At 37.4% G+C, this 72,089-nt stretch overlaps 2 protein-coding genes across 2 annotated transcripts; both read right to left on the bottom strand.

The window, feature by feature from the left end:
- Positions 1-9,307: 9,307 nt before the first annotated feature.
- On the bottom strand, positions 9,308-24,821 carry LOC138347445 (uncharacterized). The gene is made up of 8 exons (XM_069295740.1): positions 24,296-24,821; positions 23,989-24,179; positions 22,529-23,000; positions 22,237-22,433; positions 21,944-22,130; positions 10,531-10,632; positions 9,758-9,810; positions 9,308-9,673 (listed from the first exon to the last, which is right to left on the bottom strand). The coding sequence occupies exons 1-8, from the start codon at positions 24,819-24,821 to the stop codon at positions 9,308-9,310; spliced, it is 2,094 nt and encodes a 697-aa protein (XP_069151841.1).
- A 21,660-nt stretch (positions 24,822-46,481) lies between these two features.
- On the bottom strand, positions 46,482-56,796 carry LOC138347446 (uncharacterized). Its single transcript, XM_069295741.1, has 6 exons — positions 56,379-56,796; positions 49,833-50,651; positions 49,474-49,656; positions 47,815-48,036; positions 47,227-47,449; positions 46,482-46,782 (listed from the first exon to the last, which is right to left on the bottom strand). The coding sequence occupies exons 1-6, from the start codon at positions 56,794-56,796 to the stop codon at positions 46,482-46,484; spliced, it is 2,166 nt and encodes a 721-aa protein (XP_069151842.1).
- Positions 56,797-72,089: the final 15,293 nt, after the last annotated feature.

The raw sequence follows: 72,089 nt of genomic DNA on the forward strand, positions 1-72,089 counted from the left end.
TGATTCTTGATTTCATTTGATTATTCTTCCTTGGGTTAAATTTAGGTTGTTGAAGTAATTGTTAGGTGAGGGTTTTAGTACCTTGTTGCCCATAATTTAAATAACTTGAGTATTATTTGACATATTCTTTATTTCTTTGTGTCTTTCCTTGTTTGATCCTTATTATTAGAACTCCCCTCAAGATCTACTTGTGCAATGCTTAGGTAAAGTCTCATACCCTTACCTACACTAAGTAACTTCCCTTAGGTTATCCTAGTTAGGGTCTTTTACTTCCATTGTCCATTTTACATTAGGGAAACAATAGCCTTAACCGACATCAAGACAATGGGTGCTACATGAAACTTGGTGTTGTAGATCCTTACAGCAAGGGAAGGTGCTCTACTTCGCCAAAGTAGAACATTAACACATGCTAGCATACTAAGTGCTATCACTTCCTAGATCCTGTGGCAAGCATAGTTTATGGAACTTAAAGGCATAAATGGAAACGCTCTTTATCCTATTGAGGCATTATAGTTATCCACTTATGGAAATATCACTCTATTCCCTTTGGAATATAAGGCTTACCATCTCGTGAGGACTATGGTGAACCTACCTTCCTACAATGGGAAGGGACACCCCTCATCTTCAAGTTCACTCGGTGCTAAGCTAAGTTCCCTTATATGCTTTGCTCATAGGTCATAGATGAAAGTTCATCAACCTAAAAAATCATGTGAGAAGTCCTTTCGCATGGACATAACTTATCTAAAGCACCATCTAGTTTAGGGTAAGCTTGAGAACACCTTTCAAGGCCCCTCCATTGACTAAAAAATCATACATGTGTGTGTTTACATACAAGTGATCAAACCTTTCACATAACACCTTTAGACCACACATATTCTTATTTATTTCATTAATGCATAAGTGTATAAGTGTAACTATATTAGAGCAATCATTTCATATAAACACATTTAGATACTAGGGAAAATCATACTTCACCATACCATATACTTGAAATCATATCATATAATACATGTTCATAACATACTTATGCATTCATATTCATGTACATAGAAAACCAAATCTAGGAACTATCCTATCAAAGCACACATGTTCAATGCAAACACAAGGTCCCATACCCTTGCCCATACTAGTAAACTTATTAAGTCATCCTAGTTAAGGGAATACGTAGCATGCTTCATAGACATATACCTTACATGCATAGTAGTAGACACAAGTGCACATGAGAATACCCTTTCATTAAACTCCATGAACCTTACTACTTGTAAGAATGCATGAAGTGTGAGTGTGTGTGTATATTGGTCAATGTGATCACCTAATATCTATCAACAACACCTTGAGGAAGACAATATCCTAGGACCACAATACACATTCAAGCATAAACCACACACAACACAAAATATCATAGGAGATAATATAACGTCAATACTTGCATTCAAGACTCCTAACCATATCTAATCTGTCACACCCCAACCCTAGGTGAGGCAGACAAGTACCTTATGAACACATGCTTTACAAGTAATCTATGATAAGAAATAAACTACGATGCAGATTACTGATGAGAAGCTTCATACAACACATTTTCATTAGCTGAACCACTACACGTGACAAGTGAAAATATGAAAACAGATGATAGTTTTACTATGCCTACAAAGCCTCTATTGGAATCCAAGAATGTATCACTATGAGAATACACATAGTAAAGACTCGACAAAGCCTCGAATCAACCTGGAGCTCACCAACAACCACTGAGTATCATGTGCTTCTACAGGGGAGATCTACTTTTGAGTACTTGTACCTGCAGCATGAAATGCAGCGCCCCAGTAAGGGACGTCGGTACGAAGAATGTACCGAATATGTAAAATGTACAGAATATGTAAGGCATAATACTATCATATGTAACATGAGAACTCAAGTGAAACCAAACATCAATAGATATGGATTAGAGACCACCTTCGCTGTACTTGTGGAATCGTGCATGTTAAATTCTTTTCTTTACTTTTTTTGTACTTTATAATCTTTATACAACATACGGTACAAATAACTAGCTTATCAACGGTACAATAGGATGACCCATGCAAGGCATTTCAACCCCTGGGATGTTGTCCTTATAATTCTACAAATTGGTATTGGCCCATGCTAGGCTTTCGCCCCTAAGCTTCCACCATTCCATACCAATAGGGATCGACCCATGCTAGCTTTCGCCCCCAAGCTGCCATCATCTTATACCAATTCGGATTGGCCCATGTTTTTACCCCTGAGCTGCCACCCATAATCATATAGATTAGATTCACTTTGATTCTTTCATCTTTAAGATTGTTGTTTGATGTTCATTACTCGTTTTAGATTGTTGTTTTAATGTTCATAACTTGTTTGTGATGGTTGTTTTGGTGGTCATAATCCTTTCTTTTAGATTTGGAACTATGGACCAGTAGTAGAAGACAAATGAATATGGACTTACGATAATAACAATGACATGGAAAGCAAATGTTACTTGAACGTAATACTTTTATATGACTTGGTAAGCATTTTGACATCTCAAATTGAAGCACATCCAATGAAGACATTTAACATTCATCTAAGATATTTGAACTCTATATGATACAAATGCAAGGTGTTCATGGATGTTGAACGAAAGGGGGAATGTGGAAAGATTAAACATAAGGACGGATACATATTCTAACTAAGTACATATAAACGTATAATTGAGAAAATAGTGATCCTGTGAGGAAACATTATAGTCTAACACAATGAGAGTAATAACAAAGAAAGGAAACATATAAATATGAGACAAAATGACATATCTATAAATAATTGAAGCAAGTTGGCAAGATATGGGCATATCGTATATTCATCTTATAAACATATGTACCATCTATAATCTAGGATCACTTTGACTTATATAATGGAAATACGTGCTAGGGGTACTTTGACAGTGAAACAAGTTTAATTCTTGCATGCTAACAATTAGTAGACTAAACACGCACATTTAGTAACAAACTCATATTGTAGTACTCAATGCAATGCTCTAGGGAGTAGGAACTGCAACTATGAATCACTCAGTACCAAGGGCACTTAGAAAGCTTACTTTTTGTAATGCAGCTTTTGGATTCATGTCAAAGAAATAAAAAATAAAATAGCCTTAAATACTTTGACATACAATTCAAAACGTATGACTTAAGATCCTTCTTTTAAGATCACTAATATACAATAAAATAAGTTGTAAGACTAGTATTAGTAGCTAATTAATCGATTTGAGCCACTTGATCACACCCAAATAGTATCAAAGCAGTATGCTCCAATCTATTTTGCAAGTTCTTTCTTTTCTTCTCGATTCCTTTAATCGCTTCTATATACTGTACATCCTTTCCAATATTCACCATGCAAAAGTAACAATTTCCAACTCACTAACACTTACCAAAATTTCCTAATTAACTTCAGCACAAGAGGGAGAAAATTGTTGTAGCTTACCGTGCTGGACAAAACTATTACTTGCTAAGAGTTGGATTCTTCAAGGTAAAGATTATCCTCCTTAACTTGTCTTAAATTATACCTTCCAATATCTTGAAATACCTATTATTCAAGAACTCTATTTGTATTTAATGGTTGTTGTATGAATCTAAGAGAGAGAAGAGAGAAAGCTCTAGAAATCAGATTTTTGTCAAAGCAAAATGGTTGTAAAAAGCTGATCTCAACCTCTTTTAAAGGGACTTGCTTTGGCCGACTTTCTCACTCATTTTGAGCCATAATTTGTCAAGTAGGTGACCCATATACATGTATTTTCCATTTGGACTTTTTGGACTTAAGAACATTGGCCCTTTTTCTACCTTTCTTGTACTTCCATGTGTCTTTAACTTGGGCCACACATTTAAGTAGGTGATGCACCTACTTTTCCATTAAAATTATTTATTGTGGTCTTGGGATGGTTGGGCCTTGGCTGTCCATTTTCCCCTTATTTTTCTATTCAACTTGGCTAAATTAATGTAAATAGGAGTAGTGTACTTGGCCCAATAACATGGTCAAAAGTGTCTTAGTAGGTGATGCACCTACTTATCACCTATTAGCTTTGTTAAGTCAAGCAAGCACCTTTATATTTTATTCCATTTATAGACCTTAATAAATTTAACAAAACCTAAGTCTCAAATCCACTTTATGATCTCAAGTTTAAATACTTCCATCTACATCAACTTTATTGGGTCGCATCAAAATCTATGGACAATTTACATTAAACCTATTCTATTGCCACTAGTCGCATAGGAAGCCGAATCCATAACTATAACACAAGGCAGTTTATATGTATTACATAAATAGAACTAGTACACGTAGAATACGGGGTGTTACATAATCAAACATTCATGTAGAGGTACATAGGTAAGGGTTCATTAATCATCAATACTATATAAATGGCAGAACCTAAACATAACCGTAACATAGTCATTCAGAAGCTTATATATTAACAACACAATCTAGATCACAACTAGAGCAAAAGACTAGGCATATGCTTCACATTGGATGATCATCACCACCACACATCCATAATATAATTTTCCTTAAGTCCATGATCATATCATATGTATATTGACAATAAGGTAAACGTAGCCACCATAAGTGGACCAGACCACACGATGCCACACAAGGCCAATTCGATAACCATACTATTAAAAACTAAAGAAGATAGGCAATCTTACCAATTTCACAACCTTTGTTCATCATCAATCAATACATATTTTTCATCAACAATACAATTAAAGGCCGTAGATAAAGGCATCTTAACATAAAAGGAATTATACTTCATATACCCTAGAACTAAGATTACATTATGTACATTGCATTATCAATCTATAGAGGATAGGAAAACATAACGTCAATCTTCAAATCTTGATCCACATGGATAAATTTCACATAATTCACCCTCACATTACATCATAGGAAGTAGCTAAAGTACAATAATCATATACAAAATCATGATTCAATTATCATAGAATCAAGGCCAAATCATATACACTACATCATCAACTATAGAAGATATAGGAGTATAGGTCAACCTTACCAAACGTCCAAGACGTTCATCATTGATCACTCATCAATATTTCACCATAAAATTGAATACAAAACAGTAGCAACAGACAATTTAACATGCTAGAATCGTAATTTACTTTACAAAGAATCAAGATTACAATACCCACAAATCGGCTAAATCGAGATTTTAGAGGGAACAAGGGTTCATCATGCAATTGGATTGGAATTCACTATACGTTCAATACATTATCATAAATTCATCATGAGAAAGCTTTTGAAAATATTTTGAGAAAGAACCCATGGCTAGATTGGAAACTAGGAAGTTTGATAATGAACTTTCATTGAAAACATTGGACTGAGCTCTTTAGATGGAAGATCATCTAAAGATGAATGATATCACCATACCTCATTATAGGAGAAGACCACCAAACTTGATGAAGAAAGCTTGAGAATCCATCACCATGTTGTTCTTGAGCTTCATCTCTAATGGAGGTTTCTAAAGAGCATATTTCAGGTTCAAACGACGGAGTAACCTATGCCCCTTAGGCCCGTCGACGGGCCGTTCTCCTGGACGTCATTTGGGTCTGAGGCTTTGTATTGGTTGCTTTGCCTCCCAGACTAAGTGTCGGATGATGTCCACCCATAGATGGGGCACCACACCTACTGACATCCTCCTTGAGGGCCTTTTGCGGGACCCTTAGAGAGTCGTACACGGGTGTTTCCAACATAAATTTATGAATTAAAATGTCAAGGACCCTCCACATCATCAACCAAAATGAACACGTAAAACATGTCAAGACACACATGTACGTCTCAAGGGCTAACTTTCAAAGGTCTTGGAGGTTCTTTGACGTTTTGACTTCCAAATGACTTAAAATCAATCATACATGCTTTAAAACACTTAAATAACTTTTAACAAGCTTATATACACATGTAAGGCTCTACACATTTTTTTGGGTCTTATATTACTAGCGAATGGGACCTGAGAAGTCCCACACAAGCCTCTCATATCAATCAATGCATAATATACTCTCAAATATAAGTATGAATTTAAAACTTTCTTCACTCACGAAGAATACTTTCATTTATAATACGCAAGCTTAAGACTTCTTTTAAAACAATCTAAGCATTACAATGTCTCTTCAAAACAATTTAATACTTTGGATGTTCAACATGTGGGCTAATCCCATACAAATACTAAACACATAAAATGATTATGTAGGTCTTGTCCTCGAACCAATGAGGACTCACCAAAACTTCATCTTTAACCCTTAGAAATACATTCAATGGAAGTCATACAAAAATCATGAAAAAGGGACATTTAGTATAGAAACATGCATTCATGATATTTTGATAAAAACCTTCATAAAAGAGATTAATAGACATAATACAAGCCAATAATCACATATAAGACATATTCAAGTAACATCCATTACATAAGCATATTCACATAGACCCCCTACTAAAGATTATCCTCAGACCCACCTAAGTAAAATATGAAGCGTCCGCCTATACAACCCCTTCACACACACCTAGATGACCTTCAAGACTACTTAAAGTAAGTTATTCTATTTCATCACATAACACATAGTTCATATTCAAAACAACAAGTTTTACTTCAAATAGACTCCCTACCGAAGGCTACAACAAGACGCACCTAAGTAAAACATGAAGAGACCACCTATACACCCTCTTCAAGCCTACCTAAGCAATCCTCAAAGCTACCCTAGATAAGTACCATTTTTTTTGTAAAACCTACTTCATTAAGGAACCATATTTTCATTAAACCCATTTTGAGAGAAAACCATACATTAAGAGGACTTCATATAATGGTCTTAGAAAGGACCTAGGGAACCTACATACTAGCATGTTCAAAGCCTAATCGTTCCATGTCTAGATAGCGTGCCATCCCACTACCTAAACATTGTAGAACTTCTCCAACACTAGAATGTATCCTACATGATGAGAATAGGCATTAACCGGCATAGACCATACTAGCTAGGCATGAAATTCGGAGTCTATCCTACTCCAATGGAGGGTGTTCTACTTGCCTGGGGTAGAACTAGGACACATTCCATGTAGGCACATGGTTAAGGAGTATAAAGGGTTTCTTGTACTCAAGTCTCAACTTAAGTAAAGTCACTCCCCAAGCATACTCACTCGGTGTTAGCCTTAGTTCTCATAGAGTAATTCAATCACAAGGGCATATGAAGAGGTACCATATAGTAGTCATAACCAAATCATAATACAGCTTACCAAGGATGGGACACTAAGGCTACCACTCAATGGTCAATAAATATAGCTCAATGAGTTTCTTAGAGTTGGTTTCATGTCAGTCCACCAACCTATATGTAACACCCTTAAAACAATCTAGGTTAAACTACATCCTAACATGTTTTTCATGAGTTAATAAGGTCTTAAAATAATGAATATAAGTGTTAGAAATCTGCTTGATGAGTTTGGAAAAGTTTGAAAGTGAAACGTCCGAAAACTAGTCAAAGTTGAACTAGTAGTGTTTTCTAGTGGAGTTTGGGGTATTGTTTGAGTAAATATTCTATTTGTTGAAGAAACCAATTGAAATAAAAAGCATAATCAAACAACACAAAATTAAGATAGATTAGAAATAAGAAATGAGAAAGAAGAAAGAAAGGCTAATATTGATTAAATAATCTACAATCGAAGAAGAGAAACTTGAATTTGAAAAGAAACATCTCAAATTGAAAACCATAAATATGCAATATCAAGTGAAATCAAGGTTAAGAATTCATAAATCAACAATGACAATCCACCCATCACTAATCTAGATTAAGCTACACTAAGCTAAGTTAAGATTCCACCTTTAAACTACACTCTTAAAATAGCTTGTTCATTTAAAATCAAATTCCATGTAGTCTAAGTCTTCCAAAATAAAAGAAACTACTATTTATACTAATAAAATAAAGAAGACACTTCTTTGACAATTTTACCCTTAATGAGGTAAGGATCTTGTTTGGTTGTCTTCTTTTGTGAATTCTTGAAAATTATGAGATGACCATTTGCACAAATGATCTCTTTCTTCTTTCTCTTAACTTAGATGAACATCCACACATTGTACTTCTTGATTTTGTGTCCATCAAGCTCCTTTAAATCTTTTAGGCGATCCATGTTATCCATGTTATTATCATCCTCCCCTTCTTGAAAAGGATTCATCCTTGAATCCAAACCTTGCAAAGCCATGAAAAAAGACAAACAACAAATATATCCTCATAGCTTGAGGATAAGTACAATGGTTAGCACATTAAGCATTACACCAATGAGACTTACTCTCAAGGAAGAACCAAGTATCCTTTATTATCATGAATATTAAGCCCGTAGATGGAGAACAAGGAAATGGTCTATTCCTCACATCAAGAGGATAATAACACCCAAAATATGACATTAGCACAAGCTAAAATACTCCCAAATGCACATCAAGGTAAAAATGATAATATGTCCACATAATGGGATCATACAAACAAGTATAGACCGCAATGATATGTTGACCGATTTTTAATGCCCATTTAAGACATATGAGTCTAATCATATGCAAAGAGATAGAGGAGAAATGTCACTTTCACATAAGGGTCATCTAACGTGTTCCTATATGCAAGATCACAACTAGGTTTAAGGATCATAACACTCGTCACATCACAAGATGGAACACACAAAGACATCATGAAGAATTTAAGAGAAACTTTCCCTTCTCCTAACAAATAACTCCAATTCCCATAAAAGCCACAATCAACCAGATCATATGGAATGAGATAGTGAAGAAAGGGTGTTAGAAAACTATCCTTCCCGTGCACAACGTAGGCCCCTCTAGTGGATTGTAAACCCTGAAGAAGAACTTTCCATCATAGGGAAAGGTTTCACATAAATGAACTTCAATAAAGTTTTTCCCAACTTTAGCCTCCACTTTATATATTAAAGAATCACAACTCATACTAAGAATTGCAACACACAAGGAAGAAGTAACAATTAACACATAAGCATCCCCTTTCATCTCAACACTAACCTCTCCAATAAATGTACTATCCTCTTCATAAAAGAGAATTCCATCTTTGGAAAGTGTGTCATCACACCATAGTGGATTCTCAAACAATTGATAGCCTCTAAGACTGGCTATATTTCAAACATTATAAGGCATTTCACTATGCACACTCTCAAAAGTCATGTCATCATCAAACAAGAGATTATCCTTAAACAACTCAAGATTCTCATGAGAAAAATAAGAAATGGTGTTAAGGTCTAAAGATTCATTCAATTTATTAATTCAAACACTAAGTGGAAACAAATTGATCTTTCTAGAAGAATCAACTTGGTCATCAATAGGATCAACTAGTGTAGCATCACTTTCATCGCATGACAATGTACCCTCGTTCAAGATAAAGGTTCCAACACTAGGTGGACACGAATTGACCTTACTACAAGATTCGATTGGGTCATCAATAGGATCAACTAGTGCTTGCTCAGTCACAACAAGGATATTATCATCATACGACAAAATACTATCAAGAACATCACAAGGTAAAGACTCACTATGCTCACATAAAGACATGTTATTACTTACACTCAATGGGCTACTAGCTATAGCGTGATGTTCCAAGTTAAAGAAAGTGTAAGCATTAAGCATTGTTACCTTTATAGCTCATACGAAGAAGTGACTTCACCTTGGCTATCAATATTGGAGAAACATTTTCTTCTTTTGGAAGCTTTCAAGAACCTCATGATTCTTCACATTTTGAGATACCTCACTTGGCTTGCTTCCAAGTATACCTGCATCAGTTTTCAAACAACTAGAGAAAGAAATTTACATGAGTTAGAAGAAAAATGTGTCTACCCTCTCATCACTCCACCCATCCTCTCATTTTTCCACTCTAAAGTTCTCACTTTTCACACCCTTAGTCCTCTCAATCTTTTGCCTCTCAATTTTATGGGATTTAGGGCAAGTGCCAAGGATTTCTTTTAAAGGGTTAGAAGATCCCTTCAAGTTCAATTTCAATTTTGGTGCACAAGGAGTAAGTGTTTTAATTTCCATGTGCAACTCCTTAGTGCCAACCATACAATCTGTATCTTATTTTGCTTCCAAAGGTAAGTCCTTATGCTTATCTTCATGATCAATAACTTTCCTCATTTGTACCATAGACTTGACTTTTCAAACATCCGCAAGAAATCATCAAAATCTTCCCTCAATGTTGTAAAAGATTCTCTTAACTCTACTACTTCATGGCTTACAGTTCCTCTTCGTCTGCCTCCAACCACATCAATATATTAATAACAAGAAATATTGGAATTAGGATGAGAAGAATAAGTCATGATATTTTGAGAAGTAGTGAATGTAATGCTTCTATGGTCCACACAATAACCTTGAAACGGTCCCGCTCAAACATCTGTACCTTCTTTTATAGAATACAGGAAGTAGCAGAAGACGAGGAAGAAAATTCAACCTCACAACTTCCCTTTCCTTCTAGATTCTGCTCAAAGTATTCATCATACCTATGCGGAAAGAATTGTACCTCATATCACCATCATAACCATGGTGCAAGGCTTGAGAACCTTCATTGTCCGAATGGTATACACCATAAGTTCCTTCTACCCCTTCAACATCATCACAAGAGTCATAAGTTCAATTCATCTCAAAATCATCTCCGGAGTAGTTGTTCTCACCACTATCATGTTCATTATCTTATGAGCCAACATAAGAATCACCATCATAAATAAGAGTCCCATTTTAATACTCATTAAGACCATCATAGACATCAAAAAACTCATTTTTATCATGCTCATAGCTCACATTGCTACAAGTTGTGTGTTCACTAATGTCATCTCCATTATATTCGAAAGTTATGAATGACATTGTTCTTTGTAATCACCTTGGATACCTACAAAACTTAGAAAACCATGTTAGTGGAAAAATTCCTTACACCTCTCATATTTTATTTCGCACTCACCTTCCTACAGGGTCTTCCCAAAGTTGATAGAGAACTAAATTTGCCCACTCAATTCACAAGATCACTAATTCTTTGTGGTGGAGTGGATTCTTATGACACATGAAAGAAGGATGACCCAAAAATCTAAAGGAATTAAATCAAGAAGGTTATCACAAAAGTTTTGGGATCAAAATAAACCAAGTAACAAAAGTAGAAGAATTACTACTTGTTACTTAATTTGAAGGATCAAATAAATGATTTGATGATTAAAAACTATTTAATAAGTAATCAAAAATTCTAATCAATTGTAAAAATATTTGAAAAATAGAAGAAAAATGAGTTTAGAGGAAGAAGAAGTGAATTTTGAAAGTTGAAAAAAATTTAAGCCTCAAAAAAAGTTCATCACTTATGAGACTTTTATTGGATGATTGATGATTAAAACTAGTTAACAAGCTATTAAATAGGTTAATTATTATTTAATTAGTTTAGGATTTGAAGGGAAAATGATAGAAAAAAGAATCATGAAGTTTGGAAGCTTAGAAAAATTTCGAGGTCCAAAAAACATCCCATACTTAGAATATTTTGGGGTAAAAAAAAAAGAGGTAAATTTATCAAAACAAGAAAATTTAGGCTTTAGGGTGACTCCATAACAACATTTTAACTATTTATTAAAAATGACAATGTTTTAGTGTGTTAACATGAGTTATGTATGTTTTATTTACTTATTTGAGTGAATAAATATACTTAACAATTAAAATTAGAGCAAATGATGGAACTTAAAACATCAAAAAGGTGAAACAACACCATTAATTCGTCAGTTACATTTTTAAAATTTGATATGATATCATTATTTGTGTTGAGGATTTTTTGCTCCTTTGTTCTTAATAATTCTAAAAAAGTATACAATGAAAGTTTTGTCTTCTTAATTAATAATGTAAATGTATATTTTGTTGATTTCCAAGTGTCGTGACTCGTAATTTAGTTGAACTTCAATTTTTGGTTTTAAGTCATATGCATAATAATTGCTATAGTATATATATATAAACATGGCCATAAGGAAATTAAATTGAATCAATATTTTGATATATAGTTTCTTTAATTTATTAATCATGGTGTTAGTGTGAAATGATTTTTCTTTGGGAAAATTCCAAAATAACAATATTTTAACATTTAATGGTGCCTGCAAAACTTTTAATATTTATTAATATTTTAATATTTTAACTTGTTATATTGTTGATTTATGTATTTTTTCATTTGCTTAATTTAAAAAAACAATTAGTTATTAAAGAATGGAGAAAATTAAGTAAAAACATATTTCAAATAAGGTAATTTTTAAATTTAAACAAAGTTACCATAATTACTAATCATAATTTTGGTGTAACTTTAAGTAGACCAAGATTTATTTTTTCACTATTCTTATTCTCTTTTTATTTTTTATTTTTGGGATTAAAATTTACAAAATTTCTTTCCTGTTATATCTGTTTGGTTCCATAATTGAAATTACTTCTATCCCCTTAAACCTCAAATTTCAATATTAATTTTAACTCCATTGAAACTATTCAATCTATGTCGCGTTGAAGTCTATTGATTTAAGATTTTTTAGTGCAGTGAAGAAGATTTTAGAATGAATGTAGAATAAAAAAATACAAAATTTGTAAGCATACAAAGTGAGATTTAAATATAAACTGATCACAAAAAATAGAAAACTAGTTAGCATACATTTAGAATTAATACAAAATTAAAAAACTACCAAACTCGTCGGCATATAAAGTGAGATTGAAATACAAAGTGAACACAAAATATCTAAAACTTGTTGGCATAAAACTTAGAATAATATATAATAAAAAAAGAAATATAACACTTGTTGGCATACAAAATGAGCACAAAAAATACGAAACTTGTTGGCATACGTTTAGAACTAATACAAAATTAAAAAAAAAACAAAACTTGTCGGTGTACAAAGTAAGATTGAAATAGAAAATGTTATTTACAAAGTGAGCACAAAAAATGTAAAAAAATGTTTGCATACACTTCAAATTAAATACAAAATAAAAAAGAAATAAAACTCTTGTTGACATCTTGTAGTTAGAATATATACCAAAAAAAATTGTATGAAGCCTAATTTAGAATAGTATACAAAATTCAGTAAAACTATTTATCTAATATAAAATTAAACATATGCATAACTGGAAATGAATCCACCTACAAAATAAATACAAGTTACAACTAAAAACTTAAATTTCAGCAAGATAAACATGAATTTTGTAATGAATACAAAATGCAACAAATAATAAAAACAGTAAAGAATACAATTTTATAGTTTAGATACAAAATGCAACATGCCATAAAGTTATTTTTCATCACCCTGATCTTCAACAATTTTATCAATTTTACAAATATTGACATTTGAAAATGACACTTTTTCACATGACACATCTTTCATATCAAATTCAATACTTTTGAGCAATTTATCCTTACATTGACACTTCAAAAATGACACTTCTTCATCTGATACTTCTTCCAGATCCAGATTCAACATACAAAACATATAAAATACTTTTATCTCAATACTTTGACAAATGTTGAAAATCTTTTGAATGATTTCTTAGAAAATTGGAGGATTTTGATTCAAGAAAAAATACAAGGTCTAAAGTTATATGAATATATCGAATAATGAAAGAAATCTTTAGAGAGAAAAAGATAAATGATAGAATTGGGTAAAAAAAATTTAGAGAATGAAAAGTGGGCAATGTCGTCAATTATTTTTAGTCAAAAAGTGGGCCAAATTTGAGAAATAAGAGAAAGTTAAATGAATTATACAAGGATACATTTTATTTGTTAAAATATTGTCATTCTGACATTTAAAATAAATATTTTAAAATATTGTTACTTTGACTAAATATGTTATATATTATGATTTAATTGCTATTTTTTCCAAAAAGAAAACCTCGAAGTTTTTTGCTCTCTGAAATTGAGTCCCACACGCTGACTAGGCGTTTGGGCCTTGTTGACGCTGCCAGCTGCTAAGTTTTCCACTGACTGGCGCCTTGTGGCTATTGACGTGGCTGTCCATATGGATTTTTTCCAGATTTTGAAGTTCTTTTTTCAGATTTCAAATTTTGATGTAACGGCATTGATTATGTATACGCTAGTTCTGTTCATGTTATACTTGACATAGTGTCACGACCCAACCCGATGGGCCATGACTTGTGCCCGTTTTGGACACCCACATACAAACCTGCTAAGCATAACCAACTGAAACTAAGTCAATATGGAATTTAATAAAATCAAGTCAACCCTAACGTCATATGTATATAAAGAGGACCAGTCTCATAAGGAGTCATAACCATTCAACTGTAACAACATACGCAAGCCGACAAGACCGCCACTATCCAAAGCATAATAACATACGTAAGCCGACAAGGCTGCCACTACACAATATACAATGATGTACGCAGCCGACAAGGCTGCCCCTGTACAAGCGGACATCCCAAACAAACCTTGTCCAGACCATTATCCAAAACATATATATACAACCCACATAATGTCCAGAGACCTCTAAGAGTACAGTAGTGAAACTCGATGGGACAGGCCCCGCCATGCCCATAGACGAGCAAAAGACTACACAAAAGTTATGTACCAAAATGACTGGGCTCCGAAACAGTGGAGCTCTCCCAATCAGCAAAGTAGATATCCTAGGCGGGAGGATCACCGAACTGTGCGTCTACACCTGCGGGCATGAAACGCAGCCCCCGAGGAAAGGGGGGGGGAGTCAGTACGGACAATGTATAGAGTATGTAAAGCATAAGTTAAAGATGACAGGATACCAATATGGCAAGTCGAAACAAAATATCGCTACACTTGTACCCATTTAAGTGAAAATCATGCATATCTTTAACATATAAGGTGCCCAGCTTTTGTAACGACCTGTTTATTCGTTTTGAGCAGTAGATTTTATTTCTGGAAAAATAGACTGAGACGACGGAACCCACGACGGAACGTCATGGGCACGACGGACCGTCGAGGGTGTCTCGTCTCAAAACACTTAGAAATTCTAAAATTTGGGTGCTGAAATCGACTCTCTGAACCCTGTGACGGACCTGCAGGACGGACCGTCACAGGCACGACAAACCGTCGTGATCCACCGTTTCAAAACACTTCAACTCTTGAGAATTTGGTACAGGGAATGATTCTCTGAACGTCGTGACCGAAGTGTAGGACGGTCCGTCGTAGGTACGACGGGCCGTCACAGAATCCCTAAGGAAATCGAGTCTCTGACGAACCTGCATGACGGACCGTCGCAAGCGCGACGGGACGTCACAGGTTGCGTAATCCCAGTTGAAGTCGGAATTCTGGTTAATTTTGGTCTTACGAATGCCCCTGCTGCGTTCATGAGCTTGATGAACGGGATTTTTAAGCAATAATTGGACCTCTTCGTGATCGTATTTATTGATGATATATTGGTATACTCAAAGAGCAAGAAGGAACATGAAGAGCATTTGCGAATGGTATTGGAAATGTTGAGGGAGAAAAAGCTTTATGCCAAGTTCTCTAAGTGTGAGTTTTGGCTAGATGCAGTGTCCTTTTTGGGGCACGTGGTTTCTAAGGATGGAGTGATGGTGGATCATTCTAAGATTGAGACAGTAACGAATTGGGTAGACCTACTAATGTGTCAGAAATAAGGAGATTTGTTGGGATAGCTAGCTACTACCGCCGATTTGTCAAGGGATTCTCTTCTATTGCTTCCCAACTGACGAACTTGACTAAGCAAAATGTTCCATTTGTATGGTCAGATGAGTGTGAGGAAAGCTTTCAGAAGCTCAAGACTTTGTTGACTACCGCACCCATTCTCACCTTGCCAGTGGAAGGTAAGAATTTCATTGTCTATTGTGATGCATCTTATTCGGGTTTGGGTGCAGTGCTAATGTAAGAGAAAAATGTTATTGCTTATGCTTCAAGACAATTAAAAGTGCATGAACGTAACTATCCAACTCATGATTTGGAATTGTCCGCGGTAGTGTTTGCATTAAAGAAATGGAGACACTATCTATATGGGGTTAAGTGTGAGGTCTATACGGATCATCGTAGCCTTCAGTATGTCTTTACTCAGAAAGATTTGAACTTGAGACAGAGGAGATGAATGGAACTGCTGAAGGACTACGACATCACTATTTTGTATCATCCGGGGAAGGCGAATGTTGTAGCGGATGCTTTAAGTAGAAAGGTGGGAAGCATGGGATGTCTAGCTCACTTGCAAGCTTCTAGACGCCCATTGGCTAGAGAGGTTCAGACTCTAGCTAATGACTTGATGAGATTAGAAGTAAATGAGAAGGGAGGATTGTTGGCTAGTGTGGAGTCAAGATCTTCTTTTCTTGACAAAATTAAGGGAAAACAGTTTGATGATGAGAAACTAAGGCGAATCCAATATAAAGTATTGCGAGGGGAGACTAAGGAAGCACAAATCGATGAGGAAGGTGTTTGGAGAATCAAGGGAAGGGTATGTGTACCCCGCGTCGATGATTTAATCAACACTATTTTGACTGAGGCTCATAGTCTAAGGTATTCTATACATCCGGGTGCAACCAAGATGTATCGTGACCTAAAACAACACTTTTGGTGGAGTAGAATGAAGCGTGATATTGTTGACTTTATTGCCAAGTGTCCAAACTGTCAACAAGTAAAGTATGAACACCAAAGTCTAGAGGAACACTTCAGAGAATGCCCATTCCGGAATTGAAGTGGGAAAGAATTGCAATGGACTTTGTGGTTGGTCTTCCAAGGACAATGGGTAAGTATTACTCCATTTGGGTGATTGTTGATAGGTTAACTAAGTCTGCTCATTTCATTTCGGTCAAGGTTACTTACAATGCAGAGAAGTTAGCCAAACTTTACATCTCAGAAGTGGTGCGATTGCATGGGGTTCCACTCTCCATTATATCAGATAGAGGTACGCAGTTTACTTCTACGTTTTGGAAAACACTGCATATGAAATTGGGTACTAGATTGGACCTTAGTACCGCGTTCCATCCTAAGATCGATGGTCAGTCTGAGCGAACGATTCAAGTGTTAAAGGATATGCTTCGCGCATGTGTGATAGAGTTTAGTGGCCATTGGGATAGTTTCTTACCCTTAGCAGAATTTTCATACAACAATAGCTATAATTCGAGCATTGATATGGCTCCATTTGAAGCATTGTATGGCAGGAGATGTAGGTCCCCCATTGGTTGGTTTGATGCATTCGAGGTTAGACCTTGGGGTACGGATCTCTTAAGGGAATCGATGGAGAAGGTGAAATCTATTCAAGAAAAGCTTCTAGCGGCGCAAAGTAGACAAAAAGAGTATGTAGATCGAAAGGTTAGAGACTTGGAGTTCATGGAGGGTGAACAAGTCTTGTTGAAGGTTTCACCGATGAAAGGGGTGATGCGGTTTGGTAAGGTAGGTAAACTTAGCCAAAGGTATATTGGTCCATTTGAAGTACTTAAGCGAGTAGGGGAGGTGGCTTATGAGTTAGCCTTGCCTCCAGGGCTGTCCGGGGTACATCCGGTATTCCATGTGTCGATGTTGAAAAGATACCATGGGGATGGAAACTATATTATCCGTTGGGATTCAGTTTTGCTTGATGGGAATTTTCCGATGAGGAGGAGCCTGTTGCTATTCTAGATAGAGAAATTCGCAAGTTGAGATCAAGGGAGATTGCATCCATCAATGTTCAATGGAAGAATCAACCCGTTGAAGAAGCCACTTGGGAGAAGGAGGCGGATATGCGAGAAAAATACCCACATCTGTTTACAGATTCAGGTACTCCTTTTCGCCCTTGTTTTCCTTCTTGTGATCGTTCGGAGATGAACGATGGGTAAATTGGTATCTAATGTAACGACCTGTTTAGTCATTTTGAGCAGCAGATTTTATTTCAGGAAAAACAGGCTGAGACGACGGAACCCACGATGGAACGTCATGGGCACGACGGACCGTCGAGGGTGTCTCGTCCCAAAACACTTAGATATTCTGAAATTTGGGTGCTGAAATCGACTCTCTGAACCCTGGGATAGACCTGCAGGATGAACCGTCACAGGCACGACGAACCGTCGTGATCCACCATTTCAAAACACTTCAACTCTTGAGAATTTGGTACAGAGAACGATTCTCTGCACTTCCGTCACGACGTTCAGAGAATCGTTCCCTGTACCAAATTGTACGACGGGCCGTCACAGACTCCTTAAGGAAATTGAGTCTCTGACGAACCTGCATGACGGACCGTCGCAAGCGCGACGGGACGTCACAGGTTGCGTAATCCCAGTTGAAGTCGGAATTCTTGTTAAGTTTTAAAGGGGCGTTTTGGTCTATTCCTGCTATAATTATATGTTTCGTGGGTCTATATTAATAACTCAATTTCTTGGGGGATAAAAGAGGTAACCTTAAGTTAATTAGTGGGCTATTATTGTGATCTTTTATTCTTAATTATATACTAATTAGGGTAAAAGAAAGAGGGTTTGAATAAAGAAAATAGAAAGAACAAGAGAAAGAGAGAGAAGGGAATCGATAGAGAGAGAGACGATCGAGAAGGGGAAAAACACAAAGCTTTGGGAAAATTTGCTTGCTTGATCACGAATCTTCGGTAAAGGTAGGTTATGGTTTTCATGCTTTCATAGTAAACTCTTAATAGAGAATGATATGTATTGGTAGTATTGTAAACCCTGCTATGTGCTTAATTGTATGCATGCATGAACGTGATTATATAATTGTGATTACATTAACCATGATGAAGTTATTGAATCCCAAATCTTGATAAAAACCTAATCTCATTTTAATGATGATGCCTTGGTAAGGGAGAAGGCTTGATGAACTAAAGTAATGAGATTGATGATGCCTTGGTAAGAAAGAAGGCTTGATGAATTGATGGAAGGAGATTAGGGGATCGGGTGTCACGGACCGACACGTAGTATTAGGGGATCGGGTGTCACGAACCGACACATAGTATTAGGGGATCGGGTGTCACGAACCGACACGTAGATTTAAGGGATCGGGTGTCACGAACAGACACGTAGAATTAGAGGATCGGGTGTCACGGACCGACACGTAGTATTAGGGGATCGGGTGTCACGAACCGACACGTAGTATTAAGGGATCGGGTGTCACGAACCAACACGTAGATTTAGGAGATCGGGTGTCACGAACCGACACGTAGAATTAGGGGATCGGGTGTCACGAACCGACACGTAGTATTGGGGGATCGGGTGTCACGAACCGACACGTAGTATTAGGGGATCAGGTGTCACGAACCGACACGTAGTATTAGGGGATCGGGTGTCACGAACTGACACGTAGATTTAGGGGATCGGGTGTCACGAACCGACACATAGATTTAGGGTATCGGGTGTCACGAACCGACACATAGATTTAGGGGATCGGAGTGTCACGTACCGACACAAGAGGATTAATGAATATTGAGGGAGCGGAGTGTCACGTACCGACACAAGAGAAATAAAGATAATGAATCTTGAAAGATGTTAATATACTCAATCCAATGAACATGATTCCCAAATGAGTATGGTATCGAATGCGAACTTGACGGTAATTGTTAATGATATAGTATTTGTTGTTGCTACATGTTGAGTATCATATTTGATTTTATGATATTACTTGGTATATATTGATTTCTATTTTGAGTTGGCCGATGATATCTACTCAGTACCCGTGTTTTGTACTGACCCCTACTTTTATGTTCTCTTCTTGTTTATTTGTGGAGTGCGGCAAACGTGCCATCGTCTTCAACTCAACAGTAATTCAAGCCAGTCTAACTACATCGGAAATTCAGGGTGAGCTAATGCTTCTAGCTTGGACTGGATTTTCTTCTTCAAGTCTTGATGCCTTGAACTTCCGGCATGGACTAGCTTCTTATGTATTTTTAGATTTTAGAATACTCTTAGTTTAGTCGTTTGATCGTAGATGTTCTTGTGATGATGACTTCCAGATTTTAGGGATAATAATAGTTATTGATTTTATTATTGAGTTTAAGTCTTCCGCATTACTTTATGTTGATATTATATTGATATGTTAAGGTTTAAATTGGTTGGTTCGTTCACATAGGAGAGTAAGTGTGGGTGCCAGTCGCGGCCCGATTTGGGTCGTGACAGCTTCCCTAGTAGGGGGCTCGGCAAAATAATCATCACGTCATCTCCGTCATCATCATCATCATAACCATCCTCATCACCAATCATATAATATACATACCTAGCCCTCTAGTGAGGGATTCAGTGACATATGCAAGAAACTCCGCATGAACATTACCTGGCCCGGCACTCGGTGAAATGATAAATGACTCTATGCATGAGTAGAATATTATGAGCAACCATATGCAATTAAAACCATTTCTTATAACTCAATAGAACAATCATCGTGAACCAGCAAGGAGTATTGCCAAAGATTAACGTTTTATCAAGATTATGAACCTTTAATACGATATGGAAACATAAAATCTCAATGACTCTAAGAAGCACTACTATAGATATGAGAAATCATCATAGCCTTAGACATAGCCGATATATGGAGGAATAGTTGTGGAAGCAAGAATATAGGTCAGCTAGACGCTCTAGAGGTAAGTATCAAACCTGTCCGTTATTCGCTTATTTTTAAAAGTCATGCCAAACAAAGAAAAAAAGGACAGCGTTACATACCGTATAGTCGAGCCGCACGTCCAATATTTACTGCTCAAGCTATTAATCTATAACAAGCAACAATTGTGCCGCAATTAGATAAACGTTGCACTTTATTATCTTGTAAGCTAGCTAATAATCTAACGAAAATCCGGCAGCACTTCCCCTATTTTCCTTGCTTTGACCCAATCCGAAAACAAACCAAATTATCCACAGCAATACCAATAACACATATAACCCAATAAATCATATTAAACAGACCCCTCCCCAAAATAGTTCCATCTCGGCAACCATAGCAGTGAAGCAATGACACACCGAGCGATAACTCGTTTTATAATTCGCAACACATATACCTTATCGTATTCATACTTTGGAGTATATACTCATAATCACATTGAAAATATACATAACGCCAAAACAGAATTTTCCAGCAGTTTGCTTTAATCAAAACAGCCCAAGCACCAACACGACACCACTAATAATCCAATTATGGTTTCCGTTCATACTGAGAACATTCAATTACTAAAACAAACTTCCTAAGCTACTGGTCACGCCCCCTTCTTCATATTAATGGCTTCCTAAGGTATTCTAAAGAATTAACACACCAAGCAAGGAGATTACTAACCGAATTATTTGCAGCTGCTGGCCAAGAGTTGCAGGGTTGGTTTCTCCATTTCCATGGCTGCCTAAGCCAAGTGGTGAAGAAGATGATATGCAGTAATGCATTTCACCACTTTATTTAGTATGGAGTGGATTTCTCCACCACATTTATAATATGAAGTGGAGGTAGCCCCCCTCTACACGTGTCCACTAAGGCCAGCTCCCAATTAGATCCCTTTTCAATTTTTGCGTTGAGTGGTGGGGCCCTATGGATTAATTTAATCCTAATCAGCCACTAATTATGAGTGGTAGGGCCCACTGGATAAAATTAATCCTAATCAGCCACTAATTAATCCCTCACTTAAAGTTAATGGCACTTACATTAGCCAAATCATACTTAATATCACATTTGGAATTAACATCCTTGCCTAATATTTCTTGAATCACTTGGAACTTAAAATAAAATCTCATTCCGCGGACTTACGTCTACTAGATCAAGACGCGCACTACGTATAAAAAAATACGAGGCATAACATCCTTACTCCCTTGGGAACATTCGTCCTCGAATGTTAAGTTAGCGTCTTACAAAAAGAAATTCCAGCGAGGTCTCTCTAACAATTATACCTATCAACCTGCATTCCGTAACTTACAGATTCCTCATAGAGTCACAACTTACTACATGATCTCGTTTATCAATTAATATAGTAAAGCTAGGATTTGAATTACCTGCAGGTACGGGGAACAAGTAAGGATACTTATTCTTCATTTTGTCTTCCGTTTCCCAAGTCATCTCCTCCCTATTATTATTTTGCCACAACACTTTGAAGGAAGCAACATCCTTAGTACGTAACCTTCTAACCTGGAGATCAAGTATAGTTATGGGTCTCTCCTCATATGACAACTCCTCTGTTACCTGAACATCATCTACGGGGAATACTCTAGTAGGATCACCAATACATTTATCTCGGACTAAGCTTCTTCTTCCTGCCGAATTTCATCACACCCCTTATGGGTGATACCTTCAGGAATACCCAGTCACCAATCTGAAACTCCAAATCTCGATGCCGATTATCTGCATATGACTTTAGTCGACTCTGGGCCGCTAATATTCTTTCTTGAATAAGCTTCACCTTGTCAACAGCTTGCTGAATTACATCTGGGCCTATTAACTTAGTCTCACCAACATCAAACAAACCAATGGGTGACTGCACTTCCTCTAATATAAGGCCTCATACGGTGCCATCTAGATACTAGAATGATAGCTATTATTATAGGCAAACTCAATGAGCGGAAAGTGGTTATCCCAGCTACCTTTGTAGTCAATAATATAGGCCCGCAACATATCTTCTAATGTCTGAATAGTACTCTCAACCTGCCCATCAGTATGAGGGTGAAATGTTGTGCTAAGGTTCACCTGTGTCCCCAATCCCTTCTGAAATGATCTCCAAAAGCTGATTGCAAATTGAGCTCCTCTGTCTGATATAACGGACGTGGGCACCCCATGAAGTCTCACTATCTCCCTGAAATATAACCTCGCATAATCTTCAGCCGAATAAGTAGTCATGACTGGAAGAAACTGGGCCAATTTTGTCAGCCTATCTACAATAACCCATATAGAGTCACACTTCCGTTGAGGGCGAGGTATGCCTGTAATGAAGTCCATATTAATCATCTCCCATTTCCAAGTCGGGATCTCTATCTCCTGTAATAATGCACCAGGCTTTTGATGTTCGATCTTGACTTGTTGACAATTTGGGCACTGAGCAACAAACTCTTCTATGTCCTTTTTTCATGCAAAACCACCAATATAAGCATCATAGGTGATGATACATTTTCATTGTCCCTAGGTGAATAGAATAACGGGCAGAGTGTGCCTCTCCCATAACCTGCCGTCGTAGCCCCGCAGTATTGGGTACACACAATCTGCCTTCATATCGTAACACTCCGTCAGGTATAACCTTAAATGGGGTCTTTTCCTTTTGAAGAGTTGCATCTCTATACTGTGCCAGAATAGGGTCCTTGTATTGGTGTCTCTTTACCTCATCTATGATTAAGGACTCAGCAACCTCTCGAATAGAAACGCCACTATCTTCTGAATTAGCCAGACGGACTCCAAGGCTGGATAGCCGCTGAATCTCCCAAACCATATCCCTCCTTGATGGTTGTACATCTGTCAAGCTACCCATGGAATTACGGCTAAGAGCATCTGCTACAACATTTGCTTTCCCTGGATCATATAAAATATAAACATCATAATCCTTTAGCAACTCTAACTACCACCTCTGTCGTAAGATCAGCTCCTTCTGTTTAAAGATATATTGGAGACTCTTATGATCTGTATAGATGTCCACATGGACAACATATAAATAATGCATCCATATCTTCAACGCATGAACCAAGACCGCTAACTCCAGATCCTCAGTAGGGTAGTTCTTTTCATGCTTCCTAAGCTGTCGGGAGGCATAGGCTATAACTTTTCCATGCTACATCAATACACATCCTAGCCCAACACCCGAAGCATCACAATAAATAACATAGCCATCTGGTTTCTCCGAAAGACTTAGGACTGGAGCTGTAGTCAATTTGTCTTTCAATAGATGGAAGCTTCGCTCACAAGCATCAGTCCACTGGATCTTGGTTGCCTTTTGAGTTAGCCTTGTCAAAGGCGCTGAAATTGAGGCAAACTTTTCTACCAATCTCCTGTAATATCCTGCTAACCCCAGAAAGTTGCGTACCTCAGTAGGTGTCGTAGGTCTGGGCCAAGTCTTTACCGCCTCAATCTTCTGCGTGTCTACCCGAATACCATCAGCTCCAATAATATGCCACAAGAATGCCAAGTAAGTCAACCAGAACTCGCACTTAGAAAATTTAGCATACAACTTTTGGTGTTGAAGCACCCTAAGTACCTTCCTTAAATTGTCTGCATGCTCCTCTTGTGAACGTGAATAGACCAGAATATCGTCTATAAATACAATAACAAACATATCAAGGAATGGTTTAAATACTTGATTCATTAAATCCATAAACACCGCTGGAGCATTAGTCAGCCCAAAAGACAGCACTCTAAACTCATATTGCCAGTATCGGGTCCTGAATGTGTCTTTGGAATATCTGCCTCCCTTACCCGCACCTGATGATAACCTGACTGGAAGTCTATCTTTGAAAAACACTTTGCACCCTGCAACTGGTCAAATAGATCGTCAATCCTTAGGAGGGGATACCTGTTCTTTATTCTTACTTTGTTCAGCTGCCTATAATCAATACACATCCGCAGCGACCCATCCTTCTTCCTCACAAATAGTACCGATGCTCCCCAATGTGATGTACTAGGCCTGATGAAGCCCTTTTCTAGCAAATCCTTCAATTGCTCTTTCAATTCTTTAAACTCAGCAAGTGCCCTTCTATAAGGAGGTATAGGTATAGGTTGGGTATCTGGCAGTACATCTATAATTAACTCTATCTTTCTTTCTGGAGGAAGGCCTGGAAGTTCCTCGGGGAATACATCGGGAAATTTATTAACTACCGGGACTGATTGAAGAGACGATGCCTCTGCCTCTATGTCATGCACCCGAAAAACATGGTAAATATAGCCTTTTCTAACCATCTTCCCGGCCTTGAGGTATGAAATGAACTTACCTTTCGGCGATACTGTACTCCCCTTCCACTCTATAATCGGTTCCCTTGGAAATTGAAATCGAACTATCTTTCCTCTAAAATCAACATTAGCATAACAAGCAGTTAATCAATCCATGCCCATGATAATATCAAACTCAATCATATTTAACTCTATTAGATAAGCTAAGGTACGACGACTATATATTACTACTGACCAATTCTTATTTACTCGTGTAGCTATGACAAAATCTCCTACAGGTGTAGCTACCTCAAATGGTTCTATCAACTCAGACTCTATTCCGATCCTACTAGCAACAAAGGGAGATATAAATGATAAGGTGTAACCTGGGTCTATAAATGCATACACACTTCGGGAGAATAGTGATAATATACATGTGATCACATTAGGTGACGCCTCATGATCCTTCCTATTAGTCAAAGCATATATACGGTTCGAGGGACCACTAGAACTTGAAGCTCTACCACGTCCTCTACCATGGCCTACTGGCGCCTGAATACCCTGCCCCATAGGGCGCATAGCCACACAGGAAGATGAACCAGCAACGGACCCTGTAGGCTATGCCATACCACTTGCACTACCACTAAGATGACCCTCCCTCATAGTATGGCCCTGACGGCTGCAAGAAAAACACGCACTTGTAGCCCAACGACATTCCCCATGATGGGACCTACTACAACAAGAAAATCGAGGCAAAGGTGGCCTCGACAGGCTCAAACCCCTGCCCATCTGTGACCCTGATGCCCTAGAGCTCTGACCAGCTTACGAATATCCCATACGATCGAACCCCCTATCCATGAAACGTGGGGGTTCACTCTGTGCTGGCTGGGAAGAAAATCTAACTTGTTGCTGAGACTGCCCGCTTCGAAACTCGTCAGGATAACCTGCTGATCTAGCCCTTTTATGCTGGCCTCTATTATAATCTTTATCTGGTTGACGTCCCCGGTGCCAATCCTCTACCCCTTGTTCATATGCCTGCACCTGAGCAATGTCCATACATTGCTGAAGAGTCACTACCATACAACCGTCAATCAGATAACGATCCAATCTGATCACATAACGATATATACCCTGTCTGCCATATCAGCCACATAACTAGGAGCATGCCTAGCCAATGAATCAAACTCGAGGCTATACTCTCGAACGCTCCTGCCATTTTTCTTTAAACGCAAGAATCTATTAACTCTAGCTCGCTTCATCTCTAGAGGAAGGAAAGTTGCTGTAGAAAGCCTCCACAAATTCATCCCATACCGATGGAGGAGCACCCTCATCCCTAGATAACTCCCAAGACTCATACCAATTAATAGCTACATCCCGCAAATGATACGTAGCCAACTCAACTGACTCGGTCTCCGAAGCCTTGATTATCCTCAATGTACACTGCATCTGACGAATAAACTCTTGCGGATCATCCTGGGGCCTTGACCCAAAGAACTCTGGAGGATTACAAGTTAAGAAGTCACGAGCCCTTAAGCTATCAGATTTGTCCGCAGGATCAACTCCTAGTCCATGCCTGCGAGCCTGACCTGTCACTAATCTAGTCAGCAACTGAACCGCATCTCTCATGGCCCTATCCTCCGCCCCTGACTGAGAGCTGGAGGTTTAGGTGCTGAGGCCTCAGAGGTTGGTGGTGTCCCTCGAACTAGAGCTGTTGCTTCTCTAAGATCCTCTAGCAGTGGCGGTGTAGCAGAGCTCTCTGACTGGAGCATAATATCAGGCATAGACTAGGCACAGTCCCTAGTAACTCTCCGGGTCTGACTAGTACCTTCTGCTACCGATTTGCCTATCTGGGCGGCTGTCGCTTTCTTTGGAGGCATAGCTGAAAACACACGGATTCGTTGTAGAGGGATTATCCTATTAGTATAGCTCTATCGCGCGATCTAGAATAAGAAGAAAGGATGACATCCTAAATGTCATGTAGCTTCCTGTTTATAGATGTGGTGCACAACACACCAATAAACAAGACTCTACTAGATACGGTTTGTAGACACTTCAGAGGAAAAACCACTCTGATACCACTCTTTGTCACGACCCAACCCGATGGGCCGTGACTAGTGCCCGTTTTGGACACCCACATACAAACCTGCTAAGTATAACCTACTAAAACTAAGAAAATATGGAATTTAATCAAATCAAGCCAACCCCACCTTCATATATATATATATTAAGAGGACATGTCTCATGAGGATTCATAACCATTCAACCGTAAGAACATACGCGAGCCGAAAATGCCACCACTATCCAAAGCATAATAACATACGTAAGCCAATAAGGCTGCCACTACACAATACACAATGATGTACGCAGCCGACAAGTCTGCCCCTGTACAACCGGACATCCCAAACAAATCATGTCCAGACCATTATACAAAACATATATATACAACCCACATAATGTCCATAGACCTCTAAGAGTACAGTAGTGAAAATCGACGGGACAGGGCCCCGCCATACCCATAGACGAGCAAAAGACTACACAAAAGTTATGTACCAGAACGACTGGGTCCGGTACAGTGGATCTTTCCCAATAAGAAGAGTATATATCCTAGGCGGGAGGATCACCGAACTGTGCATCTACACCTACGGGCATGAAACACAGCCCCCTGAGGAAAGGGGGGTCAGTACAGACAATTTACTGAGTATGTAAAGCATAAGGTAAAGATGACAAGATACCAATATGGCAAGTCGAAACAAAATATCGCTACACATGTACCCTTTTAAGTGAAAATCATGCATATCTTTAACATATAAGGTGCCCAGCTTCCCTTGTAAGGGGCTCGACAAAATAATCATCACGTCATCTCCGTCATCATCATCATCATAACCATCCTCATCACCAATCATATATATATAATATACATACCTGGCCCTCTAGTGAGGGACTCGGTTACATATGCAAGAAACTCCGCACGAACATTACTTGGCGCGGGACTCGGTGAAATGATAAATAACTCTATGCACGAGTAGAATATTATGAGCAACATATGCAATTAATATCATTTCTTATAACTCAATAGAACAATCATCGTGAACCAGCAAGGAGTATTACCAAAGATTAACGTTTTATCAAGATTATGAACCTTTAATACGATATGGAAACATAAAATCTCAATGACTCTAAGAAGCACTACTATAGATATGATAAATTATCATAGCCTTAGACATAGCCGATATATAGAGGAATAATTGTGGAAGCAAGAATATACGTCATCTAGACCCTCTAGAGGTAAGTATCAAACCTGTCCGTTATTCGCTTACTTTTAAAAGTCATGCCAAAAACAAAGAAAGAAACGACAACGTTACATACCGTATAGTCGAGCCGCACGTCCAATATTTACTACTATAAGAAGCAACAATCATGCCGCAATTAGATAAACGTCGCGCTTTACTATCTTGTAAGCTAGCTAATAATCTAACAAAATTCCGGCAGCACTTCCCCTATTTTCCTTGTTTCGTCCCAATCCGACAACAACCCAAATTATCCACAGAAATACCAATAACACATATAACCCAACAAATCATATTAAACAGCCCCCTCCCCAAAACAGTTCCATCTCGGCAACCATAGCACCGAAGCAACGACACACCGAGCGATAACTCATTTTATAATTTGCAACACATCTACCTTATCGTATTAATCCTTTGGGGTACATACTCATAATCACATTGAACATATACATAACGCCAAAACAGAATTTTCCCGTAGTTTGCTTTAATCAAAAAAGCCCAAGCACCAACACGACACCACTAATAATCCGATTATGGTTTCCGTTCATACTTAGCACATTGAATAAGTAAAACAAACTTCCTAAGCTACTGGTCACGCCCCTTTCTTAATATTAATGGATAATTAACAAAGGTATTCTAAAGAATTAACACACCAAGCAAGGAGATTACTAACAGAATTATTTGCAGCTGCTGGCCAAGAGTTGCAGGGTTTGTTTCACCATTTCCATTGCTCCCTAAGCCAAGTGGTGAAGAAGATGATATGCAGCAATGCATTTCACCACTTTATTTAGTATGGAGTGGATTTATCCATCTCATTTGTTGATCTTGTATGCTAACAGAGTCCGCACTCGCCCGAGAACACGTACGTCCTCCCTATAATTGTCTTGTCTTTGTTATGGTTTCAGAGCCTACGTCTACCCGTATGGAGCCACCATCGGTACTACTCCAGGAGGCCCTTGTTGGCATATCAGGTGCCATTGAACACAGTCCAGGGAAAGCATCTATCTATAGTGATAGTGATCCATCGCCTTGACTTGAGTCTCCACCACATCTATTTCCTGCCCGCTTGTAGCGGTTGGTTAGGCTAGGCCGGTTAGAACCTCTCCGCAGTTCTCGATTCTGATTGAACTAGGGAGGATCGGTTAATGAATTGATAATGAGATGGACTAAGCAATCTAAAGTGAATATTCATTGAGACGAAGTATGATATTAAGTGAAGGAAAGGGGAATTTTAAGAAAAAGATCTTTGTTTTTAGATCTTTTTCATGAAGTGGAGGTAGCCCCCCTCTACACGTGTCCACTAAGGCCAGCTCCCAATCAGATCCCTTTTGAATTTTTGCCTTGAAGTGTGGGGCCCAATGGATTAAATTAATCCTAATCAGCCACTAATTATGAGTGGTGGGGCCCACTGGATTAAATTAATCCTAATCAGCCACTAATTAATCCCTCACTTAAAGTTAATGGCACTTACATTAGCCAAATCATACTTAATATTACATTTGGAATTAACATCCTTGCCTAATATTTCTTGAATCACTTAGAACTTAAAATAGAATCTCATTCCCCGGACATAGGTCTACTAGATCATGATGCGCACTACATATAGAAAAATACGAGGCATAACACATAGACTTATAGTGTAGGTGAGGGATCATGTTTGTTCTATGATTAGTATTGGTTTAAACGCTCGAAAGATGATGTAACGCCTTGCATGTTTCAGTATGTGCATTGCAAGTTAACTCTGACAGAAAGTATTTAAGTATTTATAGTAAGGTGGTAATTGAGATTAAAGTTGAAAGTTAAGTTCTAAGTTGAAGAAAAAGAGATTAACATTCATAAACTGAAATAAAATAACTGAGCTGCTTGCTTGGGTTAATTAAGCTAGCAGTTGCATCACCTACTTGAGATATAATATAGTTAAAGGGCCTATGTTTGATGGACCAGATTTAGGCTTATATTAATGGGCTTACTTGAAGACCAAACCTATTAAATGAAATTAGAAATGAAAGAAAGCCAACAGCTAAATCTGCCAAGGCCTAATATGGATAAATCTAGGTGAAAGCAAGTAGATGCATCACCTAGTTTGACCTTTTGATCTTCTTGATGCACATAAGCAGGTGCATCATACTTTACCACTTAGTGGGTGAAAATAAACAAAAAGAAAGGAGTATCTAGAGGATATTTTTAGAGTTAATAAAGCTCCATATAAATCTAATATGAACTGATCTTTTCACCTATTTTAACACATAAAAATAAGAATTAACTCCAGCTCATTCTCTCTTTTCTCTTCAAGATTAAACCAGCAGCCTTAAAGTTTTTTTATGGTTCTTGAAGAAATCCTCATATCTTCAAACCGAGGTAAGTAAAAACTCATGGATTTATCTTAATTCTCACATGGATGATTAGGAAATTATGTCATAATGCTTTTATATAAGTACAAAGGCAAAATATTTCCAGCAGCTACTGCTCACTTCCATAGTTATTGAAATAACTTTCTCTTCTTCTTTGGCTTAAGTGTGAAGCGAAGCTGAAGTTCTAAAAGAATTCAAGTTATAAGGAGAAGTTGCAGTTAGGTAAGGTGACTGCTCCATTTTTGTCTTCCTTATGTATGAGTTTGAGTTAGGAATTAGTGGTGTGTTGTCACGAAGAACTCAAGGGGGTGGTGAGTTCAATACATGGTTGTATGATAAAGAATATTTGGGGCAATTCTATGTGTATTACTGTTGACGCAGCTTGGTTGATCTTGGGGAAAAGATGTATAATGCATGTGTTGGACAGAGAATGAGGGTGTGGTGATACACATTATGTTAAGGGTTGTATGGCCTCATTATCTGTCAAAGTTAGCTATTGTTTTACGAGGCTCATGGTGTTATATCTGCTAATTTTAGTTTACCATGACTTAATTATAGATTAAAACCAAGAAGAGAAGTTTGAATCATGAAGGTATATTAGTCAGAGGATAAGGTATGTAAGGCTATTCGATCCCATATTCCTTGGCAAGAAATCTGATACTTGCGATTAATATCAATGAAGTGAATCTGCAAAGTTCTATTCCTAATAAAGGAAACAATGGCAGCATATTATCTCCAAATAGATAACTATATTTCCCCCTCTCCTTAATGCATAGAACTATTTCATTATATGTTCACTCTTTTATACTTGTATAATTACCCCCTTCTCCTTGTGCTGGTATATAGAAATGGTATTTGCAAAATAAAGTTTGGTGAATCTTTCTCTTAGTCAATCAAAATCAATTGTGTCACTAAGATTACAAGTAATGTGTTGATGTTACATAGCTCCTTATGTCATTCTTACTGCCTTGAAGTTTTCCTTGTCTTCTACTATTGGTCTGTATTTTTATATCTCCAAAACGATTATAACCTGGTACCAAACAACAATCTCAAAAGAGTTAATAATTGAATAATCTCAAAAGAGTTATGAATTTATAAAGAACAATCTCAAAGATTAAAGAATCCAAGTGAAACAATCTATATAATTACGGGTGGTAGCCCAGGGGCAAATGCCAAACGTGGGTTAATCCCAACTTAAGGGTGGCAACTTAGGGGTGAAAGCCTAGCATTGGTCAATCCCTATTCGGTATAGAAGGGTGGCAGCTCAGGGGCGAAAGCCTATCATGAGCCGATCCAAAACCATGTTATTATGAGGACCTCATCCAAGGGGGTTAAAATACCTAGCATAGGTCAATCCTCTTGTACCACTGATCAACTGGTCACTTATGTCACATGCCCTTGAAAGATTATAACATACAGAAAAATAAAGAAAAGAATGTAACTTACATGATCTTGGAAGAGTAAGCAAAGGTGGTCTTCTCTCCTATCGATGCACTCATATGTTGGTACTTGATTTCATTTGAGCTCTCGCGTTACATATGTTATTTTCTTATGAATTAAATATATTTTTCATACTGACGTAGCTCGCAGGGACGCTACATCTCATGCTGCAGGAACATGTTACTCAAGCTAGTAGACCTCCTCAGTAGGAGCACACGACACTCTGCTACTTTTGGTGACCTCCAAGTTGATTCGGATCTTTATTGAGTCCTTGGTAAATTCATTTTGGTATTGGATCGTAGTAATGGTAAGGCGGGGTCTGTCCTGATCTACTCTAGTATTCTATCTTTTAGAGGCTTTGTAGACGTATGTACATGGTTCTGTTGTGTCTTAAGGAGTTGTGGCCGCAACATTCAAGTCTTGTATATAAACCTTTGGGTCTACTTATGTTGGTTTGTATTAATGCGTCCTATGTGAACTTGTCACAATTGTTTTAGTTATATGCATAGTAAGAACAAGTTAGAGATTGGCTCTCTGGGGCCTTTAGGGCTCGTGTGCTTGTCCGTATTAATGGGTTTTGATGCGTGACATTTGATATATATATATTTCAAAATTCCACTAATGGACCTCAATAAAAACACCTTTGACCAACTTTGTCTTTAAAAGTTGGATCAAAATGTCCTTTATTTTTCTTCTTCTTCAAAAACAACTTGAAGACACCAAAAACACACACTAAGACCCCAATACACTCAAATCAACTCAAAATTGGCTCAAAATTTAGGATTTTCTTCACTTTAACTAAGACAACAAAACCCACTAATTATTAACGTCCAATTTCTCCTCTAACAAAAGACCTACTTTAAAAATTTGAAAAGCTTAAAACCCTTCAATGGTAAATTTACTTCTACAACTCCAAATTAAACAAAATTTGAAACCAAGACTCAAGAAAAACACCAGGGAACGATCCAGAGTCAAAAAAAACAAATCAAACAATAAAAAATTTAGATTTTTTTGGGCGGATTTTGGACTTTTTTTTTGTTTTAGCAACACAAGACTAGATTTTAAAGAACAAATCTACATGTAGTCTTTTGATACGAAATGATAAAGATTCCAATTGGGGAAGAAACCAATTGAAATCAAAAGCTGAATTAAACAACACAAAAGTAAGATAGATTAGTAATAAGAGATGAGAAAGAAGAAAGAAAGGATAATTGATTAAACAATCAATCAATGAGAAGAGAAACTTGAATTCAAAAAGAAATAACTCAAATTAAAAACCACAAATGAGCAAATCTCAAGTGAAATCACGGTTAAGAAGTCTTGAATCAACTATGAGAATTCAACCATCATTAATCTAGATTAAGCTACACTAAGCTAAGCTAACCTAAAGGGATTCCACCTTTAGACTACACTCTTAAAAGAGATTGTTCATTTAACATTCAAATTCAATGTAGTCTAAGTCTTCCAAAATAAATGAAACTACCATTTATACTAATAAAATAAAAAAAGACACTTCTTTGACATTTTACCCTTCATAAGGTAAGGGTTTTGTTTGGTTGTCATCTTTTTTAAATTCTATAAAATTATGAGATGACCATTTGCACAAATGGTCTCTTTCTTCTTTCTCTTAACTTAGATGAACATTCCACACATGTACTTCTTGATAATGTGTCCATCAAGCTCCTCTAAATCTTGTTATCCTTATTTGAGGGTGAAACTCAGTATCGATGGCTCCTACACATAGACTGACATGTAGAGGGTCAAAATGTCCGAGAACAACACCTCAGGACTGAAACAGGGTCCTTGAGGAAGACCCAAACATGGGCCAATGAAGCTGCCGGGCAGCCAAGAATTGGCAGAGCTTGCCCGTCGCCCATCCTGCACTTAAAGGGAAATTTTTCCCTATGATGCAGGGCCAACACGAACCATTCTGTCTTGGATTAAATTCCAGAACCAAGAACTAGAGGTGACCCTACGACCCGCAGTGACCGCCCAGATTTGATCCCCTCATTTTTAAGTAAAATTAAAATTGGTTAAATGGTCCTATATGTACAGTGGTCTTTTAGGTATTTTTGTGACTAGTTATTGACGTTATTGAGTCTTATTAAACCCCAAAAATTCACCAATTAAGCAAAACCCCTCAATTCAAAAGAAAACCCCTCCATTCTTTCTCTCCAAAATCTCCATTGATGAAGCTTTGAATCTCCAAGGTAGAAGACTGCTGTCCATGTTTTTCTCCATCAATTTCATGGGCTTTTCTTCACATAAGGTATGGTTATCCTTGGATTCTATCCCATTCAAGGAGTCAAATTTAAATGATTTTCAAAAATGATCAAAATCATAGAATCTTCTATTTTAACTTCTAGAATCTTATATGAAATGATTTGCAACAATATATTACGATATAATTGATGTTAATTGAATGATTTTACATCAAAGTCCTTATGAACCCATGCAAAGCATGAAATTAAAATTTTGGCTATATTATGGGTGATATGATCATGGTTCTACATGATTGATTTTTTGTGTAGATTACTTTGGGCTATTGAATTATGTAAGAAGAATGTTAGAATTGTATATAGGGTGTACTAATTTGATGAATTTCATATTGTTTTTCGTTGGATCATTTTATAGTTTGATTGTTGGTTTGCATTGGTGTGTATGGCTATTGGTAAGAGCCACTGTGGATTGAATTGGTCATATTGGCTATAGATTAGAGGTGTTGTGATAGAATTGTGGTATGTTGACCTAACCTCTTCTATGTTTTCAAGTATAGGTATTTCAATTAGGACTTTTGGTATGGTCCACTTATGGTGGCAGTGCTTATGTGGTATAATTGTCCATATACCTTCCGTGCTCCCTTTTGGGCTAGTCTATCTATGGGTCATGCCCAATGTGATACTATGCCCCTCTATGCTTACTGATTTGAGTTTAAAAAACTGGGAAAACATTTCCTTGTATAGTGAAGATTTTGACCATAAAAGGTTGGGCATATATGTAAATTTAATCAACCATAGATATATAACATAGCATAATTCCTTATTCGAAGGTGTGGCATAAAAATTTAGAGTTTATTTAATAGCTATGCGTTCTTATAAGACTTGACTTTAAAAAGCCTCATGAGATAAAGAGAAGGGAAAGTACTGCCCCATATGTTAGGCCTATGATTTTATGTTTCCGTTCAAGATACAGAAAAATTGGGAGATACTATTGTTATTTTTGATTGTTAAGGCCCGGAAGCTAAGCTCAAAATATGCAACCTCCATTGATGTATTGGTGAAGGAATAAAATATAACATAATATATTTGGGGATGGAAGATGGAAGAGATCCTAAGTAATCCTCCACATTCAAAACATCAACATAAGGATCTGAGATCATGTGGTTCCCTCATATGATCATAATTCCTATTAGAATTTGTTCATTTGATATGTCATTTGCATGTCTTGAGTTTAGTAGGTATATTAAATTATTTATTTTTATGAGTTCTACTTGTGTATCATTAGTGAATTATATGGTCAAATAAGGGGGTTAATTTGTCATGTTATTATTTTATGATCCATATCTATTGAGATTGTCTATACATGTTTTAGATTAGTCTATGGATTTTGGATAGTGCTTATTTATGATGGGAACTCTCGTAAATCTCCAAATGAAATTCCTAGGTTAATCAAACTATCAGCTTCACCCATCATTCAAGGATGAATGATCATAAGAAGGGAGGATGTAACACCCCGTATTTTACATGTACTAGTTCTATGTATATGTCGCTTAAAATTTCCTTTCATTATAGTTATGGATTCCGTTTCCTATGCAACAATAGGATATGTTTAAATTGGCAATACCTCGTGCCTTCCAACACATATATGAATAATTGAACTTAAAAACAATTCAAACTCGGGATAGTAAAGAGTCGTATTTGATGTAAAAGTCAAAGTGATAAACTGTGTACTAGTGCTACGGTCTTGTAAAGAAACTAAGATCGGGAAAATGGTGTAAAATAATTGAGGTCCTTGCTTGACTAAATTATGCTAGTAGGTGACAAGTAGGTGATGCACCTTCTTAGAATTTGTGGACTCCATTTAAGTGAAACAGCGCAAGTAGGTGATGCAACTACTTAGAATTAGTGGACTGAATTTTAAGTTAAAAGGAGCAAGTAGGTTATGCACCTACTTAGAATAAGTGAACTGAATTTAAGTGAAACGAGCAAGTAGTTGATGCAGCTACTTAAAAACTTATGGTAGAAACTAAGGAGGTAATGCACCTAATTGCTTAAAAGTAAAGGACAATATTATTTCTCTATTTTACTACTTGAAAATGCTCAAAAGGTACCTCTAATCGCTCAAGCTTATCACAAATCTTTCACCACTATTTTCGAGGAGATTACTCCAAAGGAAAGCCATAGAAGCTCCAAAGAGTTTTGGTCTACATTTTCACCATTAGAATATGAAGGAAACAGGTGTTTTTAAAGTACTAGTTGGTAGAACATTTCCATCTATCAATTCAAGTGAATAATATGATTTAACATCAAGGTAAGGGGAAGAGGACAACCTTAACTTTGAAAAATCAAATTCTTAGCAAGTGAGGTTTCTTTGCAGCAAGGTAAGCTATGGAAATTTTCATTCCTCTCTTGTTCATGCATTATTTGTTAAATTTTGTATGTGTTAATGAACTGATGAGTGTTTCCTCTATATGGTGTGAGATTGGTGAATGTTCAGGAAGGAGGTGCTTGTTGGGACAGACATGGAGTGTAGTCCCCTTAAATTTTGATTGTGAGTTTGTTTTGAGAATGTAGATGTTAGTTTGAACTCACGAGATGTTGATCGGCAATCATAAGTTCATATTGCTATTTCCACACTGTGAGGCTAAGGGACTGTTTTGTGTATCATAAAATAATGGGGGGTTGATGGATATGTGCAGAGAATTCTTGGGAACTAGTTAGAGGATTAAACGTTGAAAAGTGTAGATATATGACGCTTATTGAGTGTTCCATGAGGTTACTTTCTGCCATCCCTTTGTATACTATTTTCCAAAGGTGTGAAGCCTAAAGAGCTTCGGAGGACCTTATATGAAGGTTGTATAGTATAAGAAGAAACAAAATAAAGGAGAATGGGTGGGAGGAACACCCCTGATGGTATCAATTATAAATTTACTGTCAAGTACTGTTTTGGTCTTAATCAAGTAGCCCAAATTTATTGATTAACTAGTAATGCTAGTTTTATTATTTACTCCATTGTAGATAAATAATCTTAAAGGAAGATGGTTATCTTATTGTAATATCCAAAGTTATGTAGCAAGGTATGTAAGGATATTCGATTTCCTATTTCTTGGCATGAATCCAAAACTTGCAGTACAAAAAGTAAGTTTTCTAAGTGCCCTTGGTAGTGACTGATCCATAGTTACAGTTCCCACTCTATAGAATGTTAAAGTGGGCACTCTAATATGAGTTTGTTACTAAATGTGTGTGTTTACTCTACCAGGTGATAGCATGCAAGGTTTAAACTTGTTTCATTGTCAATGTACCCCTTACATGTATTTCCCTTATATAAGTCAAAGTGATCCTAGATTGCACATGGTAGATATATTTATAGGATCGATATACGATTTACCCATATTTTGCCAACTTGCTCCAATAGTCTATTCCATCGTATATGCCATCATTTCACATGTTCATATATTCCCTTTATTGGTTATTACTCCTATTGTGTTAGACTATAATTTTACCTCACAAGATCCCTACTTTCTCTATTATACATTTTATATTTACTTACTTGAAATATGTATTCGTCCTTAAGTTGAATCTGCCAACATTCCCTTGGTTCCACATTAATGAACGCCTTGTGTTTGTATCATATAGAGTTCAAATCTCTTGGCTGAATGTTAAATGTCTTCACGTGATGTGCTTCAATTTGAGATGTCAAAATGCTTACCAAGTCATATAAGCTCCTAAGTATTACGTTGGTGTCACATTTGCTTCCCATGTCATTGTTATTATTGTAAGTTCATATTCATATGTCTTCTAGTACAGGTCCATAGTTCCAAATCTCAACAATGATTATGACTACCTAAACAACAATCCCAAACAAGTTATTAACAACAACAGAATAATATCAATGAGTTATGATAATACAAAGAACAATCTCAAAGAGTTATGAACATCAAACAACAATCTCAAAGAGTAATAAACATCAAACAACAACCTCAAAGATTAAAAAATCTAAGTGAAACTATCTGTATAATTATGGGTGGCATCCCAGGGAGAAATGCCTAATATGGGTCGATCCTAACTTTAATAGAAGGGTGATAGATCAAGGGCGAAATCCTAGCATGGGCTGATCCCAATATACATAAGAGGGTGGAACCTCAGGGGCAAAAGCCTATAATGGGTCGATCCAAATTGGTATAAGAGGACGGCACCTCAAGGCCAAAGCCTAGCATTGGCTGGTCCCAATTTTTGGAATTATGAGGACAGCATCCCAAGGGTCAAAATACCTAGCATGGGTCATCCTCTCCTCTCACTGATCATCTGGTAATTTGTATCATATGACTTATAAAAACTATTATGCACAAAAAAGTAAAGAAAATAATGTGATATACATGATTCCACAAGTATAAGCAAAGGTGGTCTCAAATTCCTTATCTATGTGTGTTTGGTTGTAGTACTCCTTACATATTCAGTACATTCTTTCGTACTAAAGTCCCTTATTGGGGACACTGCTTTTCATGCTGCAGGTACGTGTCTTCCCAATAGAAGAACATGATACTCAACGGTTGTTGGTAAGCTCCACATTAATTTCAGGGCTTTTCCGAGTTTTTACTATGCATATTTTATAGTCGTACATTCATGAATTCCAGTAGAGGCTTTGTAGATATTGTATAGTTATCATTTGTATGCATAGTTTCACTTATCACATGTATTGGTTCAGCTAATCGACATGTGTTGTATATGAAGATTCTCTATCTGCATAGTAGTTTACTTTCTCATCATAGGTCAATTGTAAATCATGTCTTCATGTTATACTTGTCTGCCTCACCTAGGTTTGGGGTGTGACACAAATTTTGGAGAATTGGTAGTTGAATTGGCCTTGAATGACATTGTGTGGGGTCCACTTATGGTGTTTACCTTCTTGTCATTACATATGTGTTGTAGTCATGGCCTTGAAGGCAATATGTGTAAGATGATTCAATAACAATATTTTCATTAATGTGAAGTATTATGCAAGTTTCTAATACTACTATCACATTCTAAGTATAGATGATGCTTTTTATATGTGCATGAAGATGTTAGGGTTAAGTGGTCTATATGTTTGACATTGATGAAGTCCATTGATGGAAGACCCCCTACCTATGTACCTCTACATGAATGTGTGGTCTTAAGCATGATTAGGAGTCCTAGATGTAAAATATGATGATGATGATGTTATCTCCTATGCTATAATGTGGTGTGTGGTTATGCATGAATGTGTCAATATTGTGATCTTAAGAGGATGGCTGCCTCTATATTATGTTGATAACCAGTATGGATCATGTTGACCAATGTACACACACTCACACCTCATGCATATCTACAAGTAGGATAGATTCATAGTGTCTAATGAATGGATAGTTCTCATATGCACTATTACCTATTACTATGCATGTAAAGTATATGTCCATGAAAGTATGAAAATGTATCTTAACTATGATTACTTGATAGGTTAACTAGTATAGGTAAGGGTATAGGACTTTTCCTATACGTTGCACATGTGTACCTTGATAGAATAGTTCCTAGGTGATTACTCTATGTACATAAATATGAATGCATGATTAATTTATGAACATGAAAGTATATGCTATGATGAAGTATGCATATGTGTAGTGTTTAAATGTGGTATGTGAAAGGTTTTCTCATATATGAACATATACACACACATGAATGAATGCATAATGAAAGCATGTATGATAACCTAGTAAATAGAGTCCTTTGAAAGATTTGATCAATTGTACTTTACACTATATTATGCTATGAATATGGTATGTCCATGTGAAAGGATATTCTCAAATGATTTAGGTTGATGAAAGGAAACTTCCCATTTGTACCTATTAGCCATGCATATAAGGGATTAGTTATCCATCCTAAAGCCTATTTTATGAATGTAATATAAATAAAGGAATTTCAATTCAAAAATGGAACTTAGCTTAGCACCAAGTGAATTTGAAAAATGAGGGGTGCCCCTTCCTAATGAGGAAGGCTTGTTGACCAAATGTACTTAGGAGGAGGAAACTACAAAGCCAAATTGCATAAAGATTGTTGTAATATAAATCTCCTAGTTATTTAACTATTTTCCCCCGTAGGACCTAACAAGTGGGTACACCTGATATGCTAGCATTATGTTAATGTTCTACCTTGGCAAGTAGAGCACCTTCTTTCGATTTGGGGTTCCATGACACCGGATTTCATGCTTAGCTCTCATGGTCTTATTGTCGGCTTAGGATAGGGTTTCCCTAAAGTAAAGTGGACAATGGAAGTAAAGTAATAAACTCTAACTAGGATAACCTAAGGGAAGTTGCTTAGTGTAGGTGAGAGTATGAGACTTTACATAAGCATTGCACAAGTAGCTCTTAAAGGGAGTTCTAGGAAGGTGTTCTACGTGTATATGTACTTGTCTCTTATGCAGGACATTATGGTACTAACCTAGTTGTATGATAATATGCATAGGATGAGTCCTATGGTGTCTATATAATGAAGATATCACTTTGTACGCATGATGTTGGTCTTAATTTCCATATGATGAAGGTCCTACTTACGCATGTAGTTGACTATAGTTGTCATGTTCACATATGAAGCAAATGACAAGGCTTATGTGTGAGGTTATGGGTCTTCACATGTATATTGAACTAGTAGGCTTAAATCAGCATTATGAGTAAGGTTTCATGATGTCTCAATGAAATGAAGTCCAAGTATGCATTTGTTGACTAGTGCCTCATTGTGATGGTATTCGTAGTGTTGACTTGCATGTTTTCTTGGAATGAGTCCTATGTGTGGTTCATGAAGTATGTTGGATCATATGTGAAGTATGTGTTCCATGATATATTATGTTTCCATGAATATGTGTTTAAGTAAATTATGGTTGTGTGAATGTTCACCTTGGTGACCTTAAGGTGATGCTTCAGAGTGGGTAGTGGAATGGGGCACTATTCGTGCATTGTACCAAGTATTACTTGAGGATTACATAGGGGTTGATGAATTAAGGTAAAATAAAATAATGTTATGAATATGATTGATATACTTTAAATGCAATATATGTAGCTAAGTATGTTTTCATGAATATTTTCAATGCCTATATGAAGTATATGAATTATATTGTTTAATTGTGCCAATGTTTATGAAGATTCTTTAAAAATGCATGTTGCATGATTTTAACTAAAGGTCCTCTTTAAATGCATGTTTTCACATGATTTTTATATTTAGTGCGTTCTTGTACTAATATCATTCTTCTTCTTCTTCTCTTTACATAAAGTGCAGGTGATGGATGACTAGAGGATGTCACTTAAAGTGACGGGCTTGATACATGTTTCCCAATTCAAGAAAGGGATCCTTATGATTCAAGGATTTCCTATGTCAAAGTTCTTATTTTATGTTTATGTGATAGCTTAGTTATCATTATATGTTGATAAGGGCTGTGTCCTTATTCTACTCTGTTGATGTTGAGTCAAAGATGGCAAAAGAGACTTACAATCTAACTATGTATTATGATATTATATATATATATATATATATATATATATATATGAAGTGATTATTCTAGCATATGATGTGCTATGAAAAGTTTTAAATTTTCTACTAAATTTCCTATGACAATGCAATGAATGATGTCTATGGGCTTCTACAAGACCTCTGAGAGGTCAAGTACGCCATGTTACTTCTAAGGGGTGCTCCCGGATCGTGAGAAACGTAGTATCAGAGCATGAGGTTATAAGAAGTGGTTTTAGGGTCCAAAGTCTCATATTACCACATCTAGTAGAGTCTTTTTCATTGGTGGTGAGTCGCGACACATCTATGAGCAAGAGGCTATAGGACGATAGAATTTCACTTTCTTCACTACTCTTGTGGCGTGTCATAGAACTTTATTCTATATTATCTTTCTCTCTTATGTTTTCTTGTCTAGTGGTCTTTTAGATGTGGTCGCTTGGATGAGATGGTATCTTAATGCTTGAGGGAAAAAAGGTGAGTTTTGATGTATACTTTAGTTTTGTGGCTTGATGAGTATGTGTGAAGGTGAATTTGAATATATGTTGATTTGATGCCTTTTATGGCTATATATGTTATTTATGAGAAATGAGCTATTACGTTGAGAAATTATGTCATGATATGGATATAACTTGTTAATAGTTGTTACGGTTAAATGGAGTTCCCTTTTGAATGATAGGTTGATTTATGGTTATACTTGATAGTATAATGTGATCGTTTGGGCTTGAAATGCTTTGGAGAAATGTGGTAAATAGTGAGCAAGTGTCAGCCTCAAATACCATTCATACGGACAGGCACCCGATGCCCCAAAAGGCTCGAGAGAACCAACTTGTAACATGTGCTTACTATGCATATAACTATGACAATCGTGTGACAAGTTCACATTAAGTGTAGTGATACAAACCAACGTAAGTAGACCTAAAAGTTATATACACGACTTGGTCGTTGAGGCCACAACTCTTTAAGACACAATTGAACCATATACATACGTCTACAAAGCCTCTAGAATATAGAAAATCTAGAGTAGGTCGGACAAACCCGCCTTACTCCTATGTTCGATACAATATCAAAATGAATTTACCAATGACTCATTAAAGATCTGATTCAATCTGGTGCTCAACAAAAGTAGCTAAGTGTCGTGTACTCTTAAAAAGGGGATCTACAAGCTAGAGTACTTGTGCTTGCAGCATGAAATGAAGCATCCCCTGCAAAGAATGTCAGTACAAAAACGTACTGAATATGTAAGGCAATATATCATATGTAATTCGAGGGCTCAAATGAAATCAAGTATCAACATATGAGTGTATAGATCAAGAGAGATAACCCATGCTAGCATTTTAACCCTGGGATGTGGTCCCCATAATTACACCATTTGGGAATGGCCCATGCTAGGCTTTCGCCCCTGAGCTGCCACCCTTTTATACCAATAGGGATCAACCCATGCTAGGCTTTCGCTTCTGAGTTGCCACCCTTAGGTTTGGATTGACCCATGCAAGGCATTTACCCTTGGGCTGCCACCCGTAATTATACAGATTGCTTCACTTAGATTCTTTAATATTTGAGATTTTTTATTATCAATTCATTACTCTTTTGAGCTTGTTGTTTTGGTGGTCATAATCATTTTGGAGAAATGTAATACAGAACAGTGGTAGAAGACATTAAAAAAATGCTTCAAGGCTGTAACAGTGACATAAGGAGCTATGTAACATCAACACGTTACTTGTGAAGTTATTGACACAATTGACTTCAATTGACTAAGAGAAGGATTCACCAAACTTTCTTTTGCAAATACCATTTCTATACCAGCAAGGGGGATAATTACATAAGTATAGAGTAGTGAACATATAATGAAGTAGTTCTATGAACTTAAGAGAGGGGGAAATATAGTTAGCTATTTGGAGTTAATATGCTGCCATTGTTTCCTTTACTAGGAGTAGAACATAGGAGATTCACTTCATTGATATTAGTTACAAGTGTCAGATTTCATGCCAAGGAATATGGAATCGAATAGCCTTATGTACCTTATTTTATGAGCAATACCAAGCAATACCACTATCACAATTCAACCTTCCTTTTTGGGAGCTAATCTACAACATAAGTCATGATTAAGCTAACGTCATCAACTAATCACATTAAGGCCCTCTAAAATAGTAGCTAAACATTTGACGGAAAGTAGGCCCATACAATCCTTACACAAACGGCGAACCACCACACCCTTCCTCTATACATTAATACAACTTCAAACATCCTCTTCCAAGATACCGAAGCTGCCCTCAACAACAACATTCATAAGGCAGCCACTATCAATGTCACGACCCAACCCGATGGGCCATGACTAGTGCCCGTTTTAGACACCCACATACAAACCTGCTAAGTATAACCAACTAAAACTAAGACTATATGGAATTTAATCAAATCAAGCCAACCCCAACGCCATATATATATAAAGAGGACCTGTCTCATAAGGATTCATAACCATTCAACCGTAACAACATACGCGAGCCGACAAGGCCGCCACTATTCAAAGCATAATAACATATGTAAGCCGACAAGGCTGCCACTACACAATACACAATGATGTACGCAGCCGACAAGGCTGCCCCTGTACAAACGGACATCCCAAACAAACCGTGTTCAGACCATTACCCAAAACATATATATACAACCCACATAATGTCCACAGACCTCTAATAGTACACTAGTGAAACTCGATGGGACAGGGCCCCGCCATACCCATAGATGAGCAATAGACTACACAAAAAGTTATGTATCAAAACGACTAGGCTCCGGAATAGTAGAGCTCACCCAATCAGCAAAGTAAATATCCTAGGCGTGAGGATCACCGAACTGTGCGTCTACACCAGCGGGCATGAAACGCAGCCCCCCGAGGAAAGGGGGGTCAGTACGGACAATATAGTAAGTATGTAAAGCATAAGTTAAAGATGACAGGATACCAATATGGCAAGTCGAAACAAAATATCGCTACACATATACCCTTTTAAGTGAAAATCATGCATATATTTAACATATAAGGTGCCCAGCTTCCCTAGTAAGGGGCTCGGCAAAATAATCATCACATCATCTCCGTCATCATCATCATCATGAACATCCTCATCACCAATCATATATATAATATACATACCCGGCCCTCTAGTGAGGAACTCGGTGACATATGCAAGAAACTCTGCACGAACATTACCCGGCCCGGGACTCAGTGAAATGATAAATGAATCTATGCACGAGCAGAATATTATGAGCAACCATATGCAATTAAAATCATTTCTTATAACTCAATAGAGCAATCAACATGAACCAGCAAGGAGTATTACCAAAGATTAATATTTTATCAAGGTTATGAACCTTTAATACGATATGGAAACGTAAAATCTCAATGACTCTAAGAAGCACTACCATAGATATTAGAGATCATCATAGCCTTAGACATAGCCGATATATTGAGGAATAATTGTGGAAGCAAGAATATACGTCACCTAGACGCTCTAGAAGTAAGTATAAAACGTGTCCGTTATTCGCTTATTTTTAAATGTCATGCCAAACAAAGAAAGAAGGGACATCATTACATACCGTATAATCGAGCCGCACGTCCAATATTTACTGCTCAAGCTATTAATCTATAACAAGCAACAAACATGCCGCAATTAGATAAACATCGCGCTTTACTTTCTTATAAGCTAGCTAATAATCTAACGAAAATTCGGCAGCACTTCCCCTATTTTACTTACTTCGTCCCAATCTGACAACAACCTAAATTATCCACAGCAATACCAATAACACATATAACCCAACGAATCATATTAAACAGCCCCCTCCCCAAAACAGTTCTGTCTCGGCAACCATAGCAGCGAAGCAACGACACACCGAGCGATAACTGCTTTTATTATTCGCAACACATCTACCTTATCGTATTCATCCTTTGGAGTATATACTCATAATCACATTTAACATATACATAATGCCAAAAAAGAATTTTCCCGCAGTTTGCTCTAATCAAAACAGCCCAAGCACCAACACGACACCACTAACAATCCGATTATGGTTTCCGTTCATACTTAGTACATTCAATAACTAAAACAAACATCCTAAGCTACTGGTCACACCCCCTTCTTAAAATTAATGGATAATTAACAAAGGTATTCTAAATATTTAACACACCAAACAAGGAGATTACTAACCAAATTATTTGCAGCTGCTGGTCAAGAGTTGCAGGGTTGGTTTCTCCATTTCCATGGCTGCCTAAAACAAGTGGTGAAGAAGAAGATGATATGCAGCAATGCATTTCACCACTTTATTTATCATAGAGTGGATTTTTCCACCTCATTTAATAGTATGAAGTGGAGGCGGCCCCCCTCTACACCTGTCCACTAAGGCCAGCTCATAATCTGATCTTTTAAATTTTTGCCTTGAGTGGTGGGGCCCACTTGATTAAATATTAGTCAGCCAACAAATATGAGTGGTGGGGCCCACTGGATTAAATTAATCCTAATCAGCCACTAATTAATCCCTCACTTAAAGTTAATGGCACTTATATTAGCAAAATCGTACTTAATATCACATTTGGAATTAACATCCTTGCCTAATATTTCTTTAATCACTTGGAACTTAAAATAAAATCTCATTCCCCGGACTTACGAGGAATAAAACTACGGGGCATAACATCCTTCCCCCCTTAGGAACATTCGTCCTCGAATGTTAAGTTAGCAGCTTACAAAAAAACAATTCCAACGAGGTCTCTCTAATAGTTATACCTATCAACTTGCATTCCGTCGCTTACAGATGCCTCACAGAGTCACAACTTACTACATAATCTCGTTTATCTATCAATATATTCAAGCTAGGAATCGAATTACCTGCAGGTACGGGGAACTAGCAAGGATACATATTCTTCATTTCGTCTTCCACTTCCCAAGTCATCTCCTCCCTATTGTTATTTTGCAACAACACTTTGACGGAAGACACATCCTTAGTACGTAACCTTCTAACCTGACGATCAAGTATAGCTACAAGTTTCTCTTCATATGACATCTCCTCTGTTACCTGAACATCACCTACGGGGAATACTCTAGAAGGATCACCAATACATTTACGCAGCATCGATACATGGAAGACTGGATGTACCGCCTCCAAATCAGATGGTAGATCCAACTCATAGGCAACCTTGCCTATCCTACGAACAATCTAATAAGGCCTAATGTATCTAGGACTGAGCTACCCCTTCCTATCGAATCTCATCACACCCCTCATGGTTGATACCTTCAGGAATACCCAGTCACCAATCTGAAACTCCAAATCTCGACGCCGATTATCTGCATATGACTTCTGTCGACTCTGGGCTGCTAATAATCTTTCTTGAATAAGCTTCACCTTTTCAACAGCTTGCTGAATCACATCCGGGCCTATTAACTTAGTCTGGAAAACATCAAACCAACTAATTGGTGATCTGCACTTCCTCCCATATAAGGCCTCGTACGGTGCCATCTGGATACTAGAATGATAGCTATTGTTACAGGAAAACTCAATGAGCGGCAAGTGGTCATCCCAGCTACCTTTGAAGTCAATAATACAGGACCGCAACATATCTTCTAATGTCTGAATAGTATGCTCAGCTTACCCATCAGTCTGAGGGTGAAATGATGTGCTAAGGTTCACCTGCGTCCCCAATCCGTTCGAAAACAATCTCCAAAAGTTGGATGTAAATTGAGCTCCTCTGTCTGATATAATGGACGTGGGAAGCCCATGAAGTCTCACTATCTCCCTGACATATAACCTCGTATAATCTTCAGCCGAATAAGTAGTCCTGAGTGAAAGAAAATGGGCTGATTTCGTCAGCCTATCTACAATAACCCATATAGAGTCATACTTCCGTTAAGTGCGAGGTAAGCCTGTAATGAAGTCCATATTAATCATCTCCCATTTTCAAGTCGGGACCTCTATCTCTTGTAATAATTCACAAGGCTTTTGATATTCGATCTTGACTTGTTGACAATTCGGGCACTGAGCAACAAACTCCGCAATGTCCTTTTTCATGCCATCCCACCAATATAAGCATCTGAGGTCATGATACATTTTCGTTGACCCTGGGTGAATAGAATAACGGGCAGAGTGTGCCTCTCCCATAACCTGCCGTCTGGTCCCTCCGGAAGAGTTAGGACTTGAGCTGTAGTCAATTTGTCTTTCAATAGCTGGAAGCTTCGATCACAAGCATCAGTCCACTGGAACTTGGCTGCCTTTTGAGTAAGCATTGTCAAAGGCGCTGAAATTGAGGCAAACTTTTCTACGAATCTCCTGTAATATCCTGCTAACCCCAAAAAACTGCGTACCTCAGTAGGTGTCGTAGATCTGGGCCATGTCTTTACCGCCTCAATCTTCTTCTTGTCTACCCGAATACCATCAGCTCCAATAATATGCCCCAAGAATGCCACTAAAGTCAACCAAAACTCGCACTTAAAAAATTTAGCATACAACTTCTAGTGCTGAAGCACCCTAAGTACCGTCCTTAAATGGTCTGCATGCTCCTCTTCTGAACGTGAATAGACAAGAATATCGTCTATAAATACAATAACAAACATATCAAGGAATGGTTTAAATACTCGATTCATTAAATCCATGAACACCGCTGGAGCATTAGTCAGCCCAAAAGACAACACTCTAAACTCATAATGCCCATATCGGGTCCGGAATGTCGTCTTTGGAATATCTGCCTCCCTTACCCGCACCTGATGATAACCTGACCACAAGTCTATCTTTGAAAAACACTTTGCACCCTGCAACTAGTCAAATAGTTCGTCAATCCATGGGAGGGGATACCTGTTCTTTATTTTTACTTTGTTCAGCTGCCTATAATCAATGCACATCCGTAGCAACCCATCCTTCTTCCTCACAAACAGTATTGGTGCTCCCCAAGGTGACGTACTAGGCCTGATGAAGCCCTTTTCTAGCAAATCCCTCAATTGCTCTTTCAATTCATTCAACTCAGCAGGTGCCATTCTATAAGGAGGTATAGATATAGGCTGGGTATCTTGCAATACATCTATAGTAAACTCCATCTCTCATTCTGAAGGAAGGCTTGGAAGTGCCTCGGGGAATACATCGGGAAATTCATTAACTACCTGGACTGATTGAAGAGTCGGTGCCTCTTCTTTTATGTCATGCACCCGAATTAGATGGTAAATATAAACTTTTCTAACCATCTTCCCGGCCTAGAGGTATGAAATGAACTTACCTTTCGGCGATACTGTACTCCCCTTCCACTCTATATTTGGTTCCCCTGGAAATTGAAATCAAACTATCTTTCCTCTGCAATCAACATTAGCATAACAAGCAACCAACCAATCCATGCCCATGATAATATCAAACTCAATCATATTTAACTCTATTAGATTTGCTACGGTACGACGACTATATATAATTACTGAACAATTCCTATATGCTCGCGTAGCTATGACAAAATCTCCTACAGCTGTAGCTACCTCAAATGGTTCTATCAACTCAGACTCTATTCCGATCCTACTAGCAACAAAGGGAGATATAAATGATAAGGTGGAACCTGGGTCTATCAATGCATACACACTTTGGGAGAATAGTGATAATATACCTGTGATCACATTAGGTGACGCCTCCTGATCCTGCCTATTAGTCAAAGCATATACATGGTTCGAGGGACCGCTAGAACAGGAAGCTCCACCACGTCCTCTACCACGGCCAGCTGACACCTGAATACCCTACCCCGTAGGGCGCATAGCCACAGAAGAAGATGAACCAGCAACGGACCCTGTAGGCTGTGCCATACCACCCTCACTACCCCTAAGGTGACACTCCCTCATATTATGGCCCTGACGACCGCAAGAAAAACACGCACCTGTAGACCAACGACATTCCCCAGGATGGGACTTACCACAGCAAGAACACCAAGGCAAAGGTGGCCTCGACTTGCTCAAACCCCTTCCCATCTGTGACCCTGACGCCCTAGAGCTCTGACCAGCTTCCGAATATCCCATACAATTGAACCCCCTACCCATGAAACATGGGGGTGCACTCTGTGCTGGTTGGGAAGAAAATCTAACATGCTGCTGAGACTGCAAGCTTCGAAACTTATCAGGATAACGTGCTGATCTAGCCTCTTATGCTGGCCTCTATTATAATCTCTATCTGGCTGACGTCCCCGGTGCCGATCCTCTACCCCCTGTGCATATGCCTGCACCCGAGCAATGTCCATACCTGGCTGAAGAGTCATTGCCATACAACCGTCAATCAGATAATGATCCAATCCCATCACATAATGATGTACCCTGTGTGCCATATCAGCCACAATAGTTGGCACATGCCTAGCCAATGAATCAAACTCGAGGCTATACGCTCGAACGCTCCTGCCATTTTGCTTCAAACGCAAGAATCTATCGACTCTAGCTCGCTTCATCTCTGGAGGCAGGTAGTGGCCCAGGAAAGCCTCAACAAATTCATCCCATACTGCTGGAGGAGCACCCTCACCCGTACATAACTCCCAAGACTCATACCAATTAATAGCTACATCCCGCAAACGATACATAGCAAACTCAACAGACTCGGTCTCCGAAGCCTTGATTATCCTCAATGTACGTTGCATCTGACGAATCAAGTCTGGCGGATCATCCTGGGGCCTTGACCCAAAGAACTCTGGAGGATTACAACTTAAGAAGTCACGAGCCCTTAAGCTATCAGATATGTCTGCATGATCAACTCCTAGTCCATGCCTGTGAGTCTGATATACCACTAATCTAGTCATCAACTGAACCGCATCTCTCATGGCCCTATCCTCCGCTACTGACTGAGGAGCTGGAGGTTCAGGTGTTGGGGCCTCGGGGGCTAGTGGTTTCCCCTGAACTGGAGTTGCTGCTTCTCTAAGCTCCTCTGGCGGTGGCGGGGTAGCAGAACTCTCCGACCGGAGCATAATACCAGGCATAGACTGGGCACAGGCCCTAGTTACTCTCCGGGTCTGACTAGTACCTTCTGGTACTAATTTGCCCTTCTTGGCGTCTGTCTCTTTCTTTGGAGGCATAGCTGAAAACACACAGATTCGTTAGAGAAGGATTTCCTGTTTATATAGCTCTACTGCACGATCTAGAATAAGAAGAAAGCATGACATCCTAAATGTCCTGTAGCTTCCTGTTTATAGATGTGGTGCACAACATACTGATAAACAAGACTCTACTAGACACGGTCTGTAGACACTTCCGAGGAAGAACCGCTCTGATACCTCTCTTTGTCACGACCCAACCCGATGTGCCGTGACTAGTGCCTGTTTTGGACAACCACATACAAACTTGCTAAGTATAACCAACTAAAACTAAGGCAATATGGAATTTAATCAAATCAAGCCAACCCCAACGTCATATATATATAAAGAGGACTTGTCTCATAAGGAGTCATAACCATTCAACCGTAACAACATACGCGAGCCGACAAGGCTACCACTATTCAAAGCATAATAACATACGTAAGCTGACAAGGCTGCCACTACACAATACACAATGATGTACGCAGCCGACAAGGCTGCCCCTGTACAAGTGAACATCCCAAACAAACCATGTCCAGACCATTACCCAAAACATATATATACAACCCACATAATGTCCATAGACCTCTAAGAGTACAATAGTGAAACTCGAAGGGACAGGGCCCTGCCATACCCATAGACGAGTAAAAGACTGCAAAAAAGGTTATGTACCAAAATGACTGGGCTCCGGAATAGTAGAGCTCTCCCAATCAGCAGAGTAGATATCCTAGGGGAGAGGATCACCGAACTGTGAGTCTACACCTGCGGGCATGAAACGCAGCCCCCCGAGGAAAGGGGGGTCAGTACACACAATGTACTGAGTATGTAAAGCATAAAGTAAAGATGACAGGATACCAATATGGCAAGTCGAAACAAAATATCGCTACACATATACTCTTTTAAGTGAAAATCATGCATATATTTAACATATAAGGTGCCCAGCTTCCCTAGTAAGGGGCTCGACAAAATAATCATCACGTAATCTCCGTCATCATCATCATCATGACCATCCTCATCACCAATCATATATATAATATACATACCCATCCCTCTAGTGAGGAACTCGGTGACATATGCAAGAAACTACGCACGAACATTACCCGGCCTGGGACTCGGTGAAATGATAAATGACACTATGCACGAGCAGAATATTATGAACAACCATATGCAATTAAAATCATTTCTTATAACTCAATAGAGCAATCAACGTGAACCATCAAGGAGTATTACCAAAGATTAATATTTTATCATGGTTATGAACCTTTAATACGATATGGAAACATAAAATCTCAATGACTCTAAGAAGCACTACCATAGATATTAGAGATCATCATAGGCTTAGACATAGCCGATATATAGAGGAATAATTGTGGAAGCAATAATATACGTCACCTAGACGCTCTAGAGGTAAGTATCAAACCTGTCCGTTATTCACTTATTTTTAAAAGTCATGCCAAACAAAGAAGGAAGGGACAACGTTACATACCGTATAATCGAGCCGCACGTCCAATATTTACTGCTCAAGCTATTAATCTATAACAAGCAACAATCGTGCCGCAATTAGATAAATATCGCGCTTTACTTTCTTGTAAGCTAGCTAATAATCTAACGAAAATTCAGCAGCACTTCCCCTAGTTTCCTTACTTCGTCCCAATCTGACAACAACCCAAATTATCCACAGCAATAACAATAATACATATAACCCAACGAATCATATTAAACAGCCCCCTCCCCAAAACAGTTCCGTCTCGGCAACCATAGCAGCGAAGCAACGACACACCGAGCGATAACTGGTTTTATAATTCGCAACACATCTACCTTATCATATTCATCCTTTGGAGTATACACTCATAATCACATTTAACATATACATAATGCCAAAACAGAATTTTCCCACAGTTTGCTTTAATCAAAACAGCCCAAGCACCAACACGACACCACTAATAATCCGATTATGGTTTCCGTTCATACTTAGTACATTCAATAACTAAAACAAACTTCCTAAGCTACTGGTCACACCGCCTTCTTAAAATTAATGGATAATTAACAAAGGTATTCTAAAGAATTAACACACCAAACAAGGAGATTACTAACTAAATTATTTGCAGCTGCTGGCCAAGAGTTGCAGGGTTAGTTTCTCCATTCCCATGGCTGCCTAAAACAAGTGGTCAAGAAGAAGATGATATGCAACAATGCATTTCACCATTTTATTTAGCATAGAGTGGATTTCTCCACCTCATTTAATAGTGTGAAGTGGAGGCAGCCCCCCTCTACACCTGTCCACTAAGGCCAACTCATAATCTGATCTTTTTAATTTTTGCCTTGAGTGGTGGGGCCCACTGGATTAAATATTAATCAGCCACCAAATATGAGTGGTGGGGCCCACTGGATTAAAATAAACCTAATCAGTCACTAATTAATCCCTCACTTAAAATTAATGGCACTTACATTAGCCGAATCATACTTAATATCTTATTTGGAATTAACATCCTTGCCTAATATTTCTTTAATCACTTGGAACTTAAAATAAAATCTCATTCCCCGGACTTACGTCTACTAGATCATGATGCGCACTACGTATAAAAAAATACGAGGCATAACAATCAATCTCAAAATCTTTAAGCTTAATAGAAGAATATTGACTCTAAGATTTATCACAATCCATGAATTCTTGATAAATATATACAAAATTCACCACCCCAATCATGTATTTAAAGAGAGAGAAAATGGGATGTAGTCTTACCTTAATTTCTGGAAATTTATCCTCTAAACTTGTACTCCAAGAATTCAAACTCTCCTTCAAACTTTTACTTGATAATGGGACAATACTCAAGAACCTAAGGTGTTTTAGGGCTTCTTGTTGAAGCCACGAGAGACCAAGAAAGAAACTTAAGGAATCTGAAAATTTTGCAAGTTTAAAATGGAGAAAAAGACTTGATCTATATCACTTTAAAAGGGAGGTGATATGGCCGACTTTCTTGGCCAAGTTTGGGAAATATATTGTCAAGTAGGTGACCCACCTACTTGGCCTTTTAACTTGGGCCTTGGATGTCCATTTTCCTTTTGTTCTTTTATTCAACTTGGGCCAGATGAATGCAAGTAGGTGGTACACATTTTGCCAAAATTACATGGTAAAAAATGTCTTCGTAGGTGATGCACCTACTTGGTCCCTTGGTTGGTCAATAAGTCAAAGTAGGTGACGCACCTACTAGCTTAATTAAGTCAAGCAAGCAACTCAAATTCAGTTTTCTAAATATTAATGCATTTTTCTTAGAACTTACCACTTAACTTTCAACTTTAAACTCAATTACCACCTTACTATCTCTAGTTTAAATACTTCTATCAGAGTTAACTTGTAGTACACATGCTGAAACATGCAAGGCATTACATCACCATCCGAGATAGCTCAAACCAACGCTAATCATATAAGAAACATTGTTATGAACTTGTTATGGAACCCTTCTATGTGAACCTAATGTATGAATTACTCTATGAGAAAGAATGCTAGCACCGAGTAAATATGGTAGAGGAAGTAGTTCTAGTTAAATTATGAGACTAGAATATGAAGAAACCCTTCATATTCCTTAGCCATGTGCCTACATGGGATGTGTCCAAGTTCTACCATTGGTAAGTAAAACAGCCTCATCGGAGTAGGATAGGAATGCGGATTCCATGGGTTACTATCATGGTCTATTCTGGTTATTGCCTATTCTCATCATGTGGAGTACATATTAGCATTGGAGAAGTTTATGAGGTTTAGGTGGTGGTATGGGATGCAATCTTGACGTTGCAAAATAAGTTTTGAAGGTTTTATTTGGAGTTTTTAGGTCTTGTCCAAGACCATTAGTTGAATGTTCTTTATGTGATGTATGAGTCTTAATGAATTAATGAACTAATGAATTATGTTAAGAAGTATATAAATAATGAGTACCCAATCTAAAGTGGCTTAAGCATTCCTTAGCTAAAGTGTGAAGTAAGCATAAAGGATGATCTCTACATGTCTTGTCTTTGGAGGTCTTGAGGATGACTCTAGTTAGGGAAGTTGGTTGGTTTTGGTGGACATGATCTAAGCTTTAGGTAGTCTTAAGGAATATTTAGGTAATATTCAAGTGGTCCCTATGGACGTTATCTTCTTGATTTACTTGAGTATGTCTTTTGATAGCCTTTGGGAGGAAAATGTCATATCACATATACGTTGATATATTGGATATCTTGAAGTGTGTATGTGACTTATTATGAGTGTTCATGAGGTCATTTAGGTATGCTTAGGGAGATTGCATGGGAAGTCTCACTTTGTGTTTCTCAAGTGAGTCTTAAGATTGTTTGTAGTGAGAGAACAACGTGATAGAAATTGATAAAATGGAAGACAAGGGAATTCACCGCAATAGTGAAGTATTTCACCGTACAGTGAATTGTACTCACTCTAACGTGGGTTCTAAAATGATGATTTTTGGCTTAATATTTCCTTATGTGTTTTTAAGTTGATAAATATTTTTCTTATGATTACAATATGATTTTTAAATGAAAGATGCATATTTCAAATAAATGTTCGTTTTTATGATTTTTATGCATAAAGCCATACTTTCTATATGTGGTTGCACTAACTCCATTTTTTATCTATCTATATAGTTCTTGGTAGGTAAGGAGTTTTGAGAAGTGAAGACTTAGACTTAGAAGATCGTTCAAGACAAGTTGAAGTATGTCCTCACTTGACTCGAGGGCATATATGTCTTTTATGTTTTTTTATACAGAGTTTTGTAACAGACTAAGACCACTCTCGATGCATCACAATATACTGCATAGCCTTTTGTGCCTACTGGAAGAACCAATACAGGTGTAGAAGTTAATTTACTCTTCATCTCTTGGAATCTTCTTTCATACCCATCATTCCACTGAAACATGGTTTCTTTGCGTGTTAGCTTTGTTAAGGGTGCAGCAGTGGAAAAGAATCCTTCAACGAACCTTTTGTAATAACCTTCCAATCCAAGAAAACAATAGATCTCCTTAGGTGTTTTAGGTTTTGGCCAATTTTTCACTCCTTCTATCTTTTGGTTATCAACACTTATTCCTTCATCAGATAAAATACGATGTAAGAATGCCATAAATTTCAGCCAGAACTCACATTTATAGAACTTTGCATACAATTTACTATCACGAAAAATTTGTACATTTTGCAGCAAATGATTAGCATGATCCTTTTCCAATCATGAATACACCAAAATGTCATCTAGAACACATATAAAAATGGCTTGAACACTGTATTCATCAAATCCATAAAAGTTGATGGTGCATTTGTTAGCCCAAATGACATGACTAAGAGCTCAAAATGACCATACTGTATTCGGAAAGCTCTCTTGGGTATATCTTTGTCCTTGACCCTCACTTGGTGATAACCCCACCTCAGGTCGATCTTTGAAAAATACCTAGTTACTTGTAACTGATCACACAAATCATCAATTCTAGGGAGGGGATTTGTTCGTAATCGCTACCGTATTCAACTGCTGGTAGTCGATAAACATTCTTAACAATCAATCTTTCTTGCGTACAAATAGAACTGGTATTCCCTATGGGGATATACTAGGCCTTATGAACCCTTTTTCTAATAAGTCATTCAATTTCTCCTGCAACACTTGTAATTCTATCAGAGCCTTTCTATACGGAGGAATTAAGATAGGTTGAGTATTTGGAAGCACATCAATACATAAATTTTACTTTTCCTTATGGAGGCAAACCTGGAAGATCTTCAGGAAACACATTGGGAAATTCATTTACCACTGGAATGGATTGAATAGTTGGTGGCTCTGTATCTACATTTTTCACTCTGACCAGTTGACATATGAATCCTTTGGAAATCATCTTCGTTTCCTTAAGATAAGAGATAAATTTATCTCTTTGTGCCCCAATATTACCTTTCCATTCGAGGACTGCCTCTTTTGGAAATTGGTAATTCACTAACTTAATTCGGCAATCTAACCTTGCATAACAAGAAGGTATCCAATCCGTACCGATTATAACATCATAATCTACCATGTATAGCTCAACAAGGTCAGCCAATGTATCGCGATCACTAACAATTACTATGCAATTACGATAAACCCTTTTAGCTATAATAGATTCACCAATCGGTGTAGACACTTCAAATGGCTTCATTAATAGTTCTGGTGTTCTTTTGAAATTTTAACCAATCAATGGAGTAACATATGATGGTGTATATTCCAGATCAATTAATGCATAAACAATATGTGAAAAGATGGACAATGTACTGTAACCACATTTGACGAGGCTTCTAAATTTTGTTGATCCCCTAGAGCATATGTGCCATTCTGACCTCTACTAGAACCCTAGCTTCTCTACCCTGACTTGTAGGCATCTGTAGTGCCCTACCTAAAGAAAGTGTTGATGAGGTCAATGAAACCATTGATCTAGTCGGTTGTGCAACACCACCCACACCCCTATGAGATCAATTTTTCATCATATGCCCTGGAACACCAAAAACAAACATCTGTCCCAAACTCACATGCACCTAGATGATTCCTCCCACATTATTTACAAGACTGTCGAGGAGGCCTTTATATGCTCATACTTCTCAGCTCTTGATGATCCACTATTTGTGAGCCTTGGTTTTCACTTCTTTGCCCAAACTGATTGCTCTTAGACCCTTGGAACCATGGTGGAGCTGTAGAGTAGAAAGATTATCGCCTAGGTGGTCTGTTAGAGAATCGAGGCCTAAACTGTCTCATGGATATTACCCTCCTAGAATACCCTGTTTCCGACTCTTGTCTCCTTCTTCTTTGCCTTCCATCCTCAAACGTTTGCGCAAAGGCCTGCATCATTATTGTATCCATTTCGTTATTCAATGAAGCAATGGTACAGTCTCTAACTAAATATGGGTCTTATCTATCCACATATTGATGAACTCTATCCTCCATGGTAGCTATTACATTAAGAGCATATCTTTGACTTTAAGGACCTTTTGCTTTGTCGGTCACTGCTGATAAAGCTTTAACCAATCATGTCGGCCGTGGTTGTTGGTTATATGGGTCCATCTGATTAATATGATAAAGATTCTGTCTCTTTGAGACTCCTTTACCTCTTTCTAGATAATTTTGATCTTTAATGATCTCTATCCAAAAGACTAATTATTCCGATTTTAATATCTCAATTAGACATTTATCAAATGGATTTAAATAGGACCTTGCTAAGGCTTCAGGTTTTAGCATCTCGCCATTATAATCACTTTGTGATGAAGCTTTGTCAAGAAGTCTGTTAATGGCTTCTTCATCTGGTTCATCCTCCAATTCAGACAAGTTCTTTCTAATCTTTTCTTTTTAGTTCACTCTTAGAGAGTGGAGGACTTGATAAACTCTTCTTCTTAGAAGGAGAAGACTATCTTTCTTTGCCGGTAATCAACCTTTAATCCTTATTTCTTTTGGTAAGAATTTAATCCTATCAAAATCTTCAATAAAAAACGTCCAACTTATAATGTAAGATAAACGTTTCTTAATAAAATACTTACAGAGTTTTATATTCTCTGGTAATGTTGATATGACTTCATCTATTTGGAACTGAGTATACTTCTCAGCAAAGCCTCGGCATTACTTGTTTATTTCCACCAAACCAGCTCCACCATTCGTAGAACCACCTGCAACTTCTAGACAATATTTAACAAACCAAGTATGGGTTGTTAATCTAACATACAAGAAGTTTACCCAGGCTTCTTTGTAGTCATACCAATTATAGGTTTGAGGATTAAATATTTTAAAAAGATTTATAGGGGTTTGTAAATGGTCAACAGGCCAATTAAAAGGTGATAAAATTTTTCTTATAGTAAACTTAGAGTAAGCTATAATATCTGGGTTAGGCTTATCAGCTAACTCATGTTTAATATCTACTGATCCTGTGTCAACAAGGATAAATTCATAATATTTTCTAGTTTTTAAGGAATTAACTATTTCAACATAATTCCTATTAGTATAGACAGGTTTTAAAAAATGTTTAATCTCATAACCTTCATATTCTTTATCTAGAGCAAGAATTAGGAAAACCTGCAAAGAAATCATTTCAATTTTTTCCTTCTCTTTGGAAGGAGAATTTGTTCCTGCTGGAAATACTGCTTCAGCAAAACTTGCTGGCTGTTTCATGGTGTAACATTCACTTGTCTGTGTTTGGGAAAATCTAAGTTCTTCGCTTGGGGATAAGGATGAACTGGGTTCTATCTCCTTTTGGAAGGGCTTTTTCAAGACTAACATCTTTGATGAACTATTTTGTGGCAGCTCAGGAGGAACAATTGGCAGAAATTGGGCAAATGCTGAATACCTGTTTATATCAGGCCTAACATGGTTTATCTCAGGCCTTATGGCAAATTGCCCTGACTCTCTTGTTTGTCCACTTGGATTGGACCTGGATGGTTGTCTTCCCGCTATGGGCCTATCCTTTTAAAAGATCGCTTTTGTTAGGAATCTGATAACGAATCCACTTTAAAACTGAGTTTAAAGGTTTGTAATTAATCACGTCTTAGGGAACCTCGTTCTTGTTCAACTGCATTGTTAACATAAAATGTTGAACAACTCCAAGGTGATTTTGAAGGACGGATAATTTTATTACACAAAAGACTATAAATTTCTTTCTTACAGATTTCCATTAATTCATGGTTTATATGAATAGGCCTAGCTTTCGTAGAGATGGCCTTTTCATCAAATCCATCAATGTATGGTAAGTCTATAATATGGAAATTTTGATCCCAAAAAGTGTTTGGAAATTCTGAGCAAATTTCACTTTCAAAATTCTTTTGAAGATTGGCAATTTTAGCAACCATTCTCGGGGTTTTTAAAATTTTCTCAGTTTCTTAATTTTAATATCTTCTGTTAAAAAACAAATCAGATTGATTTTAAATGCAGTTTGTTTATTCAATAATTTACTTTCTTCAAGAGAAAGTGTCTTGATATAAGGAAACATCAGAAATATAAGGTTTGATCTGGGTAATAAAAGGTATACCCAAAATAATTTCTTCATTAATGTTTTTAGTTATGACCAAATCATTAGCTAGGCAAATACCATCATTGCAGATATGAGCATTTGAAAGTTTATAATTTATGCTTATACGCTCACCAGTCGTGTTGTATAACTTGGTAGTTCCCTTCTGGAGGTACTTGGTTGGGATAAGACCTTCAACAATGCAATTACGATTTGCACCACTGTCTAACAAAGCAATTTTGTTAAGTACAAAATTAGAATTAACTTAATCATATTGTGACAACTCCGAGGTCTCACCTTAGTGATCATACTAATATCTGCATCTTCAATACCTTTAGGTGATGAAGGGGCTGATTGATTGGAAGAGTTGTTCTCTTCATCTTCGTTATCTGAAGTAGAAATCTCTTTTCCTTTAAGAGATACTTCAGCATCCTTAAGAAATTGTTTTGCTAAAGCATCAATTTCAATTTTATTAAGTATTGATTTAACTTCTCGAACTTCTTCTTTGAGGGAGTTAACTTCTGCTCGAAGATCATTGATAGAAGGCTCTTCTCTCTTATCTGTATATTTTTGCATGATTTGTTTCATGCTGAAAGGAATTACATTTCTTGCAACTTCTTTCTCTTTCTGTTTAGTGGCAAGATTTTGAAGCTCCAAAATATAGCTTCTTCGAGCATCATTATCTTTGATATGCTCACTAGTTGCAAATAAGATTTCTGCAGAGTCTTCTGAGAGTACTCTGACAGATTAGCTATCACAATGACAAAATGTTCCTTGGCAATTGCATTCATGTCCACTATCTTGATCAACATTGAGGAACTCTTCGTCCTCAGTTTCTTCTTCTTCTGAAGAGGAAGATGAATCTGATTCTTCTTCATTTAATATGGACAGAAACTTTTCCTTAGTTTCTTCATCTACTTAAAGAAGATTGATCTTCTTCCTTTTTCTTTTATTTCTAGGACAATCAGGAGACTTGTGTCCAGACTTTCCACAAGTCCAACATTTGTCTTCGTTAGATGTGTTACGAGATGTTTTCCTACTTCTCTTTCCTTTAGAATATCCTTTTTCTGTTGAGGATCTTCTTTTAGGTGTCGATTTTCCAGATCGTTCTTTCTTTGAAACCCTTTTTGCAGAAGAAGTTTTAAGACTTGGGAAGCCAAAGTCTTGACAAAAACTACCAAGTTCATTACTTTAAAATTATCTTTCTTAAGCTGTTCCTTTAGCTCTAAATCAGTACATAGCTCCATTGCTACAAAATGAATCAAACTGGTAAGGTCTCCATAAATCATTTTTGAATATGGAATTTTACCTTCACATCAATCTCTTGTTCTGGATCGAACCTTTTCTGCAAAATGGGAAAGTAATCCACTAAGGAATCTCTCTTTGCAATAATCATTTTTGCAGTCATCTCTTAGCATGACCTTTGTAATAAACATATCTTTATACCATCTGAAATCTATCAATTTCTTGCAGTAAAGATTGTTTAATATTTCCAAACTTATGTCTTGAAATAATCGTGGTTCCCCCACGAAATGCTTAGCAATGTTGTAAAGTAGAGTTACAGTTGCATCCTCAACTACCACTAAAGATGTAGTATTTTGACCTCCTTCAGTCTTAACAACATTTTTGCTTGCAACAGCGTCAAGAATCTCATTTTTATTTTGTTCTGTGAGATAATTGTCCCACCAATTTCTTAGAGTACCTGTAAAACTTGCAGCTATCCTGTTAGTTGCTTGCTTATTAGTGGCACTCTTCCATTTATATGCTGTAATGTTCATGCCCATATCTTGGAGTTTATTATAGATTTAACTATCAGCCATACCATCTATATTCCATTCTGTTATACCTGTACCATCTGCAACACTCCGGGGATGCATATTGTTCTCTTCGAAATGTTTATCATGAAAATAGGTATGGGATAAAAGTTTTCGGAGTGAGGAAGTCTATCCTTAATAGCTCTAACCTTATCACCCTGAGAAATCATAATCCTTTTAAGTTGCTCATTAATCCTTTCTAGGATTTCTGGATAGTTGTTGAAGTCATTAGTTGGCTTAGGGAAATCCTCTAGGGAAAATTTATGGATTTTGAAGAAAGGATTAGTCTCTAAGTTGAAACCTGATTTGGAAGAACTAGGTTTGTGACCAATCTGGTTGGTACCACTATAATTATACTTTGAGTCCTCAATTTGTTCGGAAACAACTTGAAGAACCTGGTTATTATTATTATTTTTTTTTAAGACTTTGTTTATTTCTTCAATAGTCACAAAGTTGTTTTCCTTATGTTCTGAAGGTTTTTTGAAAGGCGTTGCTTTCAAAACATCTTTTCTATAAAGGATGTTTATACCTTTACGAGGAGGAGTAACTCTTTCAACAACCTTGTCTTTGGTATGCCATCTGTTAACCAAAACCTGAAGCGATGAATTGGATTCACCGATTTGGCCTGTAGATTCAAACCATTTGAAGAATTCAATTTTGTTTTGAATCTCTTCATATCCTTAAACCATTTGTATTTGCACAAGACTCTCTGATCTCTCATGTATGTATCAACATACTAAGCTTTATTTAAAGCATGCTTAGGGCTCATCCACCACTTATTAATCTTTTTTATGTCAGGAGTAAATTTGTCGACTGACTTAATAAATCCAATAGAATCCTTTTTCTTATGAGAAGGATCTTTCATTTTGCTAGGAGTAGGACTTCCTGCAAAAGAAGACTCATAATAAACTTTGGGGATGGTTTGGGTGAAATCTACCCCGCGAAATTTACCCTGTTATTCTGAAATCTCAGTGGTTTAATACAAATCTTCCTCTCCCTCCCGGGTCTTTGAAGTAGAAGGTCTAACCATTGAAATTCTTCTAATGGAAGACTCTTGGCCGAAAGAATTGGATCTAAGAAACTAAGGTTAACAGATCCATCTGCAAATCGAAGAATACTTTCTAGGGAAGACCTAGAAGGCTGAACTTGAAGGGGTTCGATGATGGATTCAAATTTCCAACTTTCATCGGAAAGAATCGCATTCCACTTTAACATACTGGGCACAAAAGTAGTGTTATGCTCTTCATAGATTCCATAAGCATAGTAACACCTTTGCGACTAGAGTTAATTGCCTTTGGGGCAATAGTGGTTTTCATTAGCTTGTAATATACCCGATATATTACAGCTAAATCTCTAGTTCCTAATTTGTTATTCATATTCTTGGTTTTGACATTAAGTGTCAAGTTATCAAGAATATTAGGGTTTTCTATCTCTATAGATAAATTAGGATAACAATTGAAGTAAACTAGCCCCTGAGCTAGATTACTTTCTAAGATTCCTAATAATGGATCATCAACATTGAGAAGTCTAGCATCTCTAAGCATTAAAAAAATAGGAATGTTTAAGCCTTTATGGAAAAGAGGGTTAACAGTTACCTGTACAAGACCAATATGAGGAAATTTAAATTCTTTCCTAAACCTGTCAATGTCACAGCAATCAACAATTTAATTGTCTCTAACGAGTTATTAATTGCAGAGGTAGATTCACAAGTTTTTGTATTAAAATTTTTAAACAAACTAAAAATTACCTATTTGGTAAATCTTATTAATCGATTCTTTAGAAATGGACCAATTTTGTAAACACATATCTTCTTTAGATATAGAACAATTAACAGAGTTAACAATATTGTTGCTGTTCATGAGAACAAGCAGTTGTCTTTAGGCATGAAAGAACGTCAAGGATAAATTAAGCAATAAGAATAATTTTAACAAAGATTATCAAACTTATGAAAATTTAACTATGATTCTTGTAAGTCTAAAGAAATTAAAGAAGGGATTATCTAGATAATATAAAGGTTAACTATGATTTAACAATTAAATTGGCTTTGGATAGTACTCAACTTATATCATGCATGTTGGATATTACAAGTCTTTGGCAAGTCATATTGTAGAACGGATCACCAAAATATCGGCTGCCTGCCCCCATGGGTCTTATTGGACTTACAATGATCTAGTTTCAGGCTAACCAAGTCCTTAAGCTAGAGATTAATCGACACACTCGGACTTATGCAGAGACAAAACCTCAACATGATAATAAGGAAACCATAGCCTTTAACTTGCCTTAATCGAAGTTAACCAAAATATTATACAAGATAATAACAGTGCTATAAACTCTTAAGATTACTATAAGAATCAAATATAATAAACATAAGCTCAATAATTACTAGGTTAAGATTATTTTATTATATTAATAATCACATGATTTCTAAAAGCCTAAAAAACCTTAGGATATAGCTACTCATGCTAACAACTAACGCCATTAACATGGCTCTAATACCATGATTAATGTCTAATTGAGATATTAAAATCGGAATAATTAGTCTTTCGAATACAGATCATTAAAGATCATAATTATCTAGAAAGAGGTAAATGAGTCTCAAAGAGACAAAATCTTTATCATATTAATCAGATGCACCCAGATAATCAACAAGAACACATCAATTTCAAATAAAACACATAACACCTCCACCGTAAGTGAACCATACAAATCACAATATAATTTAAGTATAAACAACATCAAAATAAGTGAAATAGGGAAACATACCCCCATATCATCCTCAACACTTCAATTCAAAGTAAACTTACGCAATTCGATAACACATCCCTTTTCTGAAGGCCATAACCAACAATTCAACATAAAACTACAATAATCAATGAACTAGGTTAATTTAATGTGAATTCATCAATATACAACCTAGATATAAATTCATTAAAATTATTACATCATTAGAAATCCCACAAGAAAGTACATAACAATTCAATAATTTTAGCTTAATATCAAGTAACCGACATCTTAGTCAAAAACTAGGGTTCATCAAATTCATGGGTTCGTGGGTAATTTAGATTGAAATCATCAGTACAATATAAATTAGATAATAATTCAATGTTTAGAAATCATTTATGCAAAAACTCATGGTAGAATCATGAAATTAGACAATTCAACTTTAGAAAACTTAGCAAACATCTAGAGAATTGGGGCTTCTTGATGAAGAGAGTTTCATGGATCAAAAGCCATACCTCAAAAATAATAAATCTTCACTTTGATGAAGAATTTCCACTCAAAATGCCACACCAAGTTGTTTCTTCAATTTGGACTTCAATGGAGTCTTTGGGATTTCTTAAGGGTTTTTGGGGTTTTGATTTGAAATAATGAAATCTTCAATGTGTTCAAAAGTTATATACACATTTAAAACACCCAATACACCCTTAATAAACCTCCAAAATCCATTTTTTGATGTGGGGTGAATTTATGAATTCACCCCTAGCTTGGGAGTGAAATTGCACGCAGGGACATGACCATCGACGGTGGACAGTCGATGGACCATTTGTCCGCAAATGGACCGTCCTGTCCATCCATTGGTTGGGTCAGAGACTTGTCAAGGTCCTCCTTACTCCCAAGACTAAGTCTCCACTGACTCCACCCATCGAAGGGGTGTCGATTGGCCCATGAGCCATCGATGCCTCCGTCATTTGGGGCTGCCTGGGACAGTCTTGACATTGAGTTTGGGTCCTTCCTCAAGGACTCTTTGATGTTCCTTCGGGATAGTTTCCTAGATGTTTCCAACCAAAATATGATCGTCTATGAGTTTAACACCTCTCGCATAAATTTCTTCCAAAACAAACATGTAAAACTCGATGAAACACGCCTAGGCACACTAGGTCATTTCATGGCATATTTTTCGAACGTCATGGACATTCTTTGACGTTTGACCTCCAAACTTCACGCAACTTGACACACTTCCTATACATGATATAATAACTAATTTAAGGACCTTACAACTTCATGAATCACACATAAACACATAGAACCATATAGTCGAACGACTTTGTCGGCCCTTGACGTTTGACTTCCAATACACCAAATACTTTAGCTACTGCCTCTATAACATATATTAGAAATATTTAGGACTTTAGAACATCAATACCAACATGTTAGGCTCTAGTTAACCTAAGTCATTTTTGAGGTCTTACAATCTCCCCCACTTGGACAATATTCGTCCTCGAATGACACTTGCCACTCTCTGAACACTTCCAAGATTAGAGACTCAACGAACAGCACATAACCAAATTGTACCACACATAACCAAAAAGAAAACATCAATTTTACATAGCCAAGAGATTCATAACACCACAAGAAACTAGTTAACAATTTTATAACTCATTATGCTACAAAACTCACATGCTTCATTCCATATAGTAAAAACTCATTTTATATTCAATATCTTACTCATATACATCAGTTCTAACCACATTACGACAATTTTAGACTAAAGAATCAAATAGTTATTTTTCACAAAATATTACAGTGAACTCTTCAAGCATACAATAATTTTTACCAAAAAATTTTCAAAAATCAAAATTTTAGGCAATTCATGATATAATCATGCTAATATGCAACAAAACACAATATAAACACATCTTACAACCTAATCAAGTCTTTATAAGACACACAATGCAAGAAGCAAATGGAATTCAATTTCAACCAAACTCATAAACATCATGCACAAGCAACAAATCCAAAGACCTCTATCCCATATACAAACTATACTTCCCCACTTAGAATGAACTCATATTACAACAAAAGAAAGAGAACTTACCGACATCATCATCACTCTCCTTTTTATCTGACATCTCCACTCTCGAACAGATTGCATAGAAACGCCTCTTTTTTGAAGCATCATCCTTAGGAACACTAGGAGAAACTTGCTTACCCTCTCTTCCTCTGGAAGCAATCATAGGAAAATATCTCACCTTGTGACCTTGATTACCACAACCAAACCGACTCCCATTACCTACTAGACACTCACCATAATGTTTCTTGCCAGATTTGGCAACTTTCAAACATCTTGGTCGTTCTTGGACGTTTGACCTCCAAACCACTTTAAATCAACTATACAAGCTCTAAAACACTTCACTAACATGTTAATAACCTTTTTAGGCACATGTTAGGCTATAGACACCTTAGATCATTTTGAAGGTCTTTAAAATATCCGTCACTTAAGAAAATTCATCCTCGAATGATTCTTGGGACATTTTGAAACACTTTCGAGGACTCAATGAACTATAGAGAATCTATAATCATTTAACATGTTACCACATAAGGGTAAATGCCCCAAACATACAAGGAACACCAGCTTCATGCTATCATGGAACTAAAGCAACATAGTAAAACATGGATTACTCTTAGATTTTCTTTCCAAGCTTACATACTTCTTCATACTCATTGCTATTTGGAGGAACTACCTTCTCCAACTTTAGGCATGTTCATTATCTCATCATAAAGTTAGACATACAATGGATGTCACTTGCACACATAGGCATAATCCACACTTCAACTCATGAGAAATTAAGCAATTCACTTAGTTGCACAAAAATCGTGAATTATGTAGTTAAACTACAATCGTATATTCAAGACATAATACTATGAAGGTCATACATAACATTACCATGTTTCACTTTTGTTCAAGGAGGAACTACCTTCTCTTAGTCACAACATACACACCTGGCATCATAAAGTTCACATAAAAGCAATGCACAAGGTTTAGTTCATTTTAAGGAGTATTTCTTTACTCCAAACAACATTATGCTCATACTCTCTTCCTTATGAAGTCAATATGGAAAATCACACCACAATAATACAAAGTTTTTTCGTACAACTTCAGTTTCTAGCATGATACTAAGTTACATAAACATACATCATTTAGGAAAATGGTTAAAATTCAAAGGCACACATTGATGACTTCGGGGTAGACATATTATCACTTCTCAAGAGTAAGGCTACAACAAAATTTCCTAAGTTATAAAAGTAACACATTTTAAAGGGCTCATCATTTCTTATTTAAAGAAAACTCAGCACCTCATTATTGGGTCAAAACTTCCTCATATCAAAAGTGTTATCAAGCATGTTCATCAAGCAATCTCATAAAGTAAATATACATTTACCATATCAAGGGGTACAACAACATGAGAAACCGGCAATTTGATCAAAATCCCTTTTTCATGCAACAATGGCCTTTCATAACATCCATAGTTTCATTCAAGACACACATAATATATGGGAAACATGTAACTCATATTCATATGCAAGACTTTTATCATAAACAAGCTACTTAGGAACTCTTTCGTTTCAAGCTTGAGTAGGAATAGAAGGAAAAGATATGGATATCTACCACATTACTACTCACGTCATCATTCTCCACTTAGGTTAAACCCCTTTTATAGAAACTTATCTCCTCTAAGAGAGCTCGGACTTAGCACTTTTGCTAGTCAGGCATCACATCCCCCTATTGTAATCAAACTTAATCAAACCCTTCTTAAAATCACCTCCTTCCATCTCTCAAGAAGGAACTGTTCCCCCTTAGTAATTCACTCACACTCCACTAGGTGAGGAATCAAGGGACCACAACTGAGTAGCTAGATTACTCCCCTCTATAACCATCACTCAAAGTGATTCTTAAAAAGGAAGTTCAAGGGAACTCAAAGTAGGATCATTAAGGGCATTCATAACCTTACCATCTACGCAAATTATCCCCCACTTGGGGTAACGCTGATCAATTATTCATCACCTCATGCCTTTATATACATCAAGGTCAAGATAAGTCAAGACTAAACCTACATGGGTCATCACCTTTGGTGGAAACTTTCAACCAACCATGCCTAGATACAACTAAGCACTTCTTAAAATGGCCATACTTAAGATCAATCTTAGAATTAAACTAACCACTTCAAAGTAGGTCAACATCAATTCTCTCCTTCTCTTTGAGGGTTGAGGGGTACATACTACCCTTTAGGTCACATTAGGGCAAAAACATAATCCCAACTAATGGAATAAGAATCCCTTCTTCATTTTTCTCCACTCTTAGAATAGGTTCTGTTATGCCTCGTATTTTTTTTATACGTAGTGCATGTCATGATCTAGTAGACGTAAGTCCGGGGAATGAGATTTTATTTTAAGTTCCAAGTGATTAAAGAAATATTAGGAAAGGATGTTAATTCCAAATGTGATATTAAGTATGATTTGGCTAATGTAAGTGCCATTAACTTTAAGTGAGGGATTAATTAGTGGCTGATTAGGATTAATTTAATCCAGTGGGCCCCACCACTCAAGGAAAAAATTAAAAAGGGATCAGATTGGGAGCTGGCCTTAGTGGACACGTGTAGAGGGGGGCTGCCTCCACTTCATATTATAAATGAGGTGGAGAAATCCATTCCATACTAAATAAAGTGGTGAAATGCATTGCTGCATATCATCTTCTTCACCACTTGGCTTAGGCAGCCATGGAAATGGAGAAACCAACCCTGCAACTCTTGGCCAGCAGCTGCAAATAATTCAGTTAGTAATCTCCTTGCTTGGTGTGTTAATTCTTTAGAATACCTTCGTTAAGTATCCATTAATATTAAGAAGGAGGCGTGACCAGTAGCTTAGGAAGTTTTTTTTAGTTATTGAATGTGCTAAGTATGAACGGAAACCATAATCGTATTATTAGTGGTGTCGTGTGTGTGATTGGGCTGTTTTGATTAAAGAAAACTGCGGGAAAATTCTATTTTGGCGTTATGTATATGTTCAATGTGATTATGAGTATATACTCCAAAGGATGAATACGATAAGGTAGATGTGTTGCAAATTATAAAATGAGTTATCGCTCAGTGTGTCGTGCTTCGCTGTTATGGTTTCCGAGATGGAACTGTTTTGGGGAGGGGGCTGTTTAATATGATTCGTTGGGTTATATGTGTTATTGGTATTGCTGTGGATAATTTGGGTTGTTGTTGGATTGGGACGAAGTAAGGAAAATAGGGGAAGTGCTGCCAAATTTTTGTTAGATTATTCGCTAGCTTACAAGATAGTAAAGCGTGACGTTTATCTAATTGCGGCACGATTATTGCTTGTTAAAGATTAATAGCTTGAGCAATAAATATTGGACGTGCGGCTCGACTATACGGTATGTAACGTTGTCCCTTCTTTCTTTGTTTGGCATGACTTTTAAAATAAGCGAATAACAGACAGGTTTTATACTTACCTCTAGAGCGTCTAGGTGACGTATATTCTTGCTTCCACAATTATTCCTCTATATATCGGCTATGTCTAAGGCTATGATGATTTCTCATATCTATTATTGTGCTTCTTAGAGTCATTGAGATTTTACGTTTCCATATCGTATTAAAGGTTCATAATTTTGATAAAACGTTAATCTTTGGTTATACTCCTTGCTGGTTCACGTTGATTGTTCTATTGAGTTATAAGAAATGACTTTAACTGCATATGGTTGCTCATAATATTCTGCTCGTGCATAGAGTCATTTATCATTTCACTGAGTCCCAGGCCGGGTAATGTTCGTGCAGAGTTTCTTGCATATGTAACCGAGTCCCTCACTAGAGGGCCGGGTATGTATAGTATATATATGATTGGTGATGAGGATGGTTATGATGATGATGATGACGGAGATGACGTGATGATGACGGAGATGACAGGATGATTATTTTGCCGAGCCCCTTACTAGGGAAACTGGTCACCTTATATGTTAAAGATATGCATGATTTTCACTTAAAAGGGTACATGTGTAGGGATATTTTGTTTCTACTTGACATATTGGTATCCTGTAATCTTTACCTTATGCTTTACATACTCAGTACATTGTCCGTACTGACCCCCCTTTCCTCGGGGGGCTATGTTTCATGCCCGCAGGTGTAGATGCACAGTTCAGTGATCCTCCCGCATAGAATATCTACTCTGCTGATTGGGAGAGCTCCACTGTTCAGTAGCCTAGTCGTTTTGGTACATAACTTTTTGTGTAGTCTTTTGCTCGTCTATGGGTATGGTAGGCCCTGTCCCGTCGAGTTTCACTACTGTACTCTTAGAGGTCTGGGGACATTATGTAGGTTGTATATATATGTTTTGGATAATGGTCTGGACATGGTTTGTTTGGGATGTTCGCTTGTACAGGGGCAGCCTTGTCGGCTGCGTACATCATTGTGTATTGTGTAGTGGCAGCCTTGTCGGCTTACGTATGATTTTATGCTTTGGATAGTGGCGGCCTTGTCGGCTCGCGTATGTTGTTACGCTTGAATGGTTATGATTCCTTATGAGAAAGGTCCTCTTTATATATATATGACGTTGAGGTTTGCTTGATTTGATTAAATTCCATATTGTCTTAGTTTCAGTTGGTTATACATAGCAGGTTTGTTTGTGGGTGTCCAAAATGGGCATTAGTCACGGCCCATCGGGTTGGGTCGTGACAAAGAGTGGTGTCAGAGCGGTTCTTCCTCGTAAGTGTCTACAAACAATGTCTAGTAAAGTCTTGTGTATCTATGTGTTGTGCACCACATATTTAAACAGAAAGCTACATGAAATTTTGGATGTCATCCTTACTTCTTATTCTAGATCGTGCGATAGAGCTATATTAATAGGATAATCCCTCTCTAACGAATCCGTGTGTTTTCAGCTATGCCTCCAAAGAAAGCCACTGCCGCCCAAAGGGGCAAATCGGTAGCAGAAGGTACTAGTCTAACCCGGTGAGTTACTAGGGCCGTTGCCCAGTCTATGCCTAGTATTATGCTCCAATCGGAGAGCTCTGCTACACCGTCACCGCCAGAGGAGCTTAGAGAAGCAGCAGCTCCAGTTAGGGGGACACCACCAGCCCCCGAGGCCCCAACGCCTGAACCTCCAGCTCTTCAGTCAGGGGCGGAGGATAGGGCCATGAGAGATGCGGTTCAGTTGCTGACTAGATTAGTGGAAGGTCAGGCTCGCAGGCATGGACTAGGAGTTGATCATACGGACAAATCTGATAGCTTAAGGGCTCGTGACTTCTTAATTTTTAATCCTCCAAAGTTCTTTGGGTCAAGGCCCCATGATGATCCGCAAGAGTTTATTCGTCAGATGCAGCTTACATAGAGGATAATCAAGGCTTCGGAGATGAGTCTATTGAGTTGGCTACGTATCGTTGCGAGATGTAGCTATTAATTGGTATGAGTCTTGAGAGTTATCTAGGGGTGAGAGTGCTCCTCCAACGGTATGGGATGAATATGTGGAGGCTTTCCAGGGCCACTTCTTGCCTCCAGAGATGAAGCGAGCTAGAGTCGATAGATTCTTGCGTTTGAAGCGAAATGGCAGGAGCGTTCGAGAGTATAGCCTCGAGTTTGATTTATTAGCTAGTCATGCGCCTACTATTGTGGCTGATATGGCAGACAGGGTACATCGTTATGTGATGGGATTGGATCGTTATCTGATTGACGATTGTATGGCAGTGACTCTTCAGCCAGGTATGGACATTGCTTTGGTGCAGGCATATGTACAGAGGGTAGAGGATCGGCGGGTACGTCATCCAGATAGAGATTATAATAGAGGCCAGCATAAGAGGGCTAGAACAGCAGGTTATCTTGACGAGTTTCAAAGCTGGCAGTCTCAGCAGCATGTTAGATTTTCTTCCCAGCCAGCACAGAG

Source organism: Solanum lycopersicum, chromosome 3 (genome assembly GCF_036512215.1).
Source record: "Solanum lycopersicum chromosome 3, SLM_r2.1".
In the NCBI taxonomy this organism is placed as follows: domain Eukaryota; kingdom Viridiplantae; phylum Streptophyta; class Magnoliopsida; order Solanales; family Solanaceae; genus Solanum; species Solanum lycopersicum.

Excerpts from the sequence above, each read along its gene's own strand:
- LOC138347445 (XM_069295740.1), bottom strand. The coding sequence starts at position 24,821 with ATGGTTAGAAAAGGCTATATTTACCATGTTTTTCGGGTGCATGACATA. Across the intron at positions 24,180-24,295 it reads ACATTCAGGACCCGATACTG|ACGATATTCTGGTCTATTCA; the intron begins GCAATATGAGTT and ends TTGTATTTATAG. Across the intron at positions 9,674-9,757 it reads AAAATGTGAAGAATCATGAG|GTAACAATGCTTAATGCTTA; the intron begins GTTCTTGAAAGC and ends TGAGCTATAAAG.
- LOC138347446 (XM_069295741.1), bottom strand. The coding sequence starts at position 56,796 with ATGAAGCCATTTGAAGTGTCTACACCGATTGGTGAATCTATTATAGCT. Across the intron at positions 50,652-56,378 it reads GTTTCCTGAAGATCTTCCAG|CTATGCCTCCAAAGAAAGAG; the intron begins GTTTGCCTCCAT and ends GTGTGTTTTCAG. Across the intron at positions 49,657-49,832 it reads GGCAATGACTCTTCAGCCAG|CACAGAGTGCACCCCCATGT; the intron begins GTATGGACATTG and ends CTTCCCAACCAG.